Genomic DNA, 72,089 nt, shown 5'->3' with positions numbered 1-72,089 from the left:
ATCCAATCCGATTTTAACTCTTATTGGAGAAATTCCAATTTAATCATTCCCTTGATTTGATTAAACTTAACCACATCATATAGGTTTTCTATTATGATTGGTTAAGCTTAAACTTATCTTTTAGGTGTTTTCAAAGTGTGCTTTTAGCCCAAAATTTATGGAATTAATTGCATCGTTATTTAAAACCTGAAAACAATAAAACAACACAAAATCAAACAAATAACAATGCTAAGGAATTAACATATGCAAGTTAAGGAGCTTAAATGTGCAACGTTCAACGCTTATCAAAGAACTTATAGGTTCTCTTCAATCCTATAAGTTTTCCCTGCCCCTGTCAAGAAGGCTAAATTCATTGCATTGAAGGTTGCAATAGGTAAGAGCAAGGTTTCTTCTGATGAAGAAACTGATAAGGAGGATGAGATAGCCACGCTTACCAGAAATTTCAAAATATTGATGAACTCCAAAAGATTCAAGAACATAAATTTTTTTGACAATTTGAAAAGTGACCCCAAAGGTGTTGAACAAGAAAAATGTGATAATGACAAAAAGGATCCTAGAGGTCCTAGATGCTTTGAGTGTTCAGGTTACGGTCACGTGCGAGCAGATTGCGGGAATCTCAAGCAGGCTAAAGGTAAGGCTCTCAATGCCACTCTCAGTGATGATTCAGAGAACGAAGAGACTCTAGGTAAGGATCCTAACTTTCTAGCTTTTATTGCTTCACATAATGATCCGGATGAGTCTAAATAATATTATTCTGAGAGTAGTGATGAAGAAGATCTTAAAGAGGTTTATAAAAAACTGTTTATTAAATTCATGAAATTAAGAGAGGTAAACCAACAGAATGTGCTAGAGCTGAATATGTTGCAGACAGAAAGAAGCACATTGATAAAGAAGATCAAAGGCTTAGAGGATGAGCTGTGTGAAGCACAGTTGCACTTTGAGAATTTTACAGATAATAAGCTAGCTCAAATGCTGACAGGGCAAAAGTGCTCACCTGATAAGACTGGCTTAGGTTTTATTGCTTCTATTTCTGATGCTTTTAACATTGCTTCTTCTTCTAGAACTATTTTTGTGAAGCCTGAAATTGCAGAGCCTCAAAATAACTGTGTGGACAAAGGTAAGGGCATAGTTATTTCTGAGAATGCTAACATTAAATCTGCAGAGCCTGTCAAGAAGCATTCCAACAAAAGAAGCCTGCCTACTTGCCATCATTATGGCATCAACGGTCACATCTGGCCACATTGTCCTCAGATCCATGCTCAGAAGCCTTGGGTCAAGAAGCAAGACCCAAAGAAAGAAAGATCAGACATTAAAGCTCCCGACGCACATCATGCACCTCAACGGCAACATCCCCAAAGATTTGTTCCTACTTGCCATCAGTGTGGTAAGATTGGTCACAACAAATCCAGGTACTTCAAGTCAAAGCCCCGCGAGCCCAAAAATAACCATCTCTATGAGGGGTTATTAAGCATGATGCATAATTTCTTGAGTAGACTGGACAAGTTGGACAAGACCCACAACCCTTCTTCTAGGGTCAGAAAGGTATGGGTAAGAAAGGATGAGACCATTCACTTCTAAAAGGGGAATGGACTCACCTAGTATATGAGTACATGGCATGCCTAGCAGGGGCGGAGCCAGCCTCCCAAGTTGGGGGGGCCAAATTGAAAAAAAAAGTTTTGGGGGGGCCAAAATTAGAAAAAATAATAAAATTTGGGGCAAAATTTTAATTTTTTTTAATTTTTTTTTTTTAAATTTTTTTGGGGAGAACCTTGGGGCTTGGGGGGGCCTGGGCCCCCCCAAGCCCCAAGGTGGCTCCGCCCCTGATGCCTAGGATCATGGTTCCTAATTCTAAAGCATGTCGGGTTTCATGCATAGCATCATTCACTGTCATGCTTTGCATCTTGGTTTGGAGCTATTATTTTTATCCTCATATTTCTCTTGTTGTTTTAAGAGAACTTTCTGCAGGTTATTATGAGGATAATAGAAAAAGCACGTCGGATGTCTGCTTTTCTGTCTTGGTAAATTCAAATCTCTCTATGAGGACAGGTTTGTTTTTATCTTACATGTTAGAATTAGATTTTAACTTCTTCTCTAAAAAGCATGTTTTTGTTGTTTTTGTTGTTTTTTTTTTTTTTTCAACAAAAAAAGGGGGAGAAAGCATTATTTATTTTAATTTTTTTCTTTTGTTAACTTTTCAGATATCGCATGTATGTTTACCTAATATCTCATTCATTGTGCATTGATAAGATATGCTTATATATAATTGAGATTTTTAGTTTGATATCTGCTGAGTATCTCTGTGCATCTAAATGTTAGATAGTTTATTCCTCTCATGCGATGAATTTGTACACTATCCAAAGCTCCCCTAAAGTAATTTTTTTTTTTTTTTTTTTTCTCTTTGGTTTTAAACTTCTGGAAATTCTTGTGAGAGATTTATTATTATTATTATTATTTTTTGCAAAGATGATCAAATTGACCAACTCGCTAGTTGAACTTAGAACCTAAAAGTTCTGGCATTCTTTCTAGGTTGCAGCACAAACAATAAAAAGCATTAACTTCTAAAAAAAAAATATGAATATATAAAAGATCCACTGCTGAATGTGCTATTAAATAAATTCTTGCACTTGTACCTATAGAAAGAGTCAGTGACCAAATCATTGTGGAAATAGACGGTCACTAACGGACTAAGTAAAGAAAAAGTGCTGCTTCTTAGGGGGAGTGTATGAGATGAGGGTGGCTAGGCCTTAGTAAGATAAGGTTTGACTTTAGGCTCATCAAACATGAAATTTTTCTTTCATTTAGAAAATTCAGTTGTTTTTAAACCTTATCAGTGAACACATTGCCGTACTAAGAAAGCTTTTCACACACGACACGCATAGCATGAGTGGAGTAAATTATTTAAATTTTCTATCAACAAAGAAATTTGTTCTCACTAATTACTTAACTCTCAATTATATGTTTGCATATTTTTGATATGCTATTTGACTATGTTATCAGTTTTAAATGGATGCGTGTTTTAAGGCTAACATTAGGGAAAAACTCACTTTTTGCTATTTTTTCATTGTTTTCAGCTTTTCTGTGTGAAGTGTCCGAACATTTGTAGCAAGCGTCTGGACACGCGCAGCACTGTCGTTTTGACAAACTGCCGACCGAACATGTGAGGATACCCGTTCTAACACGCTGATAAGTGCATTAATCAGCATTGCATGTCCGTATAGGCCTTTCCAGAGTTCGGACGCACGACCTAGGTTATATATAACCTCTCTTTCTCAGCCGCCGCCGCACCTTTCTTCATTTTCTCAAAATTTTTAGTTCTTTCTCGTTTTCTCGTGGTTTATCTTGAGGTTTGGTGCATTTTTGTCTTCTTGTGCTTTCTCTCATATCCCAAATATTTCCAGTTATGTCCCTTATCTCCCTTTTATTTCTTTTTGGTTATTTATGTTTTCTAGAACATAGGGATATTTTTATGATTGAATATTTAAAGAATATTTTGCTTAAGATTAATTTCTACATGAGAACATTCTAGATGTGTGCTGGGGTTGGAAATTTATTTTGGCATGTAAATTGCATGCATGTAGAACTTGTTGTCCTTATTTTTGCATACATATTTCCTCTCAGTTTTTTTTGGGGCATGTATTTTCTAGTCGTCATAATGCCAAAAAATTTCTTGGATTATTCTAGGAATTTTTGAAACTAACTTTTCCCAGATTTTCGGTGCTGCCTTGGATATCTTTTTGTCTATTCTGTTTTGCAGGAAAATGTCTGAAGGTGATTCCCAAGGTTGATCCCGCAAGAGGTCAAAGCTGAAATTGCTGCTGCCAAGGCAATGATGGAAAAACGGGGTATTGTGATTGAGCAGGCAGTTATCAGACAGGATGTCATGGTAGCACCTTTTGACTTCATTCATCAGATTTTTCGAGATAATTCTTGGATGAGTCTGTTCTCGTCTACAAAAATCTATCCAAGGCTGGTACGAGAGTTCTACCAAAATTTGGAGATTGTTAACATTCAACAGCAGTGTCCGGTGCTCAAGACCACTATTCGCAAGACGACAATCCGGATTGATCCAGAGCTTATTAGTACTGTGACCAGCATCCCTCTAGTTCATCCTATTGGGATCCCCTTCCCAGATTCTATGGATGGCCCCTCCTAGGAAGACTTGCTGCCTTGCTTTGATCCTGCTAGAGTACAAGTATGGGGAGCCAATCAGACGTACATTCCTATTGGCTGGCTGTAGCCCCCACAGCGACTTCTGGCTCGCACCATGCTTCAGAACATCTGGCCCATCTCTCGTCACAGTAGCCTCACTGTAAAGAGAGCCAGATTTCTGTTTGCCATTATTAATGGCGTACCCTTCTGTATGTACAAGCATATCATGATGATGATGATAGAGGCAGAGGAGGATGGTCAGTCAGCCTTGCCTTTTGGAGGATTGGTTACTAGTATCTACTGCAGATTCGTGGCTGACATTCCAGCATATGAGCCTGAGGATAAACCTGACGAACCATTCGGCAAGCACACAATGATGAAGTCTAATGCACAGCTGCAGAGGCACATAGACATAAAGGAGCCGGCTCCACCAGCACCACCTCTCCAGCCAGAGCCATCAGCTGTTTCATCTTCACAGGCTGCCACTTCCAGTGATGCAGTTATGAGTGCACTAGACTGGATCACAGGTCGGCTACAGTCCATGGAGACTCAATGGAGTGAGCAATTCCTGACCATGGTTACCAGGTTGACTAAGCATTTTCGGTCAATTGATGAGTGATTCCACATGCTAGATGCCAAAGTGAAGCAGGTGAATATCCATATAGAATCATGTCTACGTCACTTGGAGCCAGAAGAACCGGAGGATTAAGTGCATATGGCACTTATTCTTATTTTATCAAATGTTTTTGATAAACTTTTTATTTTATTTCTAGGCTATGTTGGCTAAACATTGAATATTTAGATATTATTTGTCTATTCTTAGTGGTTTATTTCTTGCCTTTATTATTCTGTTTACCCTTTCTCCTTTTGAAACAAAAAGGGAGAGTAATTCTTATTTTTTGATGTAAGTCGTTTTGTCCCAGAATGGCCAAAATGAGAGTTTATTGGTTTATTTTTATTGGCCTATTTTGTAAAGACAAATGCTTTCATAACAAGGACACCATATTTCCAGAGGACTTCTAGAAGAATATTGCATAATATTAACTCAAGCATGGAAAGGGCTTAACAAGGCAATATCTGCACAGAATATCACTAAGACGAAAAGGTCCTGGAGAAGGAAATAATTATGGAGACTTTACACCTCAAAAAGTCAGTTTTCCCAACAGCCCATCTGGACGCTCAGATGCTAGAGTTTGGACACTCAGGTCAGAAACTTAGATTCCTATGAGAGTCCGAACGCTACAACAGACGGTGAAGTCAATAACTCAAAGTCCGGACGGCCTAGTGGACGCTAAAGTCGATAAGTTCCTGTTCGCATCAGAGTCCGGACGCAAATGCGATGATTGCGGACGGAGGAACTGTTTTATGCAATCGTTTGAAAACTAGGGTTGCCAGTCCGGAAGCGCTTCAAAGTTTTCATGAAGAAACAGTTGAAGGTCCAGAAGCCAGAAGCTAGGTCTGGAAGCCGCCAATAGAAATCTAAGTTTGTGTCGATTTAGGATTTCTGAAGCCTATTTAAAGGGGGTTCTAGGCAATGTTTTATTCAGAGAATTCTGTGTAGAATTCTAGTGTGCTAAGAGAATAGAGTTATTAGGCTGAAACAACTTTCATGTACTATTTCTCTTAGAGTGTTATTTTGTGTGTTGTAATAAACTGTTTTGAAGCCTAACTAGGGAGGAGCCCTAGTTAAGGAGATCTATTGAAGAACTCTTTAGACAGGAGGTCTGGTTGAGAGGCGTTCACGTATATGTACGTGTTAAAGTTTAAGGTATGACTACTGCAACGGGTTTTGTGAGTACAACTGCTTTGGTACTTTGTAACTAGCTATTTCTTCTATTAGTGGATTTCTTGGGTTTGGCTGCCCCGGAGTAATTTTTCTCTTTGGTGCAAAGAGTATGCACTTCATGACCAAAATATCTGTGTTCATTGTTTTTCTGCTTTTATATTTTAGTTGCGTGTTTGGTTTTGATTACACACACACACACACACATTAGGACTTTGTTTATATTTTTTAGGGTTAAAGACCTTTTTAGTGCCTGAGTTTTAAAAACTTTATTTTTTGGTACCTGATTTTCAAATCATATCGCATATGCTATTTGAGTTTTGGGAAAAGACGGAATTGGTACCTCCGTTTATTTTTCCGTCCAAATTTTAACGGCCTACTGATGTGCAAATTTTACTCGCAAGCGCACGAGTCGTATGTAGCATAGTGCATGCAAGTGCGAAATCGTATCCACAGGGAAGTGTGTGTAAACAAAAGAAAATCAATTTCTATTTAGATTAAAACCTAGAGCCGCGTTTTAGATTTTTTTAAGAACAAAGAGACAAAAATGAGTAAACAAATACAAAGAAGAAAAACACTAAGGTATCGGAATCCACCAAATCAAAATAAACACCATACTCTTGCTTTCTATTCATAAATTCGATTCAAAGGAGCTTGATATTCGAGTTCCTAAACAAAGTGTGAAACCATTTGATGAATCCAACTCAAAAACAAATCACAACGATTATCCCTTAGAGTAGAAATCATTCATTGTATCCGTTTGTCAAACAAATAACAATGAATATCTCAATCTCAAAGAAATCAATCGATGTATCCATCGATTGAAACACAACAATTATCCACTTAAAAGATAAAATTCTCAATCTAAAGAAATAAATCAATAAATTGAAATAGAACTCGAATATGATGTGGGTTTTAATGAGTACTCGCAAACGCACGAATCGTTTGCAATATAGTGTGTGCAAGTGCGAGGTCGAATCTACAGGGAAATGGTCAAATGTTGGTGTCTTGTTTAATCAACCTCATTTTAACCTAGTTCCAAAGGTTTGAGGATTGATTCAAGAACAAAAGACTAAATAAAAGAGATGAAATGAAATATACAAATTAAAAGGAATTAAGGCTAAGAAATCTACCAAACCAAATCCAACAACTCACACTCTTGGTTTCCACTTGAACACCCAAAGAACATTAACCTTTGGATGTAATTCAAGTGTCTTAACCACAAACTCTAGAACCATTAAATGAATCCAACTCAAAGATAAATCACAAAGAGTACCCATTTGAAATCAAATCATCCAATGTATCCATTCAATGAACAAATCACAATGGATATCATCATTCAAATCGATAAAACAATGTATCCATCGGTTGAAACACATTAAATGTCCTATATCTACTAACAACCACATTCATTGCAAAAGATAAAGCATTTAAATGAATGGAACTTGAACAACAAATATGATATATCATCAAATGTGCAAGTAGTATAACAAGAGTGTGAGTGTCATCAATGGAAAGGTTTCATCCTCAACCTTAGTTGAGGTTACTAGCCTTCCATGACTAAGAACACCACAAGAAAATGAAGAACAAACATGGAAATAAAAGAAAAGTTTTACAAAGGGAAAGTGTCTAAGAACTAAAGCTACTGAAATACACTATGAAATGAACGAAATTAAACCTAGCTACTGTTCTCTGAACTCTCTAACAAGGAGGCATGGCTATGGCTTTTATAGAAGGAAATTAGGGCTAGAAACCCATGTAAAATGACTCTTCTAACCCTCTCTAGGGTTCCTCTCTTGCTAGAGACAACCAAGGTCACGAAACCAGCGTGTTCTGCTGTGAAAATCAGAGGGAGAACTGCTTTTTGTCGTGGAGAAGCTCCTAATTGGGTGTTCTGGCGCGCTTCTGCAAAAGTAAGTTCTGGGAAATTTCGATCGATCGATTAATATTCGATCGATCGACTTCGGGCAAAATTCGATCGATCAAATTTAAGTTCGATCGATCGAGTTCTTCAGAACTTCCGAATTTTCCAAGCAATTCCACATGAATTTTTGCCATTCTTCACTTATTGACCTACAAAACATAAAAACACAAAAACTAACCAAAGCATCAGAAAATAACAAGGCTAAAGGTCTACCTAATGTAAATCAAGGGGTCCAAATACACAATATTTGGCACTCATCAGAATATAAAATGATAAAAACATCGAATCTATGAACATCATGACAAGAGTGTAGGTGTTATTATTGATGAGGTTTCATCCTCAATCTTAGTTGAGGATTTTAGCCTCTCATGACTAAAAACACCTAACAATCTTGAAATGAAAACATAAACAAATAAAGTAAAATCACAAAAAAAAAAAGATAAAGAAACTAAATAACTTTAAATAAATTTAAGGAAATACAAAAGAAGTTTAACTTACAACTGAAAGAACAAGATGAGAGCTAAAACAATGCTCTGAAGAAAATTGATGTGTATATACAATGTTCGATGAAAAAGAGGTGCCTATTATGGGGTTTTTATAGCAAAACATTAGGTTAAACCCCATATTTTCAAAATGGCACATCTACCCCCAAAACCCTAATAAAAGAAAAGAATGCTAGGGTTTGGAGTGTCTGCAGCCGCCAGGAGCAAGGAAATTCGCATTCTTGTATTGCGGGACACTTATAACATAGCAGAAGTTCGAATTAGGAAACTCCTATTTCACAATGACTTGTAAAATTTTGAATTAGATTTCCAACGCCACTGATTTCACCTTAATCCAATACTTGAACTGAAAGTTATGGTCAAAATACTATGACTTGAGCAGAACCTGAAATTTAATCCAATTTGATTTTGACTCTAATTAGAGAAATTTCGATTTAATAATTTCATTGATTTGGTTAGACATAACCATATCATCTAGGTCTTCTCAAAATTTTCTTTCTTCCAAACTTTGCATTTTTCACTTTAAACTACCATTTTCTCTCAATGATTTGCAAAATACCAAAATACAAAAACTAATAAAAAACAATAACAAAATAACAAAACTAAAGGTTTAACAAATGCAAATTAAAGAGTCCAAATATACAATATTTTTGCACTCATCACCTGCCAAGTGTCAACCCCTAAGGGTTGACACACGGCACAATGTAAGAAAAATTAAAAACATAAATAAACAAAACTTTAAAATTAATTAAAAAAATGCAAAAAAATAAAAATTGAAAAAAATAAAAATATTAAAAACTTAAAAAAAAATTTGAAAAAAAAAAGGAGAAGAATGGTGGCTCAGCCACCTCTTGGCCACCATGGGGGTGGTTGAGCCACCTTCTTGACCGGTCTGGGGTGGCCGAACCACCCCAAACCCTTTAAAAGAAAAAAAAAATTAGAGGGTTTGGCCATCCGGCCACCCTCATGGGTCAAAACCCTTACAATGTTTTTTTTTTCTTTGACCATGGGGTGGCTGAACCACCCCCATGGGCCACGGGAGTGGTTCGTCCACCCCCTAGGGCCAAAAACCCTCACAATGTTTTTTTTTTTTTTTTTTTGCCATGGGGTGGCAGAACCACCCCATGCGTGCTGGTTCGGCCATCCCAGACTGGTCAAGGGGTGGCTTAGCCACCCCTCTTCTTCTTCTTTTTTCTTCAATTTTTTTTTTTTTTTTTTTTAAAGTTTTAAAGTTTTTAATTAATTTTTAAAGTTTTTTATTTTTTTTACATTGTGCAAAGGGTTGACATGTGGCAGACTGTTAAAAATTGGACGGAAAAATAAACGAAGGTACGAAATCCGTCTTTTCCCAAAACCCAGGTACAATATTTTTTAAGAACTTTTATTTTAGTTATTTTTCAACATTTTTCCAAAAAAAAAAAAAAAAAAAAAAAATCGGGTCTTTTTTTTTTTTTTTTTTTTTTTTTTTTCTTCCAGTTTGTGTTTAAATTGCGAGACTAGCAATAAGCTGGTTGGGGGTTGTGATAATAGCTTAAATTTGCATATTTTTCTGGATTAGAATAAGCTTTATCATACTTTATTACGATTTAATTCTTACATTTTATATTTCATTGGAAAATATTGTTCAATTATTAAGTTTTAGCTTATATAGATATTTATGCAGTGAATTATGTTTTTGTAGGAATTACAAAAAAAGAAATAAAAAGAAAAGAAAAAGAAGACAAATCAAAGGAAATACAAACAACAGAAGTAGACATGGGACCCATGACTTGGAGGACACTTATCATATGCACTAACATACTATTACGTGAACTGAGTAAAGAAAACCATTTGAAGTAGGAGAGTTCAATACAAAAGCATCTTGTCGCACGTGTTTCATCCCTTCATCTTTTGGGCCCCTTTGGCAACTAAAGCCCCAATCCTATCCTTTTGTCATTTGCAATTTTAAAGCGTTAAGTGTTACGTGAAGGACTCTTCTTCATGCTGAGTTTGGGTTGATCACGTCTCTCATCTTCTCTCTAATCTACTGCCTCAGTTGTGATGAAAGGAAGAAAATTTGGATAAAATATTGGAAGCTTACGCTGCTTACGCATGAAAATTAAGGAGAAGATAAGAAGATAATATATTTTTCTTCTCTAATAAAGGGAGACGGCGTGGGAGAGCATAGGGCATCCGAAAATTGCACAAAAAGGAGGCACAACTCCGGAATAAGAAAATGAGACGTTCAGGCGTTTTATCATTTTTCTTTGTTCCTATTTTCTTCTTATGCTCCGTTTGTTTCGACGTAAAATGGTTTCCGTCGTAAAATATTTTCGACGAAATCAATTTCAAAAGAAATTATTTTCTCGAAAATATTTTTCGGCGTTTGGTTCGCACGAAAAAATTACGAAAAGTGAAAATGCAACTGTCGCCGGAATCCGGCGAACATGTTTGGCCGGATCCGGCCAAAATTGCCGGATTCCGGCAGGAAACCTCCGGGCCCGGTCAGATCCGGCCGGATCCGGTCATTTTGGCCGGATCTCGGCAGGATCAGTGGCCGGATCCGGTCGGATCAGTTTCCGGATCCGGTCATATCCGGCCGGATTCCGGCCATTTTGGCCAGATCCGGCCGGGTCTGTGTCCGGATCCGGTCATATCCGGCCGGATCCGGCCGGATCAGTGGCCGGATCCGGTCAGATCAGGCGGGATTCCGGCCGGTTTCTGTCCATGGCCAGATTCCGCCGGCATTGGGCGCAGTTGCCGGCGGCCGGCGGTATTCCGGCGGCCGGATTCCGGCAGCCGGCAGTATTCCGGTGGTCGGATTCCGACGCCGGCATTATTCCAATGACTTGATGATGCCGGATTCCCGTGCTACCTATTTTCGAAAGACCGACTATTGTCGGATTCGGACAGTCAAATATTTAACGTGCGTGTAAGGACGAAGAATATAATTTTGGAAAACGATTTACGGTTTTAAAAACCGTAAATCGTTTTCCAAAAATTAAAGAAGGTTTTACGGTCAAACCGAAAATGATTTTCGTTGACCGTTATTTTCGCCCCTACCAAACACCGTAAAATACCGAAATCATTTTCTGGAAATCATTTTACGCCGAAACAAACGGAGCATTAATTTATTTTATTTTGCTAGTAAGATGTTTAGGAACTTGATGATGGGATTTATTTTTGTAATCATGTGTAGTTAAATCTCTAGCTAAGGCTAGGGGTGAAACTTTTAATGAAATCGTAGTATTTATTCTCCAACTCTTCTATAGTTTCTAATGTATAGTCTTTTTAATTGATTGCATGATTTATTTTAGAAAAGGGTTTTGTTCTGTAAAATTCATTGATTCATTGTTAACTACGGGTACAGTAAATACTTTGAATTCCCTGCGAATCAAATAACCAATTTCGCATATCGAAATCAATCAATTTTAAAATTAATTTTTTAATGATATTTTCTCTTTATGATCACTGCTCTATTTTCCGATTGGGGAATAAGTATTATGGTTTTGTTAAAAGTGAAACCCCAATGCCTTAGCAATTTCTTTTAATTATTGTTTCCATTATATCTTTTATTGCATTTTATAAAAATCATTCAACCAAATCAATTGTCACAATTTTTTCCTAATCTTATCTTGTTAGTGTTCTTTGTTCCCCAAATCCTTGTGGTTCAACATTCAGACTCCCAAGAATTTACTACTTAGCGACAACCTGCACTTGGGATTGCACACTTAAGTTGTCAACACTATCTCTTCAATAGCGAATGAGTATATACATACTAACGTGCTCAAGCCTGGTCCGTGAGAGATCCAGTGAGTAGGGTTTCAGTGATCATCTCAGTCGGTGCAAGTGCAGGAACCTGGATCAGGCCCCCCAAGGGGTGTGTAGGTTCCTCATTCGAACACTCAAGGTCATGACGCCGCAAGAAATCCATGATAGGCATTCTGCCATGTCTCTGACGAATCGCTCGTGGTCCCAAAGCTGATTGGCGACGTCCACCACGCCTAACAATCTGTGTCTGAATCGTGAACAGGCGAAGTTGAATGATCTCATAACCATTCTGATTGGCCCATTGCACGCGACGGCGTAACATTAGGTCATGGTCCTGGGGGTACCCAGGGATGTCTAAAGAGTCTGCCATATTGATGTCGCAAATGTATGTATGTAGGGGCAAATGATTCAGTAAAATAATTAATTCATGAAACCAACCATGGAATAAGTATAGTGATTTTTTTTTAATACTAAAATTTCCTTTATTTCATGATACAATAGTCACTCAAACAGTTGCAGGTACTTTGCTCTCATTTCCTCCTCTAATTCCCGGAAGGCCTTTGCAAGAGTTTAATGATTGCTCCACATCACCTTAACCATTGGAATCTTTCATCGATGCAACTCATTGTCCTTTCTATCTATTATCCACACTGGTACCTCTTCATAAGTCATGTCTTGGCGGATATGAAGTGGTTTGCTTTCCAAAACATGAGAAGAGTCTTGGACGTACTTCCGTCACATCAACACATGAAAAATGTTATGAATTCCAGATAAATTTGGCGGTGGTGCTAAACGATATGCCACTAGCCCAATACGTTTCAAGATTTTGAACAGTCTGATGTAGCGAGGGTCAACTTACTCTTCTTGCCAAAGCGGGAAACTCCCTTCATTTGGGATACTTTGAGAAATACTTTTTTCGCCTACCTCAAACTTCAATTCTCGTCATCTATTATCTGCGTAACTCTTTTGTCTACTCTAAGTTACGACTAGCCTTTTCCTGATGAGTGCATTCTTCTCCCGAGTATCTTGGACAATCTCTGGTCCGATCAGTTGCCCTTCACCAATCTCATCCCAATATAAAGGCGATCAACATTTCTTCCCATAAAGTGCTTCGTATGGTGACATGCTGATACTTGCTTGGAAACTGCTATTGTATGTGAACTCTATTAACGGAATATATTGAATCCAATTGCCCTTGAACTCTAGTACACACACCCTTAACATATCTTTTAGGGTTTGTATCATCCTCTCAAATTGTCCATCCGTTTGAGGATGAAATGCCATACTGAAATTTAATCTTGTCCCAATGCTGAGTGTAAGCTGTACCAAAATCTTGATGTAAAGCGAAGATCGCGATCTGACACAATCTATATAGGTACTCTGTGTAAGCGTACAATTTCTCGGACATAGATCTCAGCTACTCGATCCATAGTAGACATGGTCTTGAAAGGTATGAAGTGTGCTGACTTAGTTAGCTGATCAACCACTGTCCAAACAACGTCTTGACCGCTTAATGCCTTCGGTAATCCCGTGACAAAATCCATGGAGATATGATCCCACTTCCACTCAGGGATGTGAAGTGGCTTGAGCGTTCCCATTAGTTTTTGATGTTTTTCCTTGACTTATTGACATGTGAGACATTGGTTTACGAATTGTACAACATCCATCTTCATCGTATTCCACCAAAAGTGTTCCCAAAGGTCTCGATACATCTTGGTACTTCTAGGGTGGACTGTGTACAGAGATTGGTGAGCTTCTGATAAAATTAACTTCCTCAACTCTGGTTCACTTGGTACACACAGTCTATTGCGGAACCTCAATATGTCGTCTTCTGCAATACTGAAGTCTGGTCGTTCATTTTTATCAGTCTCTACATGAATCTTGATCATCTCAGGATCTGTTCGTTGTGAAGTCTTGATCTATTCAATGAGGGTCAGCTTCAAAGTCAAATTTCTGAGGTAGGTTTGCAAACCGCCAACTGCCGCCTCAATTCCAGCTCTCTCCATATTCTTTAGAATTTGCCTTCGGGTGGTGAATGTCACTACCACTAATCCCAGTGTAGTTTTCCTACTAAGAGTATCTGCCACGACGTTTGCCTTTCCCGGATGGTAGTTGATAGTGCAGTCAAAATCCTTTGATAGTTCTAACCACCCCCTCTGACGCATGTTCAACTCCTTCTGGGTGAAGAGGACTTCAAACTCTTGTGATCGGTAAAGATTCCCCAGTGCTCCCTATATAAATAATGCCTCCAATTTTTTAACACAAATACCACAGCTAATAGATCTAGGTCGTGAGAAGGGTAATTCTTTTCGAACGGTTTCAACTACCTTGAAGCATACATAATTACTCTGCCATTTTGCATTAACACGCAACCCATGCCCTTGCATGAGGTATCACAATAAATCACAAAGTTGTCTGACCTTGTCAGAAGTGTGAGAACCGGTGTCGACACAAAGCGGTGCTTTAGCTCCTGGAAACTTTGCTCACATTCATCTTTCCATAAAAATTTCTCATTTTTCTTTGTTAGGCGGGTTAGTGGTGTCGATAGCCTGGAAAATCATTCTACAAATGTTCGATAATACCCGGCAAGTCCTAAGAAGCTCCTGATTTTATGTGTGGTTGATGGTCTTGTCCAATTTACCATTGCCTCCACCTTGCTAGGGTCGAACGAAATAAAATCCTTACATACTACATGACCAAGAAATGCGTCCTCTTCCAACAAGAATTCGCACTTTTTTAATTTGGCATACAATTTATTTTCCCTCAAAATTTGGAGTATTGTGCGTAGGCGCTTCTCATGCTGCTCTCGGCTTCTTGAGTAGATTAGTATGTCATCAATAAATACAACCACACACTAATCGATGAACTCACAGAAAACACAATTCATCAAGTCCATGAAAGCTGCTAGGGTATTAGTTCAGCCGAAAGGCATAACTAGAAACTCATAGTGACCGTACCTAGTTTGGAAGGCCGACTTTGGTATGTCGTTCTCCTTAATCTTTATTTGGTGGTAACCCAACCGTAAATCGATCTTTGAAAAGACTTGAGATTCTTACAGCTGGTCGAACAGATCATCAATCCGTGGGAATGGACACTTGTTCTTGATGGTAGCCTTATTTAATTCTCTGTAGTCAATGCATAGTCTCATCGTCCCGTCCTTTTTGACAAAAAGAATAGGTGCTCCCCACGGTGACACACTAGGCTGAATAAAACCACAGTCTAGAAGTTCTTGTAATTGCTCCTTTAATTCATGGAGTTCCTAAGGTGTCATCTGATAGGGTGCTCTGGAAATAGGTGTCGTGCCTAGCAGAAGGTCGATAGAGAATTTAATTTCCTAATCAGGAGGTAGACCAGGTAATTCCTCTAGGAAGACATCAATGAATTCTCGAAAGATAGGGACATTCTCAACCTTCACTTCTTGCTTCTCTTCAGTTTTGCAAGCGAGAAAACTCGCACGCACATCCTTTACTGATCAAACGATGTGCTTGCATGGCCGAAACTAGCTTGGGAAGGCGAACACCTTGATTCCCCCGAAACTTAAACTCCGACCTTGAGGGTGGTTTGAACACTACTTCCTTTCGGAACCAGTCCACACAAGCGTGATTTGCTGACAGCCAATCCATGCCTAAAATTATGTCAAAACCTGGCATCTCAAAAACTACGAGATTTGCAAGCATGATGTGACCTTCTGTGTTAACGAAGCATCCCTTAACAACTGAGTTACAGATTAATTTTCTTCCTACTTGAGTTGATACCCCTAGGTTCACATCTAAGGGTCCAGCTTCTAAATTGCAAACCTTAACAAAAGAGTGTGAGATGAAGGAATGTGTTGTACTCGAGTCAAATAAAACAATAGCTACACAGAGGAGGATCAGGAGTGCACCTAAGACCACCTCATTCGAGGCGTCAACATCCTCTTGGGTCATTGCACACACTTGAGCAGGAGTGAAAATCTTCTGATCCTCTAGCTTCCCTTGGCTAAAATGTCTGACGTTCAATGCTCAGTACTCTCGCGCAATGTGTCTTGATTTCCCACACTTGTAGCAAACACCTTGGCCTTGCAAGCAAAGTCTATAATGGGGTTAATGGCACTTTGGCCAATTGGGGCGTGGTCTGTTTCCTCCTTGAGGCGCTGGGTTACGCCCGACATGGTGGTTATTTTTTCTTTTGTTCGGGTGATTGTGTTGTCCACTTCTCTGGTTGCCCTGAGGTGTCGTCCTCTTCTTCTATTGGTTGTAGAACTCTGCCTTACTGGTAAGATCAACGAAGTTGTTTAGCTTGAATCTACAACGTAGTTTAAGATTCGTGGGTAAAGGCCTTTCTCGAACTTCATGGCCTTGAGTTCCTCTGTCATGATGAGATATGGGGCAAATAGCGATAATTCTATAAACTTAGTTGCGTATTGTTCCACATTCATGGACCCCTCTAAGAGATCCATGAATTCTTGAGCTTTTGCTAGTCTGATCGACTGCGAGAAGAATCGGTCCAGAAATTCCTTCTTAAAGTCTTCCCACCGAATTAAAGCTCCCTCCTCGATCTGTTGTTGCATGTGTTCCTTCTTCACCACCCACCACCTTTCGGCCTCCGCTGTTAGTTTAAAGGTTGCGTAGCGCACCTTTTGCTCATCACTGCAGTTCATTACTTCTATAAGCTTCTTTATTAGACATAGCCAATTCTCTGCAGCTATTGCGCCACGCTGACCTTCAAATATCGGGGGCTGTTTCAAGTTGAACTTTTCAAACGTACAACCATCCTCCTTGCCGTTATAACCAACATTTTTATTTTTATGGTGATTGACCCCAATCAGACTGGCTATTTGTTCTACAAAAGCCGCTAGTACATCAGGTCCTTGAACTGGCTGACGGACTGGGTCGTTCGTTGTCCCATTGGAGTTTGGACTCTCAGTTTCACCATGTGTTCTGTTGCTACATGTGTTAGGTGCCATCTACATGAATAGTCACAATAGGTTAGATCGAAGACACTAATCTACTGAACAATATGGACTCTAATTGGCCGGAATACTAAACCCAAACCCTTCCTAATCCTATTTGAATGCTTTGGGTTCCTAATGAAAAATAAAGAGACTTCTAATTTACGGTGTGTGTGTGTGTACAACGTGTAATAAAATATCAAAAGTGCAGATTTTAAATGAAACAGATATTTTGTTGATGAAATGGAAACTCAATTAAGAGAAAAGCCACTACGAGGTAACCAAACCTAGGAAATTCACTATTCAGAAGACAAAGCTAGTACAAAGGCAGTAACACTCACATACCCATATGCAGCGATCGTATCTTGCACTCTGACACATAACTCAACGTGAATGCCTCCCAACCAAGTCACCTACTTGAAGAGGTCTTCAAAGGATTCCTTTACCTTAGGGCTCATCCCTAAGATAGACTTCAACACGACTACAGTAATAGCACACCGACAATAGCTTGAGAGCTAGCAGATCTTCACAATATCTCCTTAAACACCCTTTCTAAGCTATAAAGAAATCAATACCAAATTCTGTAAAGAATATATGCCTAGAGGCCAGTATTTATAGGCTAAGAAGACCTAAATCGAGTCTGTCTCTGATTTCTCTAGGCGGCATCCGGACGGAAGCATTGAGTGTCCATACGGTCTTCTGTGCAACCGGTTTTCCATAACGCGCTTCATGCGTTTCCATATTAAGGTCGCGTTCGGGCGCTGTTGTCCTAGAGTCTGAACGGTTGCGCTTTGTCTGCACGTAATTGCCATAACAGGACCGCGTCCAAATGGTGTTACTTTGTCGTCCATACGGATGCAGAGTGTATTCACACAATTTCCTTATCAAGGATCTCGACGTCCAGAAGGTGCTACCCTAACGTCAGGACGGTGTTACCCTAACGTCCGGATGGTGCAAGCTGTCTTCCCACTCCGTGTCTGCGAAGGAAAGCTGGAATCTTCTCGAACTCTGAAGAGCGTCCAGACGTGTTGCCATGACTTTCGGACGGATGCAACCTTGAACTATTCCAAGCTTCTCAACACTGATGGGTGTCCGGACGGAAACATGGGATCCGACTTCTCTGAGTTGAAATTTGCACAAAATCCTTCTTGAACACTTGAAATAGCTTTTCTGAAAAACTTTGAAGACTGTGAAATATACGGCATCCCTGATTATGACAGCAACATTACATGATAGTGATTTTGTCAAAAAAATGCAGCCAACAAAAACTAACACCTAAGAGTCTACATAATCCTAAACTTTGATCTCTGATACCAATTGTAACGCTCAGACCCGAAAAAGCCTAGTCTGTTAGCCTTAAAGCCTCAGAGGCGCAAGGTTACCTATTAGGAATCCAAAGCACTTGTAAACTACTACCATGCATACCATGAGAAAATAATACTTTTGTGGAAGCATAAGTTCTTAACATAAAGAGTACATAATGACACAACTTAATAAGTTAAGTGATCCATTTTGTTTTGTCTATGCCTGATGCACTTACTAACATAAAACATTGTTTGATATAAATGCAATAAAAGTAACATAGTGGATGATATGATGACCCTCAAAAGCCTAAGCATTCTGGCCACCTACCCATCTGCCTCAAAACCTAAAAAGGGGGAGAATGTAAGGGGTGAGCGAAAGGCTCAATAAGTAATACTTCCCAACCGAATTAAAATGGTTGGTTGAAGAGACAAATAGCAACATAAGTAAAAAGTAGTTGTCGTAAGAAGAAATGTGTAACGGTGAAATAAGATGTAAACTTCTTAATAATTTAAATATATTATCCTTTGTAGTCTTACTCATCTAGCCTTGCATACAATTACGCCCTGTATGCATGGGGTTGTGCGATCCAACATTCAAGGATCAGGCAACACCGTGGTTGCGAATATGCCATGGACAGCTGATTAACTCCTTGGTGCACTCAGCATGGCAACTTAATGATAGCCAAACCTTCACGTAACCGTAACTTCAGTGTGGTGCACTCTATCCTAGTACAGTACCATACCATTAACTTTTCCTTAGGCCAAACGTCTTAAAACTTTCATTTACATAATGTGGTTCTGCCTTACACTTACTTATTCTTTACTTCCTTAAAATTTCAATAATCATATAACTTGATGACCTCCTATCCAAGTGAAAAATGAATCACGGTCGGTCAACAAAATAGAATCCGCAAACCAACGAGGAAGCATTCAAGGATCAGAGAAAGATGTCTTCGTCGGGAAGAAAGCCCAAGCTCTTCAAACAGTGAGCATACCTCATAGGAATGCAGGTCTTGTTGCTTAATGGGCGTCAAAAATAACATTTCCGCGGTTGAATCCATTTTGAGTATATACTCCCAAATAAAAAAGGGGAATTGGTATGTGAAAAGGGTACCAATTCTTTACGTAAAACTTTCCTTATTGGGAAAGTTTCTTACATGGAAACTTTTCTTTATTTGGGAAAAATTAGGCTAACGACTTTGGTAAAAAATTTCTAAGTACAACTATGAGGGTGTTACAATTGCTACTGAAGAAAATAATAATGCAATAAACAAGTTTGAAAGAAAGTAAATAAAAACTTACTTGTACAAAATCCTTGAACTTCAAATCCAGAGATAGATTAATTCAATAAAGAGAAAGTTACAATGATAAGCAACAAGGATACAAAAGAAGTGAAAAATGAAATTGACTTCTAAAATAAATAGCAAGTGTGTGTTCAAAGTGTTAACAAAAATAAACAATGTGGAAAATAAACAACACAAGAATTTTTGTTAACGAAGTGGAAACTCAAGATGAGAAAAATCATTCCAGGGCAGCCAAACCTAGGATATCCACTATTCAGAAGACAAGACTAGATACAAGATAGTAACACTCACATACTCCTGATGCAGTGGTCGTACCTTGCTCTCTAACGTGTAACCCAACACGAACGCCTCCCAACCAGGTCTCCTACCTGAAGGGTATATTCAATGGAATCCTTTATCTTAGGGCCGACCCCTAAGATAGACTTCAGTTGTAGCACAGCAACAGCACACTTGCAATGGCTTGAGAGAACAAGTCAGCTCCAATAACTTCACAGATAACTCTCTAAGCTCTAGTGGAATTCAATACCGAATTCTTGCAGTTCTCAATGCCTAGGGGCCTCTATTTATAGGCTGAGGTTCAAATGGGCGACTACAATGAAATATACTAGTGATGTCCGAACAGTGGACAAGGGACGTCCAGACGGACAACTGTGCGACTAGAATTTTTGAGATTTTCGCTGAAAATCTTTCCTGTTTGAGAACCGCGTCCGGACAGTCACACGTCCTCTGCAAGTAATTTCCATATAAGTCTTCGCGCATCCGGACCAAGGGGGATGGCCGTCCGAACGGTTGATCTTCAACACACAATTTCCATATCTGTTTAGCGCGCATTCGGACAATGATAGGCAGGCGTCCAGCCGGTTGAAGTTGAATACGCAATTTCCTTATCAGATGCACGCGCGTCCGGACCAAGCTGACTGTCGTCCGGACGGATGATGCTTGATCTGTTTGTAGTCCGGATAGTATGGCACGTCGTTCGGACGGTTGGCAGGGAACCAATTCTTCTGACTTGTAACTAGTACAGAATCTCTGAAATACTTGTGAATAATGGACTCTCTGTGAAGAGCATCTTTACATACAAGTGATTTTGCCTAAACAGAATGAAGCCAATCACAAACTAACAAGAAGCAAGAGAAGTGGATACAAGAAATGCTAGAAGGCTTTCTGAAGGGGAGTAGGTAATAAAATCTGGTTTGCCTCATACAAATGATAAATAGACTTCACAATTCCCAGGAATAGCTATTCATTTTTCCTAATGGAATAGTCATTCTGCAATCCAAACGAGGCCTAAAGAAAAAAAAATAGTACGAAGAATACTTTGATTCTTATTATCAAAGCGTTAATAGAAAATTAGCAAGAATCTATAATATTGTTGATGTGATACTTATTATATTTCAATACAAATAAAACTCATATAATTATATACGATCAAAAAAAATACAGAGCAAAGTAAACATTTTTTTATTATTTTATTTTACGATAGAAATTAAGCAAAATATTTTACTCAACATTTAATGCAATTAAATGGATCCTTTCACATCATGTTCAATGCTTACTTATTTCTTTGGTATTTTGAAAGCAACAATCAAATTAATGTTTTTGGGTTTTTTTGCTATTTATTTGTTTATGTTATTTTATGTTACTTGGATTATTGTTTTCTTTTAGGAGAGACTCTTGTATTTGAATTTGTGTTGATGCCTTTTCTTTTTCTTTTTCTTTTTTGCAGTCCTAGATTCGAACTCAAACAGTGCTTTTACCGTTGCAACCTCCTTCTTAGGAGTGAGAAGGACCCACACAACCCGCCTCACCCCGCCCCTAATTTTATACAAACCAAGTTAAAAACGCAGAACACGGTTCGTAATTTCGTTTCCCCGCACGGTGCTATGCGGGGTGGTGCGGGTGGGCCATTTGAAAATTACTGGGGACCCGCCCCGTCCGGACTAAATAATATATATATATATATATATATATATATATTAAAACTTAAAAACATGAAACCCTAACGCTAGCACCCCATGCCCGCACCCCCTATATATATATATATATATTAAAACTTAAAAAAACATGAAACCCTAACCCTAGCATCGCACGCCCGCCCGCACCCCCTGCATTTTTTCCTTTCTTTTCTTCCTACTTCCTAGCGCTGCACCCTACACCCCTTTACCTCTTCTTCTTCTTCTTCACGATTTCCTGCATCTGCTCCAATGGTGCTCTAGATTTATATATTAAAACTTGAAAACATGAAACCCTAACCCTAGCACCGCACGCCCGCACCCCCCCTTCATTTTTTTCCTTTCCTTTCTTTTCTTCCTACTTCCTAGCGCCGCACCCTACACCCCTTTACCTCTTCTTCTTCTTCTTCATGATTTCCTACATCTGCTCCAATGGTGCTCTAAATCTGGTTGGTGTTTCATGTTGCTTTCCTAATATCTTGCCCTTTTTATTTTTCCGAGGTCGAAATCCGAACCCAAAACTTTAAGTCTCTAAGACCTCGTTGATTCACAGTGCTAGCGTTGAATGCATAAGGAGAGCAAAAGGACAAAGTGATGGAGATGCAGTTCAATCACACACTATTCGAAAGGCGCCCCATTGTCAAGTCCAAGACCCCCGCCGTTAAATGGTTTAAAGAGTGGTAATCTTCTGCGGGCGCGCGTGTGCGCACGCGCACACACACACACATATATATATTGGTTTTATTTTTTATTTCTGTTTTGATAATTCCATTGTTTCGGTTTCTCATGCTTCTAGACTTCTAGGTATTGAATGAATTTGGCTTTCGTTTGATGGTTTCTCATGTTTTAGCCTGAATCGAGGACAACCCGCACAATTTGCCCCACACCGCACGAATACCAGTGATCTTCAGTGGGCCACAGGTGTGATTTTGTGAACCCGAAGGGGTGCGGGGCTCACCCCTACTCCTTCTAGTAGTTGTTGTTGTTCCCAAGTGAGGGTACATATAGGCTTGTCGTAATCTGTACCTCTTACCTTCTATAACCGTCTTGTGTGGCCCCTTTAGAGGATCGTGTCATTTGTTTAACCAATTTGTGATCATTTGTAACTATTTCAACACTGTTTTGATTTGTTTTGGGTCTATTGTTGAGGAGCCCACCCCTTTTTCGTTTATAGAATCATCCACTTCTTCTTTCTTTTGGATCAGGAGCGGGAATGATCCTCTCCTGTAACCATTTAATTCATTTTTCATTTATAAAATCGTCTACTTCTTCTTTCTTTTGGATCAAGAGTGAGAATGATCTTCTCTTATAACTATTTTCCTTATTCAATTAAAAAAAAGGGTTAAATAGAAACTTGCCCCCTGTGGTTTGCAAACTTAATTTTTTGCCCCATGAGTTTTACTTTTTATCATAGGTGGTACATGTGGTATGTGAAAAGACGAAAATGGTACCTTCGTCTATTTTTTTATCCAAAACTAACGTTTGACAATGTCAATGAACACATGTTAAATGGACGGTGCGACACCTGTCACCACGCCACCTCAGATATGAAATAGGAGCCACATAACTCACTCCATTGCCACGTCATTTAAGAGGGAAATTAGTTTCTCCAAAACTTTTCAAAAAAAAATTAAAAGCAGTGCAGTTAACTATTTCTAATTGTTTTCGATCCCTTTTTCTTCCCAACTTCACGATTATTCCCAGCCCTAATTTCTCAAAGTTCGTTGACCTCCCCCCAAATCTCTTTCGTTCGTTGCAACGCCCCGTCCATTTCGGCCTCCCCAAGCTAAAGTTCCAACATTTAGGCCGAATCTGTTAGATCGGAGGCTTAGAAGCAGATTTCCGGTTATATTTCCTGGAACCCACTCGGCCATCCTTCCCGGAACCCACTCGGCCATCCTTTGACGGAGTAGCAGCGAAAGAACAATAGGTATTTCTGAGACCCGAAAGTTGTTTTTCATGATACTTTGTGTGAAGTTTCTTTGTGAGCTGCGGAAGGACTTGACCCAAGAAGCTTTATATACATCTTTTGTCTTAGGGTTGGGCAAAGTAATATTATATGAGTTTGGTTTAGTGGGCAAAGCATAAAGTCTCCAACTTTATGTAGGGTCCCCAATGCACTGTGTTTTGTATGTTTTTGTCGGTTGTAGCTTTTGGCATCTTCTGACATGTTGTTGTCGGTTGGTTGTTGGAATTACTGCATTATTTAGGTCTGGGTTTGAGTTGGGTGAGTAGTAATTTTTAGGTATTCGCATGTCATTGGTCCCCACTCTCTGGTGCTTATTCTGACAATGTGGGTGTACTTAACTGAGGTTCCACAGTGTAAGTGCAATTATAAAATATCTAATAAGTCCAATTTGTACATATGCCCATCCACACATTCAATACTAAGTAGGACTTGTTAAATAATGATACCGTTATTATGGAATTATGTAGCATAAATTTGGGAAACTTGTACAAATAACGTAGAAGTTATAGGTAGTAGTCATGATTTCTGTTATTATTTGTTGTAATATTGTTTCAAAAATTGTTATGCTATATAAATAATATGTTCAGAGTGGCATGATGTAGGTTGTATACATAATATAAGATGTGATGTGTCCATTGTGTCTTGGCAATGCTCACAAGCGAATTTGTCACATCTCACAATTGCACACATTCTATAACATATTATTAGATATGTGCACATTGACACTCCAGCCTAATACAGATATGCGACAATCTACGCTTATTAAGTAGGCTTATGTGATATGATTTCTGTGTATTGAAAGAAGTAGGCTTATAAAGTGTGTGCTTGGTTTGGTTGTGTATGTGAGTTTGATTTTTGTCATAATTGTGCAGAAATTGACCCAATATTTGATCTAGTCATTTGCCACCATGGGTCCCTGTCCGGACATAGGATGGAGTACATAGGAGGAGATCGTATGGAGGTTAATAGACTGGATGCAGACAAGTTCTGTTTTTGGGACCTTACATATGTCACTGGAGTAATGGACTCTAGTATGAGGTTGATCATAGCCATGAGCCTAGGAGAGTTGTTAATCTTAAGGCAAGAACTTGTGGATGTGGCAGGTGGCAACTGAACTTGTGCAATGTATAGAAATAGACGTCTCCCTGAAGATTACATCAGCAAATGGTACTTAATGGATACATATAGGCTGTCATATGCCCCTAATATTAATCCAATGCCTAGACCCAATGACTGGCCCATTGACCGTGATGTAGACCCTATAAAGCCACCGATTCCAAACACACAACGCGGTAGGCCAAAAAAGCTCGAAAGAAGAGGAGATGATGAGACAGTTCCAAATAAAAGTACACGGGTCACTCAAAAGGGGTATGATGTATGTTGTGGGAATTGTGGTAAAAAATGTCATAATGCCAGAAGTTGCAAACAACTTGAAAATCCAAACAGAAAGAAGTATCCCAAAAGGGATAGGAGGAAGCCGAAGCCAACAGATGTGAGTTGGCTTTTTTTCAATAACATTATCATAATTTAATGTTATCTTGTATGTCGTTGACGTGTTTGTGTTATCTTATATGTGTGACAGGGATCACCCTTGGGAACAGCAGCCAATGTTGGTCAACAATCAGGGGACAACCCTCCTCAAGACAACCCTCCTCAGGACAGTCCCCTTCAACCATCAGGCCTCAACCCCCAAAGTACAACTGAACCGCTCAGGCATAGACAAAGGCGTGTCTCTGACTTATATAGGAGGATGGAACAGGTGAGTTTCTCATAACTTTTAGTAATGTTTTATTGTGGGAATTGTGGATTTTCCTCTAATGCCTTACGTTAATTTATTACCTATTACCTTGCAGCTTTGAGGGGAGACATAAAACACGATGCAGCTCAGGAAAAGAGGATCACAGCCAAATTGAAAAATTTGACACATTGACAATTGTTCATTTTTTAAAACAGGATTGATTGTGTTATGTTATGATGGATGGATAATTTGTACATTGACAGTTGGTCATTTTTTGAAACAGGATGGGAAGTGTTATGTTATGGTGGATTTGTACATTGACAAATGGTTTTGGTTTTAGTGGACATGTAGTGGTGTATTTCTGATGTAAAGTGTTATTTGGATAGATAATTTGTACACTGTCAATTTGGATGGATTGTAGTGTATGCTATTTTTTGGTTTGAAGAAATTGTTTTGTTTTTGGTCATTTTTTGAAACATGATTGATTGTGTTCATTTTTTGGAACAGGATTGATTTTTTGGTTTGGTCAAATTGTTTTGGTTTTGGTCATTTTTTAAAACAGGATTGATTGTGTTCATTTTTTGGAACAAGATTGATTTTTTGGTTTTGACAAATTGTTTTGGTTTTGGTCATTTTTTGACACATGATTGATTGTGTTCATTTTTTTGAACAGGATTGATTTTTTGGTTTGAACAAATTGTTTTGGTTTTGGTCATTTTATGTGGTCATTTTTTGAAACAGGATTGATTCAAACATGTATCATTTAGGACACATTTACAAAACCAAGGTACTAGTTATGATATACTTACAAAACTAAGGTACCATTAGTGATACATTTATAAACCACAGGGGGCACATAATGAAAAACATTTCGTCATATTTTTACTTGTAATTCGATAGTATTATATTTGGACATTTTTTAGGTGTAGTTTTATAGTAATACATTTGGCCAGTCAGATTTTTTATATTGTGTTCCAAAAAATCTTATTGGTATAGAGGTACCTTTTATGTTATATTGACAAAACCAAGGTACCATTTGTGATATATTTACAAAGTCAAAGTACCATTGGTGATACATTTATAAACCACAGGGGCACATAATGGAAACAAATGTGTGTTAGAGACACATTTGGGCATTTTTTGGTTATTTTGGGTTGCTACATCACAAATGACACTACATCAAAATGTGAAATAAATAATTCACATACATTATTGCATCATAACCACATTTGGCATATAATGAAAACAAATGTGGGTTAGAGACATACATTTGGAAATTTTTTGTTCACTACATCACAACCACAGTGGGCAAAATGTTAAATTAATTATTCACATACATTACTGCAAGCTTACAATTTTGACATACATGTGTCAAACTATAAACTCACTTAACAAGTGCAACACAAGCAACCAACAACATTGTGAACCATAACAACAACAAAACATACATAAAAAATTTTTCCCAGCCCTATAGATGTCATTTTCCTTCTCCAGACACTTAATGATTTCCATGTGTTTCTCATTCTTCTTCTCCAATTGCTTAACCCTTTCCATGCAACTTTCCTTTTCATTCTCTAAGTCTTTCATCCTTGCCATCAAGGTACCATTTTCATCCTCAAGTTCATTAGCTTGCTTCATAATTTGTTTTAAGACCTCCACAGATGTTGCACAGGTTGGTTTGTCCACCCATTTGAAAAATTTGCAGGCATCAGATTTTGTCTGTATTTTGAAGTATAGGTAGTCAGTAAGAAATCATTCAAATTATCTTGTGGAAGTGATTCAACCATAAAACTGCTTACTCTCGAGCTGTATGAGGCGCAACCCCAAAATCTTCTCCCAGGATTGTCCTCAGTCCAGGAGGTCTTTATAGGTGCTGGTAAACCGCAAAAACATAGATAGGACTTCTCAGCACGCCCCACAGAGGAAGATCCAGATGATAACTTCTTTTGATTCAAATGTCAAAAAAATAAAACAAAAAATAAATTTTTTAATCGGCTGATTCAAAAAAAAAAAAAAATCCACTCATAACTCAATAACAAAACAATAGATTAAGAACACACCTTCTCTGAAGAACCTCAAAATCTTCTCCCTGCTGAATCTTGTACGAGACTTGATGATGACATTTGTCCGATTGTGAGATATATACTGGGAGAAACTGTCGTGCCGGAGCTGTGGGACGCCACTGAAATCTATTGTCGGCCTTATCTGATTCAGTTGCTAAGATTGGTTTGGGGAGATTTGTTGAACCGGAGCTGTCGATTAGGGTTAGGGTTCTATGATTTTCGGAAGAAGACAACGTTTTTAGTTGTTTAATTTCAATTCTTAAAATATTATGTGATTATCTGGATTTGCATTAATAATAGGTGGCATTACATAAACACGTAGGATTTATCTGAGGCGGTGTGGTGACAGGTGTCACACCGTCCATTTAACACGTGTTCACTGACATTGTCAAACGTTAGTTTTGGATGGAAAAATAGACGGAAGTACCATTTCTGTCTTGTCACATACCACAGGTACCACCTGTAATAAAAAGTAAAACTTAGAGGGCAAAAAATAAAGTTTACAACCCACATTGGGCAAGTTTCTATTTAACCCCAAAAAAAAAAAAAAAAAAAAGGTTAAAAGATGCATCCCTTCATATCAACTTCACATCATGGATTTAAAGATTCAAGTAAGCGTGCACGTGACTTCGCGTACAAAAAGAAAGGAAAAGAAAACAGGAAGAGTTAGAGAGAGAGAGAGAGAGAGAGAGAGAGAGAGAGGAGGATTCCATGAATTAGGCTGTATTTTGGGTCATAAGGCCTACCTATCCAGGTCAGCTCGGGATGACAAGTTCACCTATCTAAGATAGGTGGATTCCATAGCTTATCTCTTATTGTCCATAACTCACTTACCTGAGATTGGTGGACTCCACAGCCCCTTTCTCTTTGGACCGATGCTCTCCGTCCGTTGAAGCATTTTTTTTTTTTTTTTTTTTTTTTTTTTTATATAGAGATATCCGTTGAAGCATTTTATTCGAATAAGTTGTGCACTTGAGAATTTCGAATAATGTATTGTAAGAATTCCAATCCAATGAAAAAGAAAAAGAAGTCATGGTAGGAAGTAGGAACATTAAAAACAATGCTTTACCTTTACACAATGACAAGGTCAACTCATCAATTAAAATTGTATTAAACTTGATGCTTAAGATGCAAGTCTCTAGAGTCTAGCCAAATGCCAGCAGGGCAGGAGACGAATAAGCACGAAAATCCAATCAGACCAGTTTGCTTCAGCTCCAACATTTTAGATATTTACCCGTTTCTTTCTTTAATATATATATATATATATATATATATATATATATTTTCTTGTTCTCTTTCGTGAATTTAGAATCTGTCCATGGTCCCTCGCACGCCCCACCCGTCCCTGATCCAGCAACAAAAAAAAAAAAAAAAAAAATTGAAAGGAAAAGAATCAAAAGATAGCTTATTATTCTTTTGATAATAAAAAAATTGAAATCGAAGTACATTCCTTTTTGAACAAAAATGAAAAACTTTCAATTATAAGTTTATAATTTTCATCATTTTTTGTTTTCATATTTTTAAAAAGTGTCAATTTAAGATATTCATTTTTTAATTTTTTTTCAATTTTAATTCCCTATTAAATTTTTGTTAAATTTTATTAACAATATCAAAATACCCTCCTTTTAAAAATAAAAATAAAAAAAAATTTATACAAATTCTGTTAAATTGTCACAAATACATAAATTTTTACCATTTTTTTTTTTAAAAAAAAAAATTTACTATATATATATATATATTTTTTAAAATTTTTGACTGAATTTAACAAAAAAAAATTAACAGAAGGTTAAAATTGAAAAAAATTAAAAAATAAAAATCTTAAATTAACACTGTTTAAAATTTGAATACTTAATTACAAAAATGATAAAAAAAAAATTATGAGTAAAGTTTAAAATAATAATAATAAAATAAAAATAAAAAAATAAAAAAAAAATAAAAAACCATCATCCAATCTACAAATCAGCTTCACGTAAATAAGGCCAATCAAATTGAATTAGACCCCTTGAAAACAATTTGCCTTGATTATTATTATAGCCATAATAATCGTATGGTAGGCCGCCACTTGAAGACCTGATCAACCCCACTCCCCTGCCAATGCCATATTATCCTCCATTATCCTTTTGCGTCTTTTTCTTTTCTATCAACTTTTTAACAAACTGCCGGACAACATCCCAAGTGTCATCTCCTCGGAAAGAGAAACCCACATGCCACCCTATTGAATCAAATTTCCGGGAGACTCTTGGTTCAATTTGATCAACAACGGCGGAGTTTGATTGGTGCAGTTATTGCTAGGATCCAAATTCATTGATGGAGAGCATTAGACGACAGAGTATTTTGAGCTTGGGTGTGAGTGCTTCTCTATTGATGTTGCAGCGTGTTTCTACTAATACTTGAGTTCAGATAGGTGGTTTGGGCAAGTACTTAAGATTGAAGCTACATTCCTCCCACAAACTGGAGACGATTTCTCCCCGGCTCTGGTTGAGGAATTCTCAGTTTGTTGGGATTGCAATGTATTAATCGACGCACCAGCTTTGCCGCCTGTGGCATTTGTTCTCGAGTTGCCAACAGTAGGTATAGTCCCGGCAACTGAAGTAGATGAAGACTGGTGGTTATTAGCGACTATTTGTTGCCCTTGAGGTGTCAATGCTGACTGGGGATGTCCTCCAAAAGATATCTGGGTATGGCCTGGTGGAGCTCTCCCTTGTTGCTGGGGCATTCCCTTTCCTGTATTTTTTGACTGACAAGTTTGCGAGTAAACACGGGGGATTGTTTGGAAACTTGACAACAGTGGAAGAGGAAGACAGGCTGTTACTTGTCACTGCTTTACTTCGAGTCGCCGAAGCAGGTTGCTGCTGAACTTGAAGCTGAGGCAGCTGCTGTTGTTGAGAATTTGAAGTATGACCAGCATGGGGACCATTAGTGACATATTGAGGTGGCCAGTTTCCTGTGACAGGAGATGACATAAAGCTAAGAGTTTTGGCTGAATTATCAAAAACAAGGGTCTGCCCTGTAGTTGTGGAAGGCTTTCCTGAAGTGGCTTTCTTTGCATCATTTGGAGTGAATGAAGAACCACCTCCACTCTTCCCCTCAGAAACCTGGTGAGTCTTCTGCTGTGCGGCTTGAGGTGTAGGTGTAACTTGGTAACCTAGCTGAGCCATACCCGGGAGGCTTTGAAATGTTACTGGATTTTGCGGTAGGGATGAGAAGTTAAGGGTTGAAACCATGTTGTTTCCATTAAATGCTGTCTTGTTTCCGTTGAAGTCCGCAAAGGACATGGCAAATGCTGGAGAAGGAAAGAGCTCAACCGCACCCTTTAAACCATGCTGCTGCTTCTCACCATGATTTCCTCCACTACTGCCAGACAATCCTGTAGGGGGCATCAACCTAAAATTTAGGGGCTGAACTGGAACTGTGAAATTCTTCTGCCTATAAACACTTTCTTTGGCATGAGAGGGTTGGCTATCAACAACAGATGGAGTATTCTCTGTCGTTATCTCAGCCTCAAGCTTGCGAGATTGATTGGATGGTAGCACATGCTGCTTGTGTGGTTGCTGTAACTGCATACTAGCTGAGCCCAAAAGATTATTGCCCCCAACTTGGGCCCCTCGTGGTTGCTTGTGGGATGATGATGAACCGCTTGAAGTGCTTGTATTCTGATGACATGCTTGGACCTGAGGCTGTTGCTGCTGAAGCTGAGACGAATGGAACATTTGAGATGAATAGAAAGAACCATTCAAGAAAGGCATAGTCTGAGCAGGGGTGCTTCCTCTAAGTGCTGTTGTTGTTCCAATAGGAGTGGAAATAGGGAATGGGTAAACATTGTTCTGTAGTATTGCCATGTATGGAGCTTCATTGGGTGGAAAATTTGGATAATTAAAGCTCACAGCTGGGGTTACTGCTGGCAACACCGAAGAGCTCCCCAGAAGTCCAGTAGCTGAATTACTAGGCAATGAAACATTTTTTGCTGGATTGGAAGGTTTAGAAAGCCCAGATTGATTAGTTGCTGCTGCTGCTGCTGCCACTGCCGGATGCTGGCTCGTAGGGAATATGAAAGCAGGGCCATGCTACAATTCAAACAAAAGAGAATGAATAACTCTCAACCTTACTTATAAAACCAATTTAACAAATGAAAACCAATTCCTAAGACAATACGTAGGACCAATTCAACAATTTAATGCAATGCAGAAGACTAGATCATACCATTGAACTACCAGCAGGGGCTGCCTGTGGAGCTTGCTGAAGCGCCTGATTTCTCTGTGCTGTATCCATCAAGTTGATGGACTCAGAGCCCCCGTCTTTCACAATATGACTTGCAAAATTTGTTCCAGCCTGCCCTTTATCCTTCACAGAGGTAAGATTCACGCTTGGAAAGCTTCCTTGGAATGGGTTTGCAACATTCACTTTTTCAGCAGAAGGCATGAAATTGAGTTTGCTCGTCATGGCCCCGCCTGGAGTGGCAGTAGCAGCTGGCGCTGGGCAGAAATTGTTCATGGAAAATTGCTGGTGCAAGTGAATGTTGCGAGCAATGTAATGGTGGGTTGTACATCTCTTTGGCCGAGGTTGAGAGAGAAGGAACTGCAGAGGCTGCACATTTTCAATTTTAGCAAATTCAAACGCAGTTCTGAAAAACAAAGACAACAACCAGAGAAAGAAAAACTATACACGTTTCTAGTGCGAAGGAATAACAAAAGATACCTGTAATGATGTGGTCGCAGCGGCATTCCCATCCATCGGCACAACTGTCTGATAGGGTGGCATGTATCTGCTAATAAAAATTCGTTAAACTTCTTGGTCATGGAGCAATATCTACTTGAAAGGCAAAAATATATCAGAAACTGAAGAGCAGACACATGGTAATTTAACCCACCCCAGTGGAGGAAGACCACCCGGCAAACCAGTTACAGAAATTTGCAAAGGCGTGAAGCCAGATTGAGCTGAAAAGAAGAGATAATCAATAAAAATTGCTTGGAAATTCAAGTTAAGAACCACCAAATTGGACATAAAAAAAAAAGACTTCATTGCTGGCTTACAGGTATTTTCTACTTTGGGAATGCTAGCTTTAGCTTGGTTCTGCTGCTGTTGTGACTTACTAGTACTACGAACACTACTGCCACTATCTTGATTTGGCTTCTCCAAGTCAAGCTTAGGCAACTCGCGCTTCTCTCCAATTGTCTCCCTCCTCCTCTTCTTCTTCTCCTTCTCCTTCTCCTTCTCCTTCTTCTCCTCTTCAGGTTCCTCTAGCACTACCTCCTTGACAAATCTCTCTACCTTTTCTTCGTCCTTAACTGGAGCTTTAGGATATGATATCGAATCGGCGAAACCATTGTCTTCCTTATCCAGAGACGCCGCCATAGGAGGAGCCTGTGGGAGACGCAATCTGTTCAGAAAAATAATAATCCATATTTAATCGGAGAGCAACAAGAAAGGGGGTCCTCACCATCAGATCGATCTCAAACTTCTCATCTTGCTTGCTTCTAGCCTCTGGAGCAGCCGGGTCCCTGAGAAGGCCATAGAAAAGGCAAAAAAAAAAATGAAGTCTCAAAAAAAAAAAAAAAAATTAAAGGACAAAATTAGTTAATTCGCTAATTTCTTTGATGCTCACGCTTTTGTCCCCGCTGTCGAATTTTGAAGATCGTCAAAAACAACATCCGATTCGGCACAGGGAGGAGCCGAGATGGGCTTTTCGTCTCCGATGCCCGACAGTTTTGAATCCTCCCGCTTTAGTGTTGCCTCCTGCTGTGATTCCAATGACTCGTGAGAACTTGCTCTTGGAGAACAAGTGTCCATTTTTTCCGGTTGTTGTTCGCTTTCAACTTTCTCTGCTTCTGCTGCAATTGAACTTTTCTCAACAGCACCTGAAGAATGAACAAATAATTGAACAAAAATAAATAAATAAATAAATTATTTTGCTTAATTTTTGTTCAAAAAGCTGAGCAGTAAACTCACCAACACTAAACTTAGGATCAGATTGTGGTGAAGAACGCGAAGCCCTTGACCTTGAGTCATGAGCGGAGCCTTTTGTGTCTCTGGGGTCGAGCTCGTTTCCATGGCTTTCTTGCCTCTTGTTGCTCTGGGACTGCTTCTTGAGCCCAAAGAGAACCTCCGCAATCTCGATCTCAATATCCTCCGAAGAGCTCTCGGAGACCTTCGACGGCCCAGTCCTCGGCGGTGGTCCTTCTCCTGGTTTCTGCAACAATCACAATCCCAAAAACTCAACCCCTCAATTTTCTCCGAAAAATCGTAAATAGATTAAAAACAAACAAACAAATCAAAGCAATAGCTGACCATCTTTTTCCTAACCGAGACGTTCGACGAAGAAGGCGACCCGACCTCCGGGCTCGGCCTCGCCGGCTCTTCTCGGACTCCACCGTTTCCAGAAACACAGTTCTCGTGATGTCTTTTCGTGGAAGCTGCCAAAGAGAAACACACAGACACACACGAAAATGATTTACAAAACCAAACAAATCCTCCGAACACAAAAACACTTTGGCCGGTTTCAATTTACCCGAGCGAGCCTTTCTCGGAACCGCGACGCCGATCATCTTCTCGGCGACTTTCCTCTTCCTTGGGTTATTCAATGGCTTTTCACAATTATTAATACACAAGTCTTCGAACAATATTCTGTAATCCTTTGGACCGGAAAAGGTTGTTTATTTTAAGCAAGAAAGATGCAAATGAAAGGAAGCAAGCATTAGTTTACCAAAAAGAGAAATATTTTAATAATGGCTGTAAAAAATATTGTTTAATGGCTTCATAAAGTAATATATATATATTAAAAAAAGTAACAAAGCATGCACCTTTGCCTCTCCAAAGCTATTACACGAGTTTGAAACCCTAGGGAAGGAATCCATTTCTTTTGCACCTGCCCAATTCAAGAAAATAATAGATTATAATGCCCTAATTATTTATTGGATAAACGAACTTAAATTATGTAAGTAGCCTATATTTAATCATTTGCGCGTGGGGACGGCCACTTTAATTTAGTTAATTAAGCATAATATTGTAATTTGACCTAAGCTTCGTTTATATATTATAATTATTATTATTATTATATATATGTTTATGCAAAACTAAAAAATTATTATATATCGGTGGGTTTGGCACTTAAATATTGTACGAAATCGGAAATATTATTTAATTTGGATCCAAACATTATTTTTGTCTCACCTAGATTTGTCGCGTTGGCAAGCATTTGACATTCCACGTCGGAGCGGCACTCCTGAGGGCTTTCAGGAATGTGCTAATCCTGCATGTCACCATAATCAACAGTCAACACACACCAAATTGTATTTTCGCTCATTTATTTTAATATTTTATTATTTTCTGCAAGCTGTAAATAGGGCTGATCAAATACCCACATCCCCGCCCCAAAAATCTGGGGTTTTAGGTAATTTTTTGCAGTTACGGGTCAAAAATTGATATACCCATGTGGGGCGGGGCAAACCCTGGGGACCCGCCCCGCCCCGCAAAGTTAAAAAAAAAAAAAATACCTTACTAACCCTAGCAGTGCCGCCCCTCCCCCCCTTCCCATTTTTTCCTTTCTTTTCTTCCTAATTCCTAGCATCGCACCCCTTCCCCTCTTCTTCTTCTTCTTCTTCATGATTTTCGTCGTGCTGCGTCTGCTCCAATAGAATTATGGAAGTCGATAAGCCTCGTCGAGTCACCGGTTCTGTTGGAACGTCATGAACGGTGGGAACGTCAGGGTTGGCGAGGAGACCGGGAACGGTGGGAAGATTGTCGACGCTTGCTTCAAAAGGCCGAACCACCATTAGGCCATTTGAGGATGGTTTAGCCACTCCAAATGACGGAATAGGAAAGAAAAAAAAAATGAGGGGCGGTTTAGCCAACCCTTCTTCTAGTTTCTTTTAAGTTTTTTTTTTTTGAATTTTTATTAAGGATATTTTTGTTATTTGGGTACATTAGAAATTGAGTGTAGTTTCAGGGGTATGTATATTTTTGCCAAAAAAAAAAAAAAAACACAAAAATAAGGGGGTCAAAACAAATTTGCAATCATTTCCTAATGTTTTAATTTCTGAAATGTCCATTTAGTCTATCACTGGAGTTGTAATGTCTCAATTCTACGTCCAAAATGACAAAAGTAATCATAATATATATATAAAAGAAAAGAAAAATAAAATCTGGAATTTTTTGTCCTTTTTTAAATTATTATTTTTCTGAATTTTTGTTTTTTGACAATTTTGTCTCTAATTTTTTTTTTCTCATTTTTTATAATTTTTTTATGATAGGTATTTTTGTCATTTTGTATTACGGAAGGGGAATATTACAACATGAATGATAAATTGAGAAAATATTACAAAAATTAAAAATTTAGAAGAGACATTATAAGTTATTAGTTTTCTCAAAAAAATAATAAATAAAAGAAAGAAAGAATAAAGGAAGACAAAGCCTACTTGGCTTTGGTGTTTTGAACGAGTTGAACCGGTCTAACATTTTTGGATATGTCCACAGAATAACCGGTCTAACATGATTGTCAGTTCTCACGGCCTGACATCCTATTAAAGACACCATCACAATGAGTGGAAACGTAACGAGATTATACCACGTGAGAAAAAGCTACATAACTTTGATAAAATTACGTGGATTCTTGGTGTGTTCTGACTCGCCCACACCCGACGGGTGCACCGAAAAGCCGCACTGCACTGAGGGTTATATATATATATATATAGAAAATTTGAAAAGTGATCGTGAACAATTACTTATGAGATTTCATTTTACCAAATAAAAATTAGGTTGTTCAATTATTTATCTGGTCAAATAGATTTCATAAGTAATCTCTCACAATCACTTACTCGAATTCTCTCAAATTCAAGTAAATAATTGTAGAAGATCATAATTCGTTATACATAGAGATAAAAACTCTGATTGCGGTTATTGGTTATTAACTAAAATCAGTAACAGTAACCGAGGTAGCCAGTTGGCCAAAATCTCCAACCGGCTCTGGTAATCGGGTGGCCAGTTAACCAATTATTAACCGACGGTTACCCGTTAGTACTTAATTATCCGCATTGATAACCGATTTTTTTTTAAAAAAAATTAGGTCTTTTAAAGCCTATTTTGGGTATTAGACTTACCTTTTAGGCTTAATTTAGAGCTTTTTAAACATTTTTTTAAAAAACATTTCAGTCTTTTTATGCCCAATATGATGGGCTTTGTTGTGGTTGTTATAAAAAAAATAAAAAAAATAAAAATAAAAATAAAAAAAAACCTAATTTTTGGGCTTGAATTTTTTTGGGGGGTTTAAAAATGTCATAGAAATTCATTTTAAAAGCTTACATGAGATTAAACCACATCAACATATATCAACTACAAATCTATTAGCAGCCAGGTCATGTAGAAGAACACCTGGTCTCACAAAGAATTCTTTGTTCTCTCTCTTTAACCGACAAACCCAAATGTTCTCCCCTTGATTTTTTTTTCCTTCTTGTTTCAGCTGCATGGATGAGGGAGGAGGGAATGACCACATCTCTTCCCTCCTCTCCTCTCTTCTTTCCTTTACGTTTTTTACTGCTTTTGTTGTTATTTGGCTAGAGGTTTCTCCAGTCCACCTCACCTTTGATGAGGTTTTATCCATCGTCTTGTACGACTTATCCCGCCTGGATTTGCAACTTCGTTCTTTTGGCTTCATTGCCATGCCGTCCACCGCGCCATTCGTGTTCGCCGCAGTCATCCCCGTGTTGGTGGCTGATTTTGTTGTAGTTCTTAGTTTTAGTTTTTTAAAAGCTAGATCTACATTCCTATAATGCTTTCTACCACACATGCACCCCTCCACTGCACTCACCGGCGTCCCCTCTACCCGATGCCATTGGCTGATCCTTTTTTCGCCGTCCACGAGCTGGCGTGTGGGGTATGGATCTCACGCGCTGGCGCGTGGCTTGCCCGTGCCGGTCCAGTTGTCGTCTGCACTGCCAATCACTAGATTTGCTTATTTTCGAGCTTTTTTACTGTTTATTTGCTTCTGTATTTTTATGTTGCTTGGGTTATTCCTTATAAGGGAGACTTTTGTATTTGAATTTGTATTGGTGCTTTTCTTTTTTGTAGTTTCACATTTAAGCTGTAACAGTGCTTTGACCACTTTAGCGTCATTTGGGTGGTTGTTGTTGATCTCAAATGAGTATATAAATAGACTTGTCTTATTCTGTATCTCTTTGGCTTATGAAACCGTCTTGTGTAGCCCCTTGAAAGGACCGGGTCATTTATTGTCTCATTTCCTTCTTATTGTATATATTTTAGCAATGATTTGGCTTGTTCTAGGTCTATTGTCAGAGAACCCACCCCTTTTTATTTTATAAGATCAACCACTTCTTCTTCTTTTTGGATCAGAAGTGGTAAGGATCTCATGTAGCCTTTTCCTTAAATCAATTAGGAAAAAAAAAAAAACAGAAGAAAAAAGACCTACAAATCTCATTCTTATGACACTAAAGACTACAAACCAAAAGAGATATCCCCTTACAACAACTACAAACCCAAAAATAAAAGTAAGTATTTAAACAAACCATCAACCAAAAGAGAGACTCCAATACAATAAAAATAGTTTATAAGCATATTAAAAACACTAAAATTTTATTATTTTAGGGAAAGAGAAAGAGGCAAGTTGGAATGGAAACCGGAAAGTAAAACCCTAGATGCTAGAATTATACAATTTTAATTTATATATATGCACACACACACACACCTGGTTACCGGTTATAACTGATTTAAATATTTTCTAAAATTGGTAACCGCTCCGATAGGACAGGGTACCAGTTATTTCCAACCGATAACAAAAGTGATTGGCTGGTTTGCCTGTTATCGGTGAACGGTTGATACCTGGTTACTAGTTATAACTGGTCGGCTTTACACCCCTAGTAACTTATGCATAACCTTTTCTTATATTTATGTTTTCTAAGAATTTTAAGTTTTTTAAAAAAGGTGTTGTTAAGAATACTACAATTTTTATAGTAAATCTTTCACAAATTGACGTGACAGTTTACATAACACTTATCATATTAGACACCAAATAATTAAGAGATCTTTTACTTCTCCAAACTCTTGTTCAACTCTTATCTAACTTTCCTTTTTTTAAAAAAAAAAATAAAAATAAAAATTATTAGATCTGTTTTCGTACATGTGAATCCTATATATCTCAATAGTTGATTTTTTATTTATTTATTTTTGATTATTTTTATTCAAAAAAAAATTGTTGAAGTTTGATAGGAGTCGGACAAGAGTCAAAGAAATAATATTTCTCAACAATTAAATTTGATTGTGACTTATGTAACAATGTCACGTGAACGGTCACGATCACGATCAGTTTGTTTGTTTGCAAGCGAATTATAAAAAAGATGCTCAAGGAGCTTAAAATCTAATTGACAAAGAAGTATCTGGCGAATAGATAATCCACCATCAAAAGTGAGGAAAAAGCAGCTTGACTTTATTTCTCAGTTGGCCCCCAATATAAAGTAGATAACTAACTTGGAGTAGAAGGAAGCAACTGTTACCCCATTTGGCCTTGGCAGTGTTGATGGCGGTCCTCACCTGCTGATTCTTCTTAAAAGTATTTTTTGTCGTTCATCCTTCTTTTTTTTCCCTCTGAAAATATCCAAGAAATTTCCACATGCAACACTATTTCTTTATTGACTTTGTCAACTTCCTCTGCCACTCAATGCCATGAATGAATAATGCAATTTCTTTGTGTAAAGCAAAGGTTACTAGCCAATTTATGATGAAAAATCTCGAAAAAGGTAAGAGCACTTCGTGCACCTATTCTTATCGAGTAAACTTTAGACTTGTGTAAAGCATTTCTCACACAAATTCGGAGTATACAAATCAAGAAATACTCTGACTTTACCCGTGAACTGACCCTAAAAAATTGTTTACACCAAAACAAAATTTGAACCTAAGACCTCATTGGCCTACTACAAAGACCAAGACCTTACCACTTGAACCAACCACTTGGGGTTACTCACAAGTCCATTATGTTATAAGATCTTATTACAAGTTAAATCTATGGAACCTTTCAGACCAGAGAGAAAATGGATAAAGCGTTCTCTTAACTTGGGCCGGAGAAAATTCCTCACCCAATCTAATACATTGACATTTGTCTTAGAATATGTGATTTTAATATATATTTTTAATAAAATTTACTTACTATGTTTCATCTATTCTTAGAATACGTGATTCTCACATACATTTTAAAAATATACGCAAAAATCACGTGATCTAAAGATAAATGTTAATTTAATAGACTACATTGAAAAAAATACTTCCAACCCAATTTGGAAAAAAACTATGCAGAGAACACCGAAATTAACAATACATAGAAAAACATAATGCTCTTTGTTAATTCAATAGTGTTTTTGTAAGACGGGTATGAAAAATATGCAAAGTGGTTCCATTTCTCAGGTTGGCTAGTCAGGAGGCTCTCCCGTTTGATTCCCATTTACATGTGTACAGACAATCATTAAACCTTCAGCAACTCCTGCAAGACAATGGCAAGATAAATAGATGTCAAACATCAGGGTGATATGAAAGGTATTGAAGGGAGAAGACAAGCAGTATATAATATCAGTGAACTCAATGTATGTACATCAACAATAATGACATTCATGAACAATTTGACTGCGCTATGGGGAAGTGTAGATGCCCTAGAAAGAATATGGTGAGCAGATCCAATCTAGCCATTTAATTCTTCCCACCCCAATACGATCGACTCTCAAAAAATGAAAAACTAAAAGAAGAGGAAACTCCTCTTCAAAACAAAGCTTCTTTCAGCCCTACATTTTATTATTATTATTTTAATTTTTAAATAAGTAATCACAAATTCATTAAAAAAGTAAAGATGCAACCCAAGTATAAGGCATATATTCTTGTCAAACCCACATCCACGAATAGAACAAGCGGAATGGATGTAATGCAGCTCAATCCAAAAATCTGAACTAAATAATACAAAGCAATGCAGCCCATCACTACCGCTACCCTTTTCCTTCTCACTTCCACTACTTGATACAATAAATATATCACGCTTGAGATCCACAGAGTGGCATCTATCAACTATCTTCCATCTGTAATGCAAACATGTAAAAGCACACTAAAAAGAAAATAAATTCCAGTTTCAAAAGTTTAACCTATTCCATCAATTTAAATGATATGATAATACCTTCTCTTTCTGTTTGAAGACGGCATCGATCTTCTTCATATACTCATCTGTCAGCTTCTGCATAAGGTAAATGAAATGTGAAAAACGGATACTAATAATAAGGGTGTTCATGGAAACAAATCTAGGGAAGAATTTCTGATGCCCAGGTTCAGGGGAAACCCATAATTTCCAGAATTTGGGTCCCAGGTCCAGAAGCATCTAGATAATGGAGTACACAAAACCATCAAGTTACCTGCAAATCACTTGACAAGTCCTTCACAATATCTTCAGAGAGCTTTTTCTCCTGTGCATGAAAAGGAAAGCAAAGATTAATACAGGATTTTAAAAGAAAAAGAGAGGGGGATTGGACTCGAAGAAGCAATTACTGGAGAGAGAGAGAGAGAAAAAGGCAACAAGGGAATTTAGACATTCACACCTTCTCAAGTTTTTCGTAGGATTTTAAAGCATCTCTTCTTATATTCCTCAATGCCACCTACAAACGGTTGAGTGGAAGAAGATATTCAAGAGAACAAGTTCAGTGACTTGCCTATGTTTTGAACTATAACAATGATTATTTTTCGAATGGATGCACTTAGGTAAGTATATAGTGCCATGACCAAACCACACCATGACTGAATTTCCATTTGTTCAAAGAACAAGCCATTGATGTCTGACTTTTCAACCCCAAATTAACAAGTTTCAGACAACTACGGAGAAGAGGGGGACACCAAATACATTTGTAAGTTATAGCCATTTCTTGAGATCTGGTTTGGTCTGCCTACTCTGTGAAGATACACCCAAGATCTCCAAAGTCTCAAGAAAATTATTAGACAAATGAATTTAATACAAACATAGGCAGGTAGTTATCTCAAATTATCCACAGATAGTACCACTGTACCTTCCCTTCTTCAGCCAGTTTAGCTACAACTTTTAACATTTCCTGCAATGGAAAAACAAAAATAAATTTATAATAAAGCTCTCAGTAAGCATGATTTAAGGAACTTCACTGATTGGTGTACATCTTCAGAAAACAGTATACTTCAATTTCAATACAATTACAGAAGTTACCACCACTCTTGTGAAGATTACAAACCATTCTTCCAATTGTGCTCTTGAACAACATTTGAAACCTCCAAATAAATAGGTAACAAGAATACTCTTAATTTAACATGTAAGCGCACTTGCAAGTGAAAAATAATTATAAAACCAAAATAATAAAAAATAAAAATAAAAAAACCAAACACAAACCCTTTTTAAAGATAAGACCTGTGCAGAAGGATATCTAAAACATATCAGAAAACAAGCACTAAGCCAAGCTAAAGCTAGTAAGGATGATATTGAGCTCCAAGAAGCAACACAAGACAATGAATTGGCTGCAGTCTTAAATCCAACATCCAGGAAAAAATAGAACATAGAAATAAAAGTAAAATTCCAGCTGAAATTTCTAATCAATTGAATATAGAAACGACTTATGGCATAGAAAAACATAAAATTACCTTTTCATGTACAGACACATACTAAACGGATATCTGTAAATAAAGTAATGAAAGTGACAAGTTCAAAGGTCACTGGGAATTTTAATGATTACATGCAAAGAGATCAAAGACAAGGGGCTATACCTTCTTCCTTTCTGATGTAAGTTGAGGGAGGGTCAGTCTTATCACTTCTCCATCGTTGTTTGGAGTCATACCAAGATCAGATCCTACTATGGCCTTCTCTATAGACTTTAAGCTGAGAAATATGGCACGTAAAACAGTAAAAGAGAGAATACATTAAAGATTTCAGAGGCCAGTCCCCTGTTCTATAGCTCAGAACAGCTGGAGAATTAAATCCCTTTGGTGTTCAAAAAGTCATGGAAAATTCACTGGCATATGTAGTTTGTATTTTTATTTTTATTTTTTTTCATTTTACATGGAGAATCTGAGAAAATTTTAGTTCTTACTTCCTAGTATACACATTGTATTCATTGCAGAAGAGTAAATGAAGCATGTTTTACTTGTTCTCAACAATTATTTCATGTCCTTGAGTTCATAGAAATACCTGGATTTGTCATACGGCTGTATCAAGAGAGAGCTTGCATCAGGAGTACTAATTTGAGCTATGCTCTTCAAGCTAACTGGACTTCCATAATATTCCACCTGGAAAAGCATTGGGTTATAGCTGATCTAAGAGAAAGGATAAAACCTTAACCAAAGATCAAATTAATAATTATCTGTGATGATTCTATGACAGCACTTTTGCAACAAGAGTTGCAGAAGCCACCTCATGTTTTCTAGAACTACAAATGCAGACCTTATCACCTTTTTGTTAGAAAATTGACCCAAAACACAATGTCCATATTATTAGTCAGTGGATAAAGTGGGGCCCAACAGATTTTTTGCTGACATGCTCCCATGATTACCACTTGCAAGAAAAAATTATGCAACATGGAAAAAAAGAAAATCAACACAATTATACAACAAAATGGAAGCTATTGCAAAACTAAATCACCAAAAACTACTGCAACACCAGAATCAACTTGGAAACAGCAAGCTTCTCCTCATTGGAGATAAAAAAAAAAAATTAACTAAGAATTTATGCAATAGATATGCATTGGTTACAACAGAGAAAAAAACAAATAATATAAATGTCATCACTACTAGGTTTTCCTTAGATCTCTGTGTCAAAGGATACAAATTTGTCTGGTTTCAAACCTGTAAAACTTCTAAATGATGGCTTCCAGTGTTGTGCATTACTTACGCACTCATTTCTCATGTTTATTAGAGAGTTGATACTGGGTTCTTAGGCAAAAAAGATTTCCCTACCAACTTGTGAAACAATAGACCACTTGGAATTCCAGGTCCAGCACCAGCCTGGCTTGAATGGAAACTTAAAGTGGGTTCACCTTTTGCTCCCAAGTTCTCAATATGAAGTAAACAATACAAAAGGAACTATAATTTCAAATCCACAAACAAAACACCAACTAAAGTATGCTTTGGAACATAAGTATGATAAGTCAGTATCTTTGCTTCATGAACACATGCACATTCACTCTTCATAATCACAATACAACCATAGATTACCATGGATTGCCTGATTAGATTATGCTTCACATAGATTGTTCTGACGGTATTCATGAAAAAACAAGAAAAAATTTCAATCTGTTAGAATGATGAGTGTAAACCTTTGTATCATTCATGATCCTGACCAGCATAAAATCGCGTGCCTTATATTAACCTTTGTATCAATGGTTTCTGCAGTGTGGCATCTGTGCCCTAAACAAAATCTGGCTGGGCATTTTTCAAAAGCTGATGTGCAAAAAACTGAATAAGAAAAGTAGCAAACCTGCATACAGATTCATACCTCAATTTTATCTAGCATGGCTGGGTTTGCTCTCCCTGTCCTTACAGAATTGAAATTGGTTTGAACTGTCTCAATAGTCTTTCCCATCCTTCCTTTCTGAAAAGCGACCAATAATATCATTAGTACACTTCCTTTCAACATTACCAAAATCTATCGCTTTGAATTCTGCATACTAAATCTTACAATCAACCATCAGTGATACACTTACAGCGTCTTTCTCAATCAAAGATTTCTCTGCTTCAATTTCTTCAACAGTTGCAGCGACAACTCCTCTTCTGAAGGATTCACAACAAAAACACAACATAAATAGGTCACCAAATAACTCAACATCCAATCACTTAACTCAGACTGAATCGACTGAGATAGCAATGCTACACATCCCAACTCCTATCCTAACATGGTCCATCATTTCAAAACCAAATCACCATTTCTATGCTCTAAACTCCAAAAACAGCATGGCCCAATCTATAACAATTGGAAGTCATAAACACAGTCATTGAGTATATATCATCTTTCAAAACAAAAATTGAAGAAATAAAGAACACCACTCATTGAATCAATCATAATCATAATTGTAGCAAACATAAGTAATAAAATGTTTTCCAATCAACTTGCCTCCTTTGCAACAACTGCCTCATAACAACAGGCTTCCCATAAAATCCAACAACACCACTCCGAAGTCTCACATAGCTTGCAGCCGAGCTCCACGAATGCACACTCACCCTGGTCGACTGGCATTTCACACAACCCGGTCTTCCATTATAAGTATCTGCAAAAATGCTGAATCATAAACAACTCTCCGCGCAATATAATCAATACCCATTAAGCAAAACGAATTTAAAAATCAAACCCACTATTCTAGCCAAAGACTCGGACTCAAACTCCAAAAGGGTCACCTAGAAAGCCAGCTAAATTTCACAATTTGCATTTACATTACCAAAACAAGCCACAAGAGTAAATGAATCACTAGCAATGTCTAAAGCGTCCATAACTAAGAAAACACAAGAAAAATGTGAGATACAATGTGCAAGGTTTAAGTGGTGCGCACCTCCAAGAAAGATGAGGGTTTTGGGAGGGTTTTGCTGGGGTTGGATGATGGACCGGACAGGGGTCGTCGGACAAAACGGCGTCGCCATGAATGCTCGAACGCTATCGAAGCTTGGCAAAGCTTTATGGCTAAAGTCTCAGAGAGTGTTTGTTTGTGGGGGTAGAGTCTGAAGAACGAAGAAAGGTTTGGTCAGCTTCCGTCCAAGGCACTAGGAAGACGAAGAGTACGAAAGGTTTTTAGTTTTGTGGATAAGCATCTTCAATTGGGGTTTGTTTGGCTTCCTGGAGTAGGAGACTCCGAACCCTGGCTAGATAATATCCTGCGCCGGCGTAGCAAAAGGCATGTCGAGTAGGATTGTAAAACTCATTCAAAATTTAATTTTAATTTATTGTGCGAATTTCGAAGTTTGATTTTAAGAGATAAAATTTAAAAAAAATTAAAAAAGTTGAATAAAATATAATTTATTTTTGAAAAAAATAGAGAAGAATCCTGATTCAACCCTATTACCAAACACACCATAAAGCGATACGAAATTTATGGGTTGAAATTTTAATGTAATTAGATTCAGGTCAAATCAAGTTGATTAAGGTACGTTTGAGTTTACAATTTTAAAAAGTGAGATTTCAAATAATGATTTTAAAATATGTGATTTAAAAAAGTGATTTTTAAAAACGCAGTTAAGAGTTTAGCAAAATCGCAGTTTAACCTTTAAAATCTTTTACATGTCTACATGAGGCGTGGTCCCCAGCCAATTGAGCTATCCCTTAGGAAACGTTTAGCCTTTAAAATCTCAAATTAACTTTTAAAATTATGAGTTTTTGAAAAAAACATCATCTTACCTGCGATTCGAAAAAGCAGATTTTTTTTTAGGAACTGTATTTTAAAAAATTATGTTCTACGATTTAGTTTAAAATCGCACTTGTATTTATGAAATTGCAATCCTAAACGCATCCTAATACGGATAATCTATGTAATTAAATAGTAATATTATATCTCGTTATTTAATAGATTGCTATATAACTTTCTTACAATTTAGTGATGAATCAGTAAAAAATATTATTGAATCAACACTTGTAAAAAAAATAAAAAATTAAAGGCTGATTTTCACTGCCATATCATCTCAGTTGTATAATAGTCATATAACAGTCTACAAAATAATATTACTTATAATTAAATTATATTTTTAACGTTAAAAACCTTAAGTAGATAACTTATAGTTATAAATATCGATTATCAAATTGATTTTGTCATGAATCTAGCTATGAATGCATATAACTGATATAATTTTTGCTTATAAGATATAAAATTGTATTAATTAAATTAGATCAAATATTTGTGTCCACTCAATTCATTTATACTAAACAGGTTGAAATAAGTTGTAATGGATTATGTTTGTGTCAACCAAACACAAATTATTAATTAAACAAGATATATAAGTCGTGTCTAGGGCCGGCTCTGCTTTATAAAAAATTAGGCAATCGCCTAAGGCCCCCAATTAATGAATATTAATAAATATTTTTTTTAATATATATATATATATATATATTTGAAAGCTTAATTATAGTTAATATTCTTTAATTAAGGCCCCTAATTATAGTAATAAGCAATTAAAAAGATATTAATATCATTTAATTCTCAAACATTCCATTCTTGAAATAATTCTAAAAAAATTGATAGTATTAAATAAGATAATCAAATAATATTAAAGAAGGTCTTAAATAAAACACATTTTTTAACTTTAAAAATTCTACTCTTGGAAATAATAATAATATTCAATATGTTGTAAGTAAAGATTTTTTAGCCTTGTGATGAGCATTGAACAGCCAAAATTTTAATCAAAATTTAAAGGGACAACAATAAATTTTGATTTCAACTGTCAATTGGATCATTTGCAAGAGACGTGGATTGCTTTAAAATTCAATGCTAATAATATATAATTTATTCCAAACTTTAAAAAGATAGAAATTATGCCACTCAAGTATTGAATAGGATCCTCTCTATTTCATTTAATGAAATAGGTACTCTCCATTCAAATGAAAGGTCGGGATTTAAAGTTGAGTATCTAACGTCATTCATATTGCATCATCTCGGTTTAGGCCGAAGAAGAAGAAGGAGTGTATAGCAAAAATTCTTGAAATTTCTTGGGTTTCTTGATTGGCACTGAGCTAACTATAGTGCAAAGTGAGATGCATCACTTAAAATTCTGACCATAAAACATTTAAAATTGAGAGGATCCTAACTATTCCCACAAGGACTCCAATGTTCAAAGTAAAATGAGGAAAAAAAATTAAATGCTAAGAAGATAGAAAGTTTTTAAAATATTTTATTTAATTCAATTATAAACTCATATCTTTATAAGTTTCCATTGTTTTCTCTTTATTTCCTTATTCAAATTTGAATTATTCTCTTTTTCTACACTTTCATTATTTTCTAACAAGTCACTATTCAAAGCATTAAAATCATTTCATAACTAATCAGTTACACCAAAAAAGAAGAAGAAGAAGAAGAAGATTAGTTACCAAAAACTCAATCAATCACTTGCATTAGTTATCAAAATGAAATATTAGAAAAATTTTATTCGTAATTTTGCCTCCCAAAAAGTGAGAAAAATAATTTTTAAATGAAAATATAATACTAATATTAAAATAAATATTATTTGATTAATATTTAAAAATAAAGAATATGTCTCACTTTTTTTTCACATGTTCACACAAGAGAGAAGATGGGAAATTCAAACTAGTGACCACCGCTTCATGAGGCGTGGTTCTCAGCCGATTGAGCTACTTTTTAGAGATGAGAATATGTCTCACTTAAACTTGTCTTATTAAGCCTCAAACATGTATCGAGTCGGCCCTAATCGTATCGTATCACCCATTTAATTAAACAAGGTGTGTCAATGACTCAATATTGAAGAATTTAACCTGATCAAGTAAATTGGTTATGTTCATATAGCTAGACTCATATAGTCATATAACAACGAATGGATACAACAAAACCTAACCCATATATGAACCCAAATTGTCATGCCTCATGTATCTACTTTTGTTAACTTTTTTTTTTTTTTTTTCAATGGACGTGGCTGGGAGACGGGACTTTGCCTAGAATAATCTCCCAGGCACATACAGTCTTTCCATTTACATATCCCATCAGATTGTGAGATGTGGCCTCAAATAGATTATTGTACGCATAAAATTTCAAACTCTTAAACTATACTATACAAACTAGGGTGGAAATGCAGGGAATAGTAATTGCCCCATCCGCTAACCGCTATCCACATATGCTGATGCGGTTTAAGGTTTACAAATACAGTTAATAATCGCATCTATATTCCCTATATAATATATAAATTAAATTAAATTCATTAAAACGACGTCGTTATGGATTGCACACATTTAGGATCTTTAGGTTATGTTAGGGTATTTTTTTTTTTGAGTAATATTTTAAATCTCGAGTATTCTATGAAACAATGAATCTCCATAACTGATAATAATGAATTGTGTAACAAGTGAATTATTAATTTATTTAACCTTCCATATAGTAATAATTGTATTATTTAAGCTTGCATATAGATTTTGATAGTAATCTAAAATGGCCATTACCACATATGCAGATAGCGAATAATAACCACACTTAATAACCGCAATAATAGAGCAGATGCGAATACCTAAAAATGATAACCGCATTATAGAGATGCGCGTAGATATTGCTAATAACCGTATTCACATTTTCACCCCTAATTACAAAGTGCTGATCGACGATTAGTTTGCCATTTGAACTTCTATTGATTCCAATAAACTGTTATAATTAAATGGGATCTGCCATTTTTTTGTAAGGAAAAACTTGCTTATTTTGGATATTTCTGAAATTTGATACATGCATGAATAGAAATGGATATTATGATTGTAATGGTGTTTTTGTTTGGGAATTTTGTAAAATAAAATGGGTGGTGAGATTGACTAGAATGATTTTGATGAACTGAATGTATGGATTTGTATTGAAAAATCTGAATACAAGAACATGCGGGCTGATTAATTAAAAGCTCAGCTTAGGCTCCAAGAATTGAAAGATAACAAAAATTGGTTCTTACAATTAGTTACAACCAACAGAGCTTGTAATGAGATACCAAGCCTTATGACTGTAGAGACTCATCGAGGACTACAAATGGGAGAACCATAATTGATCATTTCCAAGCTTTAATTTTGTTGGAATCATATATATATATATAGCTCCAATAAACCCTGTCGTCTCATAAATTGTCATATATTAATTACTATTAATTATAATTAATTTCACTAAATAATTATAATTGAACTCTAGTCATTATTTTTGAATTAATCATTGAGTATCCAATTTAATCATATGGATATTCTCTCATTTGTGAAATAATATTTCATCAAGTAAATTATTTTAGTAAATCTTACTAAAATGCCTTGGCCAAGGACCGAGAATAATCATCCCATTAAGAGTGTGTTTGAGATTGCGATTTCATAATTAAAATCTGCGATTTTAAACCAAATCGCAGAAAATGAATCGTTTGAAATTGTGTTTTTAAAAAATTGTAAATTGAAAATGAAAAGGAATATACTTTTTTAAATCGTAGGGAATTGTGTACTTTTTTGAAAACGCAGAATTTTAAAGGTTAAACTGCAATTTTAATGGTCAAACTGCGATTTTGTCAAACACTCAACTGCGTTTTTGAAAATCAAAACTTTTTTAAATCGCAAATCCAAATAAACCCTTAATCAAAGGACTTGAATTTATTCTTGAGGATGGAGTTCACACAATGCTACATGTGATCACCGAATACATCGAGACTGTTGACGGCAAAAATGACTTGCACTGTATATATATTTGAGTATTCAATCCTCTTCAAATTTATGATCAATATATACCATAATAAAAAGTCAAGACCGACAAATGAAGGGCGGCGATTAGAGATTGGAGAGACAGATCGACTAAGATGGAGGGTCAGCGTTGTAAAATTAAAGAGGGTGGGTACGGAAAGTGTCCCTTGAAGTTCTCGTTTCCTAATTTGGAAAGGCCAAGGAAAAGTGGTTGCCTATTGGCTCCTCCAAATATACTCAAATCAAGTATATATGCACTAATATATTAATGGCGCACCCCAATAGAAGAAATAAATTAATTTTGTTCCCAAATGTTGCAGTTTGGCACCATATATATATATATATATATATAGACGTACGAGCGGCCTCGATCTCTAGGGTTTTGTTTTGTATGAGCATTTGATCCACCAACCGACCTCTTTTCAAAGCTAGCTCTTCAATTCCTTCTTGTGGGTACCGGCCGGCCGTTTGCCATGGCGACTCTGGCAAAATCTGCCATGCTTTTTGTCTGCGTGATATTGGCACTCATTGGTGTCTGCTTTGGTGCTTTTTACAAGGTGGGTGACTCTCTGGGGTGGACTAACGAAACCAGTAATAATATTGATTATTACAAGGATTGGGCTTCTAATAAGACCTTCTACGTTGGCGACACTTTTTGTAAGCTCTTCTAGCTTCTTCTTCTTCACCTTTCAATTTATTTATTTTTTTTATAATTTTTTTTTTCTGCCATTTTTAATATGCATATATGCTTCCTACAATAGTGTGATTATCTTGTTATGGCGGAGTTTTATGATCTTTTTTTTTGAGTTTTTTTTTTTTTGGTTTTCATTTTCGGTGCAAGCAAAAATAAAAAACAAATAACAAAAAATAAAAATGGGAGTTTATTTAAAAGTACAAAAGGAAAGAATTTGCACCTAATTTCAAGACTCCAACGACCCAACCGATTCTCATTTCAATTTTATTCAAAATTGCCGTTTATTAATACCCATGCATGTTAATTAGACTATGAAATTGTTAAGTTTAATTTGAATTGTCTTCTTTAGAGATCATGTTCTATATTAGTTGGTGTTTCTTCTTAAAAAGATTAACTATCTTATTTTATTTATTTTTAAATAGTTTTCCATTGTTGGGAGAATGCCTAAGTCAAGTTTGATTCTGGCTAGTATTTATTTCTTTCTTTTTGTTGTTCTGTATTCGATCTCTATATATTATAAAAGAGGACTGCAGAAAACAACTTAATTGAATCATGAGTATTTAATTTGAGAATTAGAGAAGTTTCTTTTTTTTTTTTTTTTTTCTTTTCTAAGCTAGCTATGCATGTAGAGTAATTCTACAAGTCTTTCTTGTATCCCTCCAATAATGAGGGTAACTTTTAAAATTACCATTAATTTGATCAAAATTCAATAATGATCAATTACAAGCACAATAGTGATTTTAAAAATCATTTCATTATTAAAAAGATACAAGAAAAACACAATAAGAACTTCTAGCATTACTCATATATATATATATATATTATTGATTTTATAGAATTGAATTTGCAGTCCTTTTTTTTTATCCACACTTCCCGTGGGCAAAGTCAATTATATCTTGAATTTGCCTTATGCTTTAATCAATCAGATTAAGGTCTTGATTACAAAAATAAATAGGATCGATCTCTTACTGTTAGCTCCACATAGATCCCTCTAGTCCACAAGCTAGTGAAGGGCCGGCTGCGAAAACTACAACAAGAAGTGTGAAAAGAAATATATATATATAACCTCTCAACATTATTTAAATAAGAATACATAAACAATTCATCGGTATTATGTATCATCCTGCCTTGGTGGATAAAACATAAAAGACATGCAGCATGCATGTAAGAGCACATTAACATTCGGTTCCTTAATTTTTTTTCTTTCTTCAAATTAATTATAGCTAATAAAAAATAGAAATATTATCACAGATGTTCTTTTTGTTTGGCTGTTAATCAAAACCTTGTGAATTTCTATTCATAATTATTTTATATATATATGATTTCTCCAGTGGAGAAACATGCATGATTTCTCTCCACCAAATGGACTTTGGTATTAATTGATGCTAACCCTTTTAGTAACTTGTTCTAAAACCTAGCTGTCATATTCATTCATGTATATACAGGATAAACTTCACTTATAATCCCCAATATCCCTCCCTATTTTAGGAAAAAAAAGAAAAAGAAAATTGCAAGAATTAGGTGTTAGTCAGAATTTAACGGAGTTTGCAAAAATACTAATTCCTGAATATTTATTTATTTATTATAATACGTTCACTCAGTATGCTACCTGTCTTGGATGCCCTCCTCGCCTCTGCTTTTATGGGCGATGACGGGAGGGCTTGGGGGACAGGTAGCTAGTTCGCTCACTCATTAATCGCTTCACTTCGCTTACTCCCTCATGCCTCTCCTCTCTCGGGAGGCATTTCGCTCATGCACTCGTTCCACTCCTACAGCGTAGCTATTTGTTTAATGAGTTACTCTGTTTAGTATTAATAATTAACTCCTTTTATTAACTATATTAATACACTCCATTACGCTATCTTATAAAAACTATTAGCAAGGACGATGACGCTACGCTCCACCTCCCAAGGCCCTAACGGTCATTGTCCGGTGCCTTCAGAAAACATATGGGTATTTTGAGAATTTTAATAGGATTTAATAGAAAATTCTAACGAAGGCCTCGGTTAGAATACCCTAAATTAACACTTTTTAAAATATAAGTACTTAATTGCAAACGTGATAAAAGATCACGAGTTATAAGTAAAGTTTTTTCGATATATATAGTGGCTAAATATTGCAGTTTGACGTGCATGCAGATTTTGAGTATGACAACAAAGAGAACGACGTGATGCAAGTGAGCCACGAAGATTTCCATTCATGCAACCCAAAAGCTCCGGTGAACATATACGAGAGTGGCAGGGACTCGATCACCATGTGGGAGCCCGGCCATATGTTCTACATTTGCACCAAGCACGGGCACTGCAAAGCCGGCCAGAAGGTCGACATCAGGGTCCTCTCACCTCCTCCTCCTACTTCCACTCCATCGCAACCGCCATCTAGCCCAGGTTCCAGTACTGCTCCAACTATCCCTGCAGCTCACCCATCGCAACCACCTAGCCCGGGTTCCACTGCTCCAGCTGCCCCTGATCACCCGTCGCAACCATCTAGCCCAAGTTCAAGTTCCACTCCAGCTATTCCTGATCAACCTTCGCATTCCTCTCCACCTGCGCCTGCCCCGTCTAAAAATAGTGCTCCCTCGTCCCTGCCATCCGAGGGCCTGCTGCTTTCTCTCCAGCTTCTCACGGCTTTGGGTTTCCTTGCATATAATTTTTAGCATGTATTTCTGTATGGGCCGAATGTTGAAAATTATTTCATGAAAATTAAGTATCCCTCTTATTTGAATATTTCAACTTTTTTTTCTATTTTTTTAATTACTCTTTATCTCACATTGAAAAGTTATGAGTTTTTTATGTGCTTTATAAGCATTTATTTTGCTCTTATACTAGATTGGATTTTGAGTATACGTACACATGCTACTTGTGTCACCCATGGCTCGTACTGGTCGTCGCATGCATGCACATGTGTTGCTCATTTTTTTGATGTGAACAACTGCGATTCTAACAATCATATTTTTGAATACTGCTTCTCCAATTTATAAAATATATTTTTTCCTGCATATTTTAGTGATCTTTTTCCTTTTCTTCTTCTTCTTTGCTGTTACAAAATTCCTTATTCAGAGTAGTGTTCAGAGTGTGCAGATTATTGTATCCTCGTAACAGATTTGTTGTATTCCATTTTACAAACTTTATTGTATAAGCGGGAGGCAATATTTGTCTAAAAGATAGATTAATATTCGTCATACTATCCAAGAGTTCAGTGATTTTTCATACATTTTTTTTTTTGCTTTCATTAATTCCTGTAGTTCTACATATTTATTTCCAATAGGATACTACTTCGATCACCTAAACTTTGCATCATATTTTGCATTTTGATTCTCAATTATTTTGACACATTCTTGTTTTCTAGTAAAAAAAAAAAAAAGAATTGCCAATTAAGGAGCTAGCTCAAGCCAAATCGGTACTGGATCGATTTAATTAATTAGATGAATATAAGTTGTATCGATCATAAAAAAAAAAGCATATTTAGGGCGGACAAAGCTAAGGTACGTACTCAATGAATCCTAGCTTGTCCATCCTGTCTATATTCCTCAAACGAAACAATCAATGCATGCGATTCTGCTATTTGTTGGGATGAGATTGTCGATGTAGGGATGCGGGAGTGAAGGAAAAAAATGCTGAAATGTTTTGTTTGTAGGCTGGTTTTCGTGGGGCTGCAGTACTATACTACATCTGGCGCGCGCATGCACTAGAAATGATCGACTTGAGACATGACAATTCTTCCTTTTCTGAGGTTTAGATTATGCAGATGATCAAACGGGAAGTTAAAGTTCATATTATATATGAGGAAATAAAGTGTTAAGAGAAGTAAATTTAAGGAAATTAATGAAGAAATTTGTTGTAAATGGAGTATTGATAGGAAAATACTGGTATATATATATAAGTGGTTTTTTTTGTTGGCTTTTTTGGCTTTAGTTGTGTTTTGGTGGGACTTTGAAGTGTGTTTCAGAGTTTGCCTATGATTCGATCTTGTCAGATTTTATAAAGAGTTTAGTTTGTTATATATATATATATATCATTCATTAAAACAAAAACAAACTATCAATGCAATTATCAAGCATATTTTTTTGGGGGTCTATGGCAGATTTGTTCTTCAATTTAGTTTAGATTTATTAGCTGCAAACCGATTTAATAAGTTGACAAGTCGCTTCAAAAAAATTAGCATTTACTGATGTGTCTACAATAATCAACTTTTGTTATGTCACCAATTAGCGACGTGTCAACTTTGGCACGGCATTAAATATTAAGTCAATATAATTTTATAAAAAATAAATTGAAATTATTAGTGACGTGTAAAACTTGACACGTTACCAATTTAGTGACGTGCCAAATTGACAGGTAACTTTGACATGTGGCTAATTATTATTATTATTTTTTTCCTTTTTCTTATCCGAAACGCATAGGAGGAAAACACAGCTTTAAAACACGTACAACTCAGACGTCACTGCTTATTCCAGCCTCCCCATCTTCTAAAACAACTCCCTTTTCTTCCCTCTTCACGTTGGGGGCTGTCATGGCTTTTGCCTCTGGCCTTGCCAAAACCAGCCTAAAGCATAACAGGTTCTAATCTATAATCCTACATCTTTATAAATTCCAATTGATCTCTGTCTTGTGTACTCCTCACTCTTCAGCTATGGGCAGTGTTGGTTTCTACCAAATGGCTAAAAATTGCTGTCTCTCCTACTATTGTTCTTGCAGAGTTCATCCTCTTCAGGAAAGCCATTTCTTCCAAGAAAGGTGAGCTAAAACCTTGCATTTTCATTCTCTTACTACCGTACTTTTTTCAGTTTAAAACTTAAGAGGATTAAATATTCCATTGGTACTTGAGTTTTAAGCGTTTTTAAATTTAGTACTTGAGTTTTCATTTGCAATATAGGTGGTATCTGAGTTAGGGGTAAAAACTCATTTAGTACCTCTATTAGATTTTTCGTCCAAATTTTAACGGTTCGCCACTTGTTAACCGCTGAGATTGACATGTGGCACTATATATAAAAATAAATAAATAAATAAATAAAAATCTTTAAAAAATAATTAAAAATTAAAAATTAAAAAAAGAAAAAAAGAAGAGGTGTGGCTGAGCCACCTCCTTGGCCTGTCTGGGGTGGCCGGACCACCCCCCACCCCATGGCAAGAAAAAAAAAAGAAAAAGAAAAAGAAAAAGAAAAAGAAATTTATGGGTTTTGAAAATTGGAGATGGCCGAACCACTCCCATGGCCCTAAGGGGTAGCCGCCCCTAAGGGCCAAAATCTATAAAATTTTTTGAGAATTTGCCTATGGGGGTGGCCATGGGCCTAAACCAATCAAAAAAAAAATAAAAATTGAGGGTGTATATATATATATATATATATATATATATATATATATATATATATATTTTCCTGCCATGGGTCTGGGGTAGTTCAGCCACCCCAGACCGGGCCAAGGGGGTGGCTGAACCACCCTTTTTCTTTTTTTCTTTTTTTAATTTTTTTAATTTTAATTATTTTTTAAAGATTTTTTTTTTATATATAGTACCACATGTCAATCTCAGAGGTTGACATATGGCGAAGCCATTAAAATTTGGATGGAAAATTTAACATAGGTACCAAATTGATTTTTACTCCTAACTCAAGTACCACCTATAATACAAATGAAAACTCAGGTACTAAATTTAAAAACATTTAAAACTCAGATACCAATAAAGTATTTAACCCTAAAACACTGCTTACATAAAAGTACTCCATGCTTGTGCAGGTTTTGGCTCTGGCGGTTGTCTTTCTGTAGCAACTGTAATAGTTCATATCACAGAAAAGAACTACCCATTTGCTTGAATTGATTACATAGCAACAAATCTACAATGATGATGATCAAGGAATGCTATAATAATCAACTAAAGAAATGAAAAACTACCCGCTGTGAACAACTCCACGAGTAACACGATGAAGGGTGACTGATAAGCCGTTTCAAAGGAAAAAGAAAAAGGTAAAGGAAAAGGAATAAGCTAGCTCCTAAAAATTCAACATAACCACATGACAGATTAACTTTTTCTGGGGGTTAAAAGAAGATTTTGAAACTAAATACGAAACAAATAAAAAATGATGCAAATGACATGATAAAAAAAAAAAAAAAAAAAAAAGGAAAGAAAAGAAAAGAAAAAGACATGATAAAACCTACTTCGCCTGCATCGCTTTCTTTCTTTCCTCTTCCCCCTTCACGTCAAAAGATTGATTTTTTTTTTTTTTTTTTTTTTTTTTTTTTTTTTTTTTTTTTTAACGTGAAAAAATTGATACATCACTAAATATAGTGACACGTAAAAAAAATTGACAGTCACTAATTTAGTAACGTGCCAATGTTTGACACGTCACTAAATTCCCAGTAGTGACGAACATGTTTAGTGACGTGTGAGGCATTTAGTGTCGTGCCTCACACGTCATTAAATGCCCGCCCGTAATCCCCCATCCCCCTCTTTTTTTAGTGAGTGTCCTAAAACATGTGAGAAAAACATGTGACTTTTAATTGAATTTTAATGAACCATCCACAATCTCAAAGAAAACCCACGGCTTTACAAGGCAACATTCCGTATATACAAGACACAACGGCTAGCTCTAAGGAAGGAAATCAAATCAATGGCTAATTCATCTACAAAAGGCAACCAATTAACACCGACGACTAGCATCATCAATTTTGTATATTACACAATCAATTTTGTATATTGCATAATTATCTTCCCTTTTGTAAACATCAAAACACTTGTTTTATTTACTTGTTTGCGCATGTGACTCTATATATTTTATTATATTAATAATATGTTTAATAACAAGCTGAGAATCTAGATTCATAGTGGTAAGTGACGATTCACTAGTTGCCTAGGTGTAGTGAATGTAGAAGTACCGAAAAAGAGAATAATAAATAAAAAAACTGGTGTACCCAGGTCACCAGGGAAGACCCAGGTTTTCAGGAGCCTAGGCTCCCAAAGAATATAATTAAAAGTTAAATGTGAGGAAGCCTAGGCTTTAAATAAGATGCTAAATGTGCCTAGGCCAATAAAGGAGTGGAAAAAGGGCAATACCTAAAACTCTGTATTCAAAACTGTCATATTACTGCTTGTTATTTTGTGGACTACTATGTTATTGTTCTTTATGTTAATATTCAAAAACAATATCTATATTTCTATTGGTTTGTAATAATGGTACTAGAAATATGTTAGTTGTAGATCATTTGTGTTGTATGTAGCACAAGAACTATTTTCTGTGTAATTATTTAATTACACTCTTCAATCCATTTTGAGGTATTTCAGTTAGAAGCATTGATGTGTTATTTAATTCCAAGTTTGCTGGATATATTTATATTCCGCTGCCAAATCTTAACTCTGATGATGTCGTAATATCATGTGAACATTTGAAATTTTCACTCTCTCATTTTTGTTAAAGGCGGGGCGTTACAGTTTGGTATCAGAGCAGTTTGCTTTGACGACCCTAAGGCTTGACCCTAGAAGTCTAGAAATAATACAAGAGCTATAGGAAATATAAATCACATTTCTAATGCTTTGCGTGGATTTTACTAGATTGTATAGTATTGTTTGATGAATGTTTATTCTTCCATACTTTGATAATCTATGAATATATGTATCTCAATGCCTTGTTATATGTTAGAAATGTAATACCCTAGATTTTAAGGCAGGGAACCTTAAATAGAATTTAAGACCTGTGGTGATCAATCGCTCGATCCACAATTCTCGTCGCTCGATCGACTTGTCAATTGATAATCACTTGATCGACTGTAAAGTCACTCGATCGACATTATTCTAATAATTGCTTATTTATGTGCCACCTGTTCTAAAACTCAAATATCTGGTGAATTAGTTAGAATAATAATATTTCTAATATTATTATATGAGAATATTTTGTAAAATAATATTATTGATATATAGTATTATTTTGAAATATTTATTGTACATAATATTATTTTGGCATAATATTATTTGGTATAATAATATTATTAGTTTAATAATGTTATTCAAAAATTAACATTACTTATGAAACGAACTGGACTCAAAACGGATTTAAAGTTACACCCTAGTGAGTTATTAATGAAAAAGATTTTATATAAATATATTTATGATTATTAATGATTAGTTTTTATTAAAAGTAACTCTAGTTAATTTAACTAGATAAAAGTTAACCATGAGTTAACTAGATATTTTTAAGGTTGACTAAGGTTAGTCTAACTAAGGTAAAATTTAACTATAGGTTAATATGATATTTTACTTTTAACTCATGTTAATTTAACTGCAGTAAAAATTAACCATAGTTTATTACCTCTATAAATTAAACCTACTTCTCCTTCAACAAAATTCACACCACTCAATTTAAGTTACTGAGTTTCCTTTCTTCTTCTTCTCTTCTCTTTCTCTTCTCTTTTCTTCTTGCTCTTCTTTTCCTTGTTTTCGTCCGAGTGTTCGAAAGGGGACGATCGTGGGAGAAGGGGAAGAGAGAGTGATGGGAAATTGAGAAATCAGAGATGAGAGGAGAGACTCGATCCTTTTCCCCGTTATTATTCTTTCTCCTTTCTCTTCTTTCTTCTCCTCCTTTTTTGTCCTTCTTTCTTCTCTTCTGAGATCGAGAGACCCGAGAGAGAGAGAAGCCGACTGAGGGAGAGAGACACCGTGAGAGAGCCAGAGAGAGATCTCCGAGAGAGAGAGAGAACCTGTGTGACCCAAAAACCCACGAGGACCCGATCAGAGGCCGGTCTTCCAGTGGAGCCAGAGGACCCAACGGAATCTGACCCTCCGACGAGACCCAGAGGCGCGATTCTGGCCAGTCCTAGTGACGATTTCCGGCCAATTTCTGATGGGTCGACTCCGGTGGAACGTGGGATACGATTTCTGGTGACGCGAGCATGTTTTTCCGGCGATTTCAGTGGGTCTTTCATGATGGATTTCTCTGTATTTGAACAGAAAATCCCTAGATGTTGAGCTGAAAAACTGCACCGAAAGGCTGTAAGTATCTCTATACTTACTGAGGGCAAAGTTGGTTGATTTTTCCTATAATATTATGTTGACTGTTTTATTTACTTGTTTGCGCATGTGGTTTGCATATTTTATTATTTTAATAATCCAACTAATAACAAGCTGTTGGATCAAGATCCACAGTAGGTACATGAGGTTTCACTAGAGTTCCAAGGTTCTCGGTGAATGAGGAAGTACCTGAAAAGAGAATAATAAATATAAAAACTGGTGTACAAAGGTCACCAGGGAAACCAAGGTTTCCAGGAGCCAAGGCTCCCAAAGAATATAATTAAAAGTTAAAGTGAGGAAGCCAAGGCTTCATATAAAACGCTAACTGTGCCAAGGCCAACAGATGAGTGGAAAAAAGGAAATACCTAAAACTCTACATTTAAAACTGACATATCATTGCTTTATGGCTATGCTTATATTCGATATATAACCATGATTAGCTACCATAGTTCATATGTTAGCACATATATATATGATTATAAAGCAATATTTGCATTATGTTGCATTTATTAAATAAATCAGCACTCATTATATTATTGGAAACAGCTGACTCACTTAGGGTATTTTATGTTTTTGTTTCTATATATATGTATATTTGTGCAGGATTAATAAATGAAGATTAGAGCTCAAAGAGGTTTAAAAGCTAAGGATACATAGTTTGTAATTTGTTTGTAGTCTTCTGTGTTTATAACATTTTATGTTGACAAGATTGCTAATGATTTCCATGTATTCTTTTGTGTCACTATTGACACTTGTTTTCATGTATTTGTTCTAAGTATTTTATTTATAAATGTCTAGAAGTATTTCAGTTAGAAGTTCTATCGTGTTATTTAATTCCAAGCCAGTTGGATATATTATATTCTGCTGCCAAACCTTAACTCTGATGATGTTGCAGTAATGTCACGTGGAAATTGAAAATTTTTCACTTACGCCTTTTTGTAAAAGGCGGGGCGTTACAAGAAAACATATTAGTATGATGACATGTTAAAAAAGGATCATATTCAAAATAAGGAATATGAAACCATTTTGATGAAAGAAATGATTTTTAAATATGAGCTTTCAACGTTTGAACAATGTTTACAAATGATATTTAGATACAATGGAATTGTTTTAAAATAGAAGTTTTATGAAAATGATATATATCTATATTATATACGTATTTATGTTTTCACTGTCTAATAGCAACTGAGACACTCTTATTGAATAGAAGGAGTAAAACTTTTATTCCAGAATGAGAATACTCATTCATGTATTATTAGATGTTTTCAAAAGATTTTAAAACAATAGAATTTCTGTATGAAAAACAAAGTTTAATACAATGATTTGTGAGAATGTGCTAATAATATATGTCACATAGTAATGCTTTTTATAAATAAATGCCTCTGGTTTTCATATGACTTGAAATTAAGATTTATATAATTTTATATTGAATATCTGCTCTATCTACAAAGTTATTAGATAGATAATTATTATAAACATTCTTCTATTTGAAATTAACAAGTTTAGATGTTTGAGTGCAGAAAGGATTCTGCCCTGATAATGGCCTTAGCATAGAATGGATGAAATTCTCGGATTTAATAATAAGGCAGCTGAGTGCCTATGATTTTGAGGTATGAGAATAGAGATAATTTCATGATTAAGATAATTCATTACCAAACGTCTTTTTCAAGGTATAGTTTTAAATTTTGCGATGTTTGGAGATAGGAATCATAGGATATTTGAGGCTTAATACTTTGGCCAATCTATGGATATTAAGATAATAAATTAATTAAGTACCTTGTTAATTAAATTAAAGATAACGGTTTCCTATATTCGTTTAATGCTAACCTGATTAATCTTAGAAGAACATATTCTATGGATTGATGACTTACGGATAAATGAGTAATGGCACCTTTTGAGGATGTGTGGATTGTTAATAAAATAATTTGATGATGCTTTAGTATTATGATAATATTTATTTGCTATCATTGGATAAGTGATTGGACATTGGATTATTGTGTGAAAAGAATTGAATAAATATTTTTATGAAATCTAGTGAGTTTAGATGTCTAAGTGCAGAGAGTCAGAGACCTCCCGCCCAAACAACGATCTCAAGGTAAGATAGACGAGAAATCTGAGATATGAAAGTAGGAATAATACCATGATTAGAATAATTTGATATCTATAATTATTTTGAGGTATAGTCATGAGATACTTTTGGAGAATTTAAGTGCTTAAAACCTTGATAGAATTTTTGATAAAATTATTAAGCACTTTATGGATATTTTATGTGCTTAGAGATAATAATTCTCCTATGCCCATAATGAGGATAGCCTAAGAATCAAATAAATAAATATTGAGGCCTTAAGGTATATTTGATTAGCCCTAAAATTTAAAGCAAGGATATCTTACGACTGATGAGATTTATTATTCTGAATCTGGTATTTTTGAAGATGAGTGTATAAATTATGGATTACTAATTTATATATTTATATGAGGAAATTAGTCGATTATATGATTTTGATGATAAACTTTGGAGAAGTTAGGATCTATTAATTGGTAAATTATTGAGGTTTTCTAGAGCTTAAGTTAATTGATTTGATGAGTGTTTCACATAATACGAATCCTTGGAAGATCTTAATTTTATGGATAAATATTTTAACTATCAAATTTGAGGATTGATTGACTGCATAATTGTATGGGATTGATATTAAGATTTGAATTTATTGAACTTGGAGGATAATAGTAGTTATGCAGGAATAAGGAAAAGATCACGGTGCTATAAAGGATTGTACTTAGGCAAAGAATCAAATAAATAGCAGTTCGAAGGACTGTAGCACTTTAAGGAAATCCTTGATAGTGATAGATAGAAATAAATTATTATTTCCCTACAATCTCTTTAACAAGATTGATTAAATTTGATTGAGGAAACACCATGAGTTCACAAAGAAGACTGCAATGCTTTGAGGTATGGATTATTGATCATTTAAGTGTTTTTGAATTGACATTCCTAAGGACCTGATGAGGATTATGATATATGATAATTCAATCTGAGGATTTTGAGGTTATTTAAGCAATAGAATTGCCGATTAAATTTTTTGGAGATAGGAATCTTGTGAAAAGCAAAGAAATTGATTATTTAAGAAGATATTGATATCCAAGCATTTCTTTTTGAAGTATAGTTTGATATTTGTGGATTAGTGATTGAGATTGGTTAAGTCATGGTCAGAAAAGTGAGATGATAGGTTTCATGTGTTATGTTATGATTTGATTAAGTACTTTTATCACTAATGATTGAATGATTTTCTGTTTGATTGACTGATTGTATTTTGTCACAATCGGACAAGAGGAAGCTCGAGAGAAGCAATGGTTTAGCAAGACCAGGATTACATAGCGCAAATATTTATGTGTAAACCAAGAATTAATACTAGGTAGTTACTATGGGTAAATGTACAAGGTATGATTGTAATTCTACTCAAATTTTATTATTGAAGAATTTTGTACACAAATTATTGGAGTTAAGAATTTCAAAGGGCATGACAACCAAGTTCTTATGAAGATAGTACCCACTAAGATTTTTGGAATAAATTAAGTTAAGGAATTAGTTCATTTATGGAAGCTCATGACTCCCCTATCTATAATCCATCTTCAATTATTTGAGAATATGTTAGCATAAGTCAAAATTGGATGATAGTTTGAAGTTGATTTATGTTGATTGATTATTCTTGTCACTAATGTTTGAGTGATTGTTTGATCGATTGACTAATCGTATCTTGCTGCGAGCAATCGACGACGACAAAGAGATCGATGACGATAGCCAACACGTCTTGTCAAGCCGCTCCAGAAAAGGACGACCTTATCATAATCCTTGTGAATCTCTATGCTCACATCTAGAAAACCAGGATCTATCACAGGCAAGATAACTATCGGTTAAGCATACAAGGTAAGTACGTTAACCCTCTCAGTCGCATTGAGTAGGACTAATACTCGATGATTTGGATTAAGAATTTTATCGTTTAGAAATTCGATGTTAACGTTTACTTCGGTTAACATTGACTTTGAATGATGCTTAGCCCTGTATCAGATTTAAGTTATTTTAGTTGCCGTAATGATTAGGATTATGGTAAATGTGGAACTTGACCAATGGGATTAAGGTTCCCATGAATAACATAGAATTATCCTATAGATTGAGAATAAGCTTAACCATGATTGGAGAAGTTCATTGGAGATTATAAGTGTATAATCAGTCAAGCTAGAACTGGAATAATTTTAGAAGCTTCCAACTTGACCTTTGGATTGATTTACTCCTATTTCAGCTATGAGGAATCTTATGATAAGTTTGGCTAACAAGATAAATTATTAGCCTTAAGTATAGAATTTGCTATGGCTATTGACTTATGTGATGACTTTGGGTATTAGCCAAATGGATTGATGATTTCGATATCATCTGTTATAGATAAATAAATCTTGATTGAGAATTGCTAGACGATTTATATTGGCAAAGCTTGAAGTTTTAAAAAGAGAAATGCTCACCTCATGATATTAGCCAATGATTAAAATTTGGTGATAAGTTTATACTTTTGGAAAGATAACCTTTTATTAAGAAGATATGTTTTTAGCTATCGAAAGAATTGGAGTCTCCTTATGGAAACATGTTTTGGATATTTATTATTGAAGAATAATGAGTGTAGATGAATCCACTTTGAAGTTTAATTGGATTAGAGTTGTCTATGATTTTTAATCGTAGTGGATGGAATAATTATGACAATGTAAAGAATCAGTCATGGCATAACCCTTATATTGAGGTTTAATTGATTGTAGAAAAGTGAGAAATGCTACGTGATGAATTAAAGAGGTTATTCCTAAGACAGGTATACATCAGATTAATAGTTAATCTATGTTTGAGGTTGAACCATACAATGTAACGTATGTATAATGTCTATAGAATGATTTAAAGATAAGTTTGAGGAACATTATTTTCTTACATCCTTTTTAAGGAATAAGAGAACAAAGACTATTTGCAGGACTTGATTTTAAACCCTACTTGATGATGGCATGGGTGTAAAGGATAGTTATGGTTGCATTAAACCAAAGTGTTGATGATATAAATGCAGATTTGAGTTTGAGTTAATTTCTAAGATATATGATGCTAACTCGATTGATTAGATGATCAACTATTTGGTGTCATATTGGGGGACCCAATAGATTGAACCATATTTCGAGGTCAATCAGAAAAAGAGAAATATCTCAGTTCCCCACTAAGCTGCATTTAAGAATGATTGAGGTAAGTAATATCTTGATTTGGAATTTTTGCTTAGTGTAAATTATTATCGATGATATGATTTACGTATTCGAGGTTTAAAGAATAAAAGACTACTTTCTACTTGATAGATAGAAAGGATTAGCCCGGAATTATGTTAAAGGATTTTCTAATGGAAAGAAACTCCGGATTAACTAAGGATAGTCTTTTAATTGAGACGTTGGACCTGGAATAAGATTCTTCCCTAGGATTGGGAGGTGGAATTTCAATAACATAAGATGGAATTTTAACAATAGAAGATAAGATGAAATTCCAGTAAATTACTTAGGGTATTTGAAAATATAATGATTTGATCGGGTACTGCTAACACGGACAAATAAAGTAGATGAAGGTCTACGATAAGAGCATACATTTACATTGAATCAAAGAAATTGAAATGATGTGGATGGTGAAGGTCAGATAGAAGATCATATAAGTTAAGGTGTTATGGCAAGATGATAGAAAGAAAATATACATTATTTTCCTATGTCATTAGACTTAGGATTTCGAGGACGAAATTCTGTTATATTTTCCTTAATATAAATTTTGTGCGATATAAGGTTTATGAATTTCGAGGACGAAATTCTGTTAAAGGGAGAGGGATGTAACACCCCGTATTTTAAGATATTGAATAAAATATCTTAAAATATGATTTAAGGCCTAATAATAGGAATAACATGCATATGCATATTTGTGGAATAAATATTCATCAAGATAGGTATATATATTTAAGAGATTAAATATTTATTAGAAATATATGTATAAGTATATAGGAGTTAAAATAGATTAGAAATTAGACTAAGTCTAAATCGATTGATCGGTTATAGAATCAATCGAGGGATTTAGTTATATAGGTGCTGAAACGGATGAAAATTTGGCTAAGTATAATAGATGGATCGATTATTTTATAGTGTAAAAAATAGATCGATCGACCTACTGTTCAAGTAGATCCACTCTGATTCGGATTTCTCTAGGCTGCGTCCGAATGCAAGCTAAGGCCGTCTAAACGGACAATTGTGCAACCGGCTTTCCAGAAAGCTCTGATTTTCTTTCCTAAATAAGGCCGTGTCCGGACAGTTGCACTTCAACTGCACGCAATTTTCATAATAAGGACTGGCGTCCGGACGATGTTGCCTTGACGTCTAGAAGTTTGCAATTCTTCTCCACGTCTTGCTTTTTCAAGGATAGCTTCCGGACGGTGTAGACTTGTCGTCCGGACGGTTGCAACTTTCTTCCCATATTTTTGTTTGCAAAGGAAATCCTTTTACTTATCAAACACTGACTGGCGTCCGGATGATATTGCCACGTTGTCCGGATGGATGCACTTGAATGCTGGATTCTTCTTGAAACTCTAAAGAGTGTCCGTTGCTGAGACGTCCGGACGGATGCAAGCTTGAACAATAGACACAAATGGGCGTTCAGATGCATGATTGGGCCGTTTGGACGGAAGCTTGGGATCCGATTTCTTTTGACTTGGAAATTGCACAAAATCTTCTTTCAACTTTGAGAAGCACATTTTTGAAATGAAGACTCTAAAATAAATGGTATCCTTGATTATGTAGCAGCATTACTTACAAGTGATTTTGTCAAACAGAATGCAGCCAATCACAAATTAACAAACTCCCCTTTTGGCCATTCTGGGACAAAAATCACTTGACCAGTTAAAAATACAAACCCAGTCCAAAAACAAAAAAATACTCCCCCTTTTTGTCTCAAAATGACAAAGGGTAAAATAGAGTATAAGAAAAACCACAGATACTCCCCCTTAAAGTCTCAACTGGACGAGGGTAAACAGAGTATAAATAAAACCCAGAGTTTAAAAAAGTATTACAATAATCCAATAAAAATAACTGTCTCAAAAAGAATCGAAAAAAATAAAACAAAACAAAAAATCAATCCTCATTAGGATGATGATGCTTAAGGCATTCCTGGATATCCAGCTGGCACTGCTCAACTCGAGTCGTGATGGAGCGGACCTCCCATTGAGTGGAACTGATATCTCCCTGCATCTCGCTTATAGCAGCCAATAGCTAAGCGTAACCTGTATCATACTGAGGAGGAGGAGAAGTTTGAGATGATGAGGCTCCTGTAGGTATCTCAACCTAGATTGGAGGAGGCTGAGGCGCTTCATCATGACCTTCGAATCTCAGCTGGGCATTAGACTTCATAAGTGTCTGGCTGCCAAGAGGGTCCTGAATCCTCATCACTGGCTGGCCAGAGACATCTATCCCTGACTTAACAATAAGCCTGGTGATCAAACATGCAAAATGGAACCCGGTAGAGTGCTCGTTTCTCATCTCCAGCATCAGATTTTGGATGTGCTTACGTAAGCAAAAAGGCATCCTCCTACAGAGAGCATATAAGAACTGGACCCTCTTCAGAACAAGCTCACTCTTACGAGCTGCGGGCCATAGATTGTGTAGCACAATTTTTGCAAGCAATTGGTGCGGGGAGGAAAGGCATTGATCTTGGTAAAGGCATGTGCGCACTCATTGCCCTGTGGATGGGCATGAAAGTACTATCTGAGTTGCTCCAATGTAAGGGGCTCCATGTCCTCTGAGAATGGATTGGCTGACATGGGTAGGACTGGAACATCGATAAGATCATTGATCACCTGAGGATCAATCTGAAGCATGTGGCCCTAAACATAAGTCTAAAGAATGATCCCCTGGTCCTCATCCTAAACCACCTCCGGGTATCCGTAAAATTCCCTCACCAGCCTGGGATATACTGTGCAAGCACAGTTGTAAAGATATCCCTAATGGTTGTCCCTGATGATATCAGCAATGAAATCTAAAGGAGCAACCATTACATCTGCTTGGAGGACATTCCTCTCTGGAATAGCTTGCCTGTTCTCTATTTTTGCCAAAGAGGCAGCGCGAGCTTCGTTTGTCCTTTGTCGAACCCTGCGCTGAGAACTGTCTGCAGACTAACAGCATAAAGAAATTTTAGATCCGATTAGTTCAAAAAAGAATGTGGTATTATGACAGCTGTCAACTGGAGGCCCAAGTATTACAAAAGCAAATAGCGCAATCCAAATGACCTGGATATATCAATATCAACCCAACACACAAACAGAAAAGGATTTTCATGCATAATATCTCAAGAAAATATTCCAAACAACAAATATTCCAATATTCTAAAAAGCACAAAAACTTAAAAGAATAAAGTAAGACACAACAAATACCATGGAATGAGAAGAGATGTGTAGAGAATGTCAAAATCTCGGGAGAAATCCGCGAGATAAACACATAACATGACATGATAAATCAATAAAAATGCAGTGGTGTGTGGATGGCAGAGAAAACAAAGAGACGGATAAAAACCTGTTAGGATAGCGTCCGAACATGTTACCAATGTGTCTAGACGGTCCACTTGCTAGACTAGCAATTGACAGGACCGCATGCATCCGGACTCTAAGCCAAGTCCGTCCGGATGCTCACACTAAAAAGCTGAAAGCATAGAAAAATTTGCAGAAATAATAATTTTCCATAAAGTTAGCTTCAGAACACGCATGTATAAATAACTGATAAGACAGTCAAATAGCAATTCAAAAATATGCAAAGATATAATTAAGAGTTAAGCATTCGATCAACATAAATTTTCCTACAGATAGAAATTTTAAAAAGATTACTCAACTCATGCAATGCGTGTGTGTGTGAAAGCTTTCTCAATAAGGTATAAAGTTTTCTGATATAATTTAAAGCAACTAGATTTTCTAAACAAGAGAGAAAATCAAAGATAGATTAGTTAAAAATCAAACCTTATTTTACTAGGGCCTAGCCACCCTCATCTGATACACTTCCCCTAGGTGGCAGCATTTTTCTTTTATGTAGTCCTTTAGTGACCGTCTATTTCCGCAATGATTTGATCACTGACTGTTTCTATAGGGACAAGTTCAAGAACAAATTTATAGCACAATAAGCAGTGGATCTTTTAATTTATCCATATTTATTGATTTTTGAATGCTTTTTATCACTTTGTGCTGCAACTTAAAGAGAATGCTAGAATTTTTAGGTTCTAGGTTTAACTAGCGAATTGGTCAATTTGACTATCTTAACAAAAAAATCTCTCCCTTATCAGAATTTTCAGAGACTAAAAATTAGAGAGAAAAAAAAAGTACTTTAGGGGAGCTTTGGATAGTGCACAATTTTTCATCGCATGAGAAAAACAACTATCTATCATTAAGATGCAACATGTAAAATTAGCAGATATCAGACATAAACTCTCAATCATATATCAGCATATTTAATCAATACACAATGAACTGAGATATCTGGCAAAAACACATGCAATAACTGAAAAGCTATCAATAAAAAAAAAAAAAAAAATTTGCATCTTTTCCCTTAATTTTTTATTTTTGTTTTTATGTTTTTATAAAAAATAGACAAAAATAAAATAAAAAATAAAAACATGCTAGTTGAAAATAAATGCACAAACACTTTCTAGCATATGTAATAAAATCAAACCTATTCACACAAAATGTTTAGAATTTACCAAGACAGAAAAACAACAGCCTGATGTGCTTTTTCTGTCAACCCTAAATAGTACCTGCAGAAATTTCTCAAGACAACAAGAGAAAATATGGGGGATAAAATAAATGGTTCCTTAAAGGCATGAATAAAATATGACATGATAAACAATGCAATGCAAACATACCTGACATGCACTAGGATTTAGGAACAAAAAACCTAGGCATGGTGAGACTTCACCTTTACTAGGTGAGTCCACTCCCCCTCAAGGGGTGAATGGTCTCATCATTCTTGACCTATACCTGCTTTACCCGTGGAGGTGGTTTGCGGGTCTTATCCATGTTGGCCATTCTCATTAGCATACTTTGCATTAGGCTCAACAACCCCTCATAGCCATGGTTACTATTGGCCTTCTGCGGCTTTCTCTTATAGCGCATTGATTTGTTCTTCTTTGGTTTGCCATTCTGATTGGTAGAAATAAACTTCTACTAATGCCGTGGAGCCTAATGTGCCGTTGGAGGTAGAGTGCTTGATGTAGCTCTTGTTGGCAGCTCCCTTTGAACCTTCGATTTCTGAGACTAGAGCTGTGGACATTTGGGTCGGATGTAATCGGTGATGCCGTAGTTATGATAGGTGGGCAGACTTCTTTTGTTTGAATTCTTCTTGACAGTCTTTACAGATTTTAGGTTAGCATTCTTACAAATAACATTGTCCTTACCTTTTATATGTCTCCTATGTGGAGGGACATATTTGGACTGAGGAAGATTTTTCAACTTTACCTTTCCTCGGAGCATCCTGCTTAATCCAAGATTTGTGTGTTTTTAATAGAGAACAATTTGGTCTAATGGGTGACCAACCTTCCCACAATTATGACAAGGGACAAACTTACCATGAGCTTGTGTACCTGTATTGTTGGATTTAGGCTTCACACAATTATTTAAGCAAGAATTTTCAAAATTATCCAAACAAGCAGTATCTACTATCACAAGCTTAATATAATCTAATTCAGAATCAGAAGCATGTAAAGTAGAAGCACTCAAATCATCGACAATTAAGTTAAGCTTGTTAGAAATATCTGAATGAATACAAAGCATGCTCTTTAAATTATCACTAGATAATTTTTTCAAGAGGTCTTCAGATTCTTTTAATTTATTCTCAAGAGTATCAATAGTGTCAAATAGCATGTTCTCAGATTTCAAAAAGTCAATCAAAGCATGTGATTCAGACAATTTAATGATTAAAGACTTTTTTTCTTACTTAACCTTTTTGAACTATTTATTGGAATTTTTAGAATTTTTACTCAGGTTAAGAAAATCCTCAAGGAGCTCAGTATTAGAATTCTCTTCAGATAACATAGAAGAATTCATGATAAAAGAAGTCAACAAAAATATGGATCACACTCAGGAGATTAGTCCAAAAGGTGGAGGATACCCGCTCTGATACGAATTGAAAATTAAATGACTTCTAAATTACAATGTGAGTGTGTGTGTAAATAACGTGTGCAACAAAATATTAAATGCGGATTTTAAAGGAGACAAACATTTTGTTAAAGAAGTGGAAACTCAATGAAGAGAAAAATCACTCCGGAGCAGCCAAACCCAGAAAATTCACTATCAGAAGACAAAGCTTATATATAGATAGTAGCACTCACATACCCGATGCAGCAATCGTATCTAGCACTCTGACACGTAACCCAACGTGAACGCCTCCCAACCAAGCCTCCTACTTGAAGGGGTCTTTAATGGATTCCTTTATCTTAGGGTTCCTCCCTAAGATAGTGAAAATTGAAATTGACTTCTAAAAATAAAGTGTGTGCAACAAGTGTCAACAAAAAATTAAGCACAATGGAAAATAAAAGACACACAATTTTTGTTGGTGAAGTGGAAACTCAATTAAGAGAAAAACCTCTCCGATGCAGCCAAACTCAAGAATTCCACTATTCAGAAGACAAAGCTAGATACAAGATAGTAACACTCACATGTACCGATGCAGTGGTCGTACCTTGCTCTCTGACGTGTAACCCAACACGAACGCTTCCCAACCAGGTCTCCTACCTGAAGGGGTCTTGAATGGAATCCTTACCTTAGAGCCGACCTCTAAGATAGACTTCAGTTGTAGCGCAGCACACTTGAAACGACTTTAGAGGGATCTTGAACTTCTCTGAGCTCTTGTGGAATTCAATACCGAATTCTTGCAGTTCTCAATGCCCAGGGGCCTCTATTTATAGGCTGGGGGCTCAAATGAGAGTCAGGCAAAATATACCTGGGCGCCGTCCAGACGGACAACTGTGCGACAAGATTTTTCCGAAAATTTCGCGGGGAAATCTTTCTTGTTTAAGAGCCTCGTCCGGACGGGATGACACATCGTTCGAACGGTCGCACGTCCACTGCAAGTAATTTCCTTATAAGGCTTTGCGCGTCTGGACCATGGGGGATGAGCATCCGGACGGCTGATCTTCAACACACAATTTCCATATCTGCTATGCGCGCGTCCGGACCATGATAGGCAGTCGTCCGGACGGTTGAAGTCGAATCGGCAATTTCCTTCTTTAATGAACGCGCGTCCGGACCACAGCTGTCAGACGTCTGGACGGTGATATTTGAATTGCGATTCTTGCCTTAAGGAGACGCGCATCCGGACGGGATTCCACATTGTCCGGACGGTTGATCAATCTTCCCTTTATTGGAACTTGGAAAGAATCTGAGACTGTTCGAGTACTGAAAGGCGTCTGGATGGATGCAAGCTGGATAGAACCTTCTCGACACAGTGGAGCGTCCGGACGGAGAGACACGTCGTCCGGACGGATGATGCTTGGTCTGTCTGGAGTCCGGACGGTATGGCACGTCGTCCCGACGGATGGAATAGTGACAGATGGGTGTTCGAACGGGATGGCTCAATCGTCCGGACGGCTGA

The 72,089-nt window shown here is 36.4% G+C and overlaps 4 protein-coding genes and 1 long non-coding RNA gene across 5 annotated transcripts; 1 reads left to right on the top strand and 4 right to left on the bottom strand.

Moving 5' to 3' along the window:
- Window positions 1–16,382: 16,382 nt before the first annotated feature.
- Window positions 16,383–17,054, bottom strand: LOC133852534 (uncharacterized). Its single transcript, XM_062289299.1, has one exon. The coding sequence runs from the start codon at window positions 17,052–17,054 to the stop codon at window positions 16,383–16,385; it is 672 nt and encodes a 223-aa protein (XP_062145283.1).
- Window positions 17,055–26,576: 9,522 nt separating this feature from the next.
- Window positions 26,577–27,820, bottom strand: LOC133883090 (uncharacterized). Its single transcript, XR_009902812.1, has 3 exons — window positions 27,367–27,820; window positions 27,106–27,249; window positions 26,577–27,025 (listed from the first exon to the last, which is right to left on the bottom strand). It is a non-coding gene; the product is annotated as an uncharacterized LOC133883090 (long non-coding RNA).
- A 1,513-nt stretch (window positions 27,821–29,333) lies between these two features.
- On the bottom strand, window positions 29,334–34,032 carry LOC133851272 (protein TIME FOR COFFEE). Its single transcript, XM_062287610.1, is given in 11 exon segments — window positions 29,334–30,143; window positions 30,145–31,433; window positions 31,570–31,953; window positions 32,065–32,131; window positions 32,237–32,303; window positions 32,400–32,730; window positions 32,807–32,867; window positions 32,972–33,224; window positions 33,316–33,556; window positions 33,655–33,779; window positions 33,875–34,032. Coding segments are annotated over 11 exon segments (3,246 nt in total). The 5' UTR covers window positions 33,912–34,032; the 3' UTR covers window positions 29,334–29,752.
- A 5,611-nt stretch (window positions 34,033–39,643) lies between these two features.
- Window positions 39,644–45,172, bottom strand: LOC133852473 (ribosome-recycling factor, chloroplastic). Its single transcript, XM_062289239.1, has 11 exons — window positions 44,895–45,172; window positions 44,462–44,615; window positions 44,055–44,121; window positions 43,847–43,942; window positions 42,545–42,642; window positions 42,124–42,235; window positions 41,403–41,444; window positions 40,941–40,997; window positions 40,758–40,808; window positions 40,526–40,582; window positions 39,644–39,847 (listed from the first exon to the last, which is right to left on the bottom strand). Exons 1-11 carry the CDS (start codon window positions 44,980–44,982, stop codon window positions 39,830–39,832), a joined length of 840 nt encoding a protein of 279 aa, XP_062145223.1. The 5' UTR covers window positions 44,983–45,172; the 3' UTR covers window positions 39,644–39,829.
- A 4,885-nt stretch (window positions 45,173–50,057) lies between these two features.
- On the top strand, window positions 50,058–53,164 carry LOC133852255 (uclacyanin-3-like). Its single transcript, XM_062288971.1, has 2 exons — window positions 50,058–50,395; window positions 52,571–53,164. The coding sequence occupies exons 1-2, from the start codon at window positions 50,212–50,214 to the stop codon at window positions 53,086–53,088; spliced, it is 702 nt and encodes a 233-aa protein (XP_062144955.1). The 5' UTR covers window positions 50,058–50,211; the 3' UTR covers window positions 53,089–53,164.
- The last annotated feature ends 18,925 nt before the right edge of the window (window positions 53,165–72,089 follow it).

This window comes from Alnus glutinosa, chromosome 12 (assembly GCF_958979055.1).
Source record: "Alnus glutinosa chromosome 12, dhAlnGlut1.1, whole genome shotgun sequence".
NCBI lineage: Eukaryota > Viridiplantae > Streptophyta > Magnoliopsida > Fagales > Betulaceae > Alnus > Alnus glutinosa.
Note: the sequence above shows the minus strand (reverse complement) of the source record. Positions and strands in the feature narration are given on the sequence as shown.

Coding starts and splice junctions, on each gene's coding strand:
- LOC133852534 (XM_062289299.1), bottom strand. CDS start 17,054: ATGGCACCTAACACATGTAGCAACAGAACACATGGTGAAACTGAGAGT.
- LOC133852473 (XM_062289239.1), bottom strand. CDS start 44,982: ATGGCGACGCCGTTTTGTCCGACGACCCCTGTCCGGTCCATCATCCAA. Junction 43,943..44,054: donor CTTTGATTGAGAAAGACGCT/GTAAGTGTATCA, acceptor GTCGCTTTTCAG/AAAGGAAGGATGGGAAAGAC. Junction 40,998..41,402: donor AACTGGCTGAAGAAGGGAAG/GTACAGTGGTAC, acceptor AACCGTTTGTAG/GTGGCATTGAGGAATATAAG.
- LOC133852255 (XM_062288971.1), top strand. CDS start 50,212: ATGGCGACTCTGGCAAAATCTGCCATGCTTTTTGTCTGCGTGATATTG. Junction 50,396..52,570: donor CTACGTTGGCGACACTTTTT/GTAAGCTCTTCT, acceptor ACGTGCATGCAG/ATTTTGAGTATGACAACAAA.